The sequence below is a fragment of the Vombatus ursinus genome, unplaced genomic scaffold, assembly GCF_900497805.2.
Source record: "Vombatus ursinus unplaced genomic scaffold, bare-nosed wombat genome assembly UNPS02008996.1, whole genome shotgun sequence".
Lineage (NCBI taxonomy): Eukaryota > Metazoa > Chordata > Mammalia > Diprotodontia > Vombatidae > Vombatus > Vombatus ursinus.
Genome location: NW_020948774.1, coordinates 9525656 through 9591098, shown reverse-complemented (window position 1 = coordinate 9591098; position 65443 = coordinate 9525656). Strand labels below are relative to the sequence as shown.

Here is a 65443-nt window from a genome sequence, read left to right as displayed (position 1 = left end):
GATAGATAGATAGATAGATAGATAGATAGATAGATAGATAGATAGATAGATGGATGGATGGATAGATAGATAGGCTTTCTTTTCCCTAAAAAGAGGATTAATGGGATGGAATGTTTTGATTTTTTTTTTTTGGTAGGTAAGAACTTTTTTTTGTATTCTAGGTCACTTTTTAATGGAAATTGGGGCATGTGGACATTGTATTCTGAGGCCTTTCAATAAGTTATTAATAAGCATAGCAGATCCTTGAAATCTTACCCAAACAAATTAAAGAAAAAAATACTTTGATTAATATTAATTAACTTAGACTATTATTTCTATATGCATACCAAATCAGAGAATCAGAGATGTAGTGCTACAAGGGGCATCGAATTTCAGAGGCCACATAGTCCAACAGATGAGATAAGGAAGCTAAAGCCCAGGAAAGTTTAGTGGTTTTTCAAAGGTCACACAGCATAGAAATACCAGTGCAGGATTTGAACCTAGGTCTTCTCAATACAAGTCTAGTGTTCTTAACACTGTACCATGCTGTATGTTTCATCTCAACTTAAACATAGATAATAATCATGTCTCTATTATCCTCCTTTCAGCCAATGGGGATTTTCTCCATCCTAGAAGAAGAGTGTATGTTCCCCAAGGCAACAGACACTTCTTTCAAGAACAAGCTGTATGAGCAGCACCTTGGCAAATCCCACAACTTCCAGAAGCCCAAGCCTGCCAAAGGGAAGCCTGAGGCCCACTTCTCTCTGATCCACTATGCTGGAACTGTGGACTACAACATTACTGGTTGGCTAGACAAGAACAAGGACCCCCTGAATGAGACCGTGGTTGGGCTGTACCAGAAATCCTCAATGAAAACTCTAGCTTACCTCTTCACTGGGGCAACTGCTGCTGAAGCAGGTAATTTTCTGTGTAGTTAATATTTTGTTAAATTTATACGGGCTGAGCTACAATTGCCCAGGAGGAAGTAGACTTTAATTACCTGTGTTTTCTTTTCCCTCAGAGGCTGGTGGAGGAAAGAAAGGTGGCAAGAAGAAGGGTTCATCTTTCCAGACTGTGTCAGCTCTTTTCAGGGTACAATCTTTATTTACTCTCTATAATGTTTCAAAAAAAACTAAAATTTACCATATAGTTGGTGGGAAAATAAATTCCTTGAAAAGGGTATTTAGAAGAGTAGAATAGATAAATAGATAGATAGATAGATAGTGTTGTATGTGTGAGTGTATGTATTAAGTATCTACACAGTGCCTGGCAAATGATAGGAAGCTAAAAAATGATGGGATGCAGTGGAAGCTAGAAGACAGCTCAACAGATAAAGATAAAAATAGTAGGATTAAGATCTTGATAAAGTATTGATACTTAATAAAGAGTAGGATCCCATGGATATGTGGGGAGAGGAGGGCTCTGTAGAGAAGAGAATAGATTATGAAAGTCACAGTAAAATGGAGAGAATTTTTCAGCGGTGGGAAATAAAAGATGGGAGATAGCTGAAAACTGGGAATCAGTAAATGAACAAAGGTGATTATATTCTTTATAATTCAATAGGCATTTATTAAGCATCTAATATACATGCCTGTGCCACTGGGATGAAAAACTTTTTAAATCGCATGGTCCATACCCATAAGGAGTTTACATTTCACTAGAAAGTTGACATGGCGCTGAAATTAGGTGGTTGCAGAAATATTAAATGGTATACTAATATCTTACCTTAAGAGTTGCAATGGACTTTAAATATCACCATTTCCTCATTTTTCAAATGAGAGAACTGAGACCCAGAAAGATGCTTAGAAAAATTGAAATTATTAGAAAAATATGGTTGTATAATTCTTAGCAAATGTGGGGATAGAGAAGGAATGTAGAGAATACAGAAATTAGAGATGGAAGGTATCTTAGAGACCACTAGTCTAACTCCTCCATTTATAGATGAGGAAACTTAGGCCCAGAAATATAAAATGACTTGCCAAATGGGTCATACAGCTAGTAAATGACAGAACCAGTAATGGATTGAGTCACTTCGGATATAGTTTTTGGACATTTTTTTTCATATTAGTCCGTGTCAAAGATTATGATAATTATCTCTAATAATTGCATTTGAATGAAATGATGTATTAATTCAATTATTATGGCCTCCTAGGAGAATTTAAACAAGCTGATGACCAACCTGAGGAGCACTCACCCTCATTTTGTACGGTGCATCATTCCCAATGAAACCAAAACTCCTGGTAAGGAACTCAAGAATTAAAATTCACAGCTTGACTTTTAGCTTTTCGTTTTGAGGTATGGTAACCACATGAGTTTTGATTGTTTCAGGTGCTATGGAACATGAACTTGTCCTGCACCAGCTGAGGTGTAACGGTGTGCTAGAAGGCATCAGAATCTGCCGGAAAGGATTCCCAAGCAGAATCCTGTATGCTGACTTCAAACAGAGGTCAGCCTCTTTCCATTCTGAATTACCCCAAAGTAGTTGATATTTACCAGTACAAATTTTCCTGGTTAAAGAAAAATCTCTTAAAATGAGCAGTGAAAACATTGGGTTTGGCTTTAAAGGAGCTAGATTGAAACATGACTACCTTTGTGACCCTTTGTTGTATAATTTTTCAGGTATACCTGACACTTTGTGACTCCCTTGGGGTTCTATTGCTAAAGATATTGCAGTGGTTTGCCATTTCCCTCTCTAGCTCACATTATAGATGAGGAAACTGAGGCAAACATGGTTAAGTGACTTGCCCGGGGTCACACAGCTAGTGTCTGAGGCTGGATTTGAACTCATGGACAGGAGCCTTCCTGACTCCAGGCCTGCCACTCTATCCATTGCACCATCTAGCTGACTCTTCTGGTGTCTTCAAATAAGTCATTTCCTCTCTGGGCTTCATTTTCCCTTCTAGTTCTAGATTTAGAACTAGAAAAAAGGACATAGCTTTTTGATTTTATGGCAAAAGAGAGAAATCAATGTAATATGATATAAGCAACAAATTTTAACTCAGTAAATCTAGAGAATAAAGCTACCTTTTATATGTAACAAAAAATCATAAGTAGGAGAATACCATTATTGTATGATCATGCTGCCAAAAAAAAACCATACTGCCTAATGTCTGTTTCATTTTTACAGTGGGATGGGAAGAGAAGATCTAATCACTTATTGACAACAGTTTCTTATACATATATATATATATATATATATATATATATTTTTTTTTACTTCAACAGATACAAAGTTTTAAATGCAAGCGCTATTCCCGAAGGACAATTCATTGATAGCAAGAAAGCTTCTGAGAAGCTTCTTGGTTCTATAGATGTTGACCACACCCAGTATAAATTTGGCCACACCAAGGTACTAACTCTGTTAAATCTACCTGAACCAGATCCAGTCAGCTTCTGCTTTTTGTAGAATAAAACCAATGATCTGTAATGACTCCCTCATGCAGGTCTTCTTCAAAGCTGGTCTTCTGGGTCTCCTAGAGGAGATGAGAGATGACAAGTTGGCACAACTTATTACTCGAACTCAAGCCAGATGTCGGGGTTTCTTAGCAAGAGTGGAGTACCAAAGGATGGTGGAAAGAAGGTAAATGAATTTATTTGTTTAGCTCAAATGGCACAAGAATAATTAAATTGGTCTGCCATTCTATTTGTACCTTGGACCTATCATACATTTTATTTTTAATATATTTTATTGATTTTTTTACATCACCTAATTTTTTTCCCTATCTCCCTTCCCTGTACCCTCTCAGAGAGCTATTCCAGCTAACAAAAACTGTATGCATTTTCATCATATCACAGAGAATCCATCTTCTGCATCCAGTACAATGTCCGTTCCTTCATGAATGTCAAGCACTGGCCCTGGATGAAGCTGTATTTCAAAATCAAGCCCCTGCTCAAAAGTGCAGAGACAGAGAAAGAGATGGCCAACATGAAGGAAGAGTTTGAGAAAACTAAAGAAAGCCTTGCAAAGGCTGAAGCAAAAAGGAAAGAGCTGGAAGAAAAAATGGTAGCTTTGACACAAGAGAAAAATGATTTGCAGCTCCAAGTTCAATCTGTGAGTGTCATACATCACTTTACTGAATCCTAGTCTAAAAGAGAAAGATTCAGTTTTCAACTTAGGGATCTTTAAAAAATAAATGTAATGCTTCTTTCTTCATTGCTGCTTCTTAAATATTTTATTGTCAAGTCTCCTGCAGTCGTAGACCAGTGATTCTTCTCATACGCAGCATCATTTCTTTCCTTAAAGAAAAAGTGGAGTAGTATTTGTGTTCAGAAGGGTCTGGTTTAACCATGATTCTCAGAGACAGCATGATATACTGGAAAGGGTATTGGAGTTTGGTTCCACCACTTAACTACCACTCACCACTCTACCACTGACTTTGGTCTCTTTGAGCCTCTGGGTCAGTTAGATGGCACTGTAGATAGAACGTTAGATCTGGAATCAGGAAAACCTGAGTTCAAATTCAACTTCAGACACTTAATAGCTTTGTGACCTTGGGTAAGTCACTTAATCTCTGTCTGTCTCAATTTCTTCTTCTGGAAAAGACAGATAACAATATTACCTACCTCCCAGGGTTATCACAAGGACAAAATGAAATAATATTTGTAAAGTGCTTTGCAAGGTTTAAAGCTTGTATTTATCTGGGATTTTCATTTTTGCAAAGGGCTTTACATATATTATCTCATTTCATTCTCACAATAGCCCTTTAAGATAGATGTTATTATTACTCTTATTTTTTCCAAGTTAAGAAATCATTTCAGAGAGATTAGGTGGTTTGTTGATATCACATAGCTGGTAAATTCCTAAAGCAGAATTTGATCCTCAATCAGCCTAATTCCAAAACCATGGGACAAATTCTTATGCTACTTAGCCCACGGGGCTGTTGTAAGGAAGACACTTTGTGAACTTAACGATCCATAGAAATGTTGACTTTCATTATTATTGTTTACCTTTACAGAGGTTCTTGCCAGAATCAAATGAGATAATATGTAGAAAAGTGTTCTGTAATCAATAAAACACTAAAAAAACTTAAGCTTTGTTTCATCCAGAGAAAGAGGACAGGCAATGTACTCTGAATAAGTTTACTATTGACAAATCCATGTGACAAAAAATTATTGCTGATAGTGCTGAAGGGGAAAGATCTTGTTAATGAGTGAGATCTCTGGCTAGATAATTGTTTCGAGCTTTGATCTTTGTACTCACATAATAATGTTTGTGATAATTTACAAAGTGTACATTTATATGGTGCTTTGAATTCATCGTCTTATTTGATCTTCATAACTTTCCATTCCTTTCACTTTAGTTATATGTAAGCAGATCGCAGCAGCCTTCTCCCAAATAACATGCGTGCTATTTGTATCAAACCTTTATCTCTCTTCCCAAGCCAGAGCAGCACATAGGCTATTTTCAGTGTGACCCTTGCTGTTTCTAAGCCTTCTTTCTTGGGTACCCATATGCCATTTCCAGAAAAGACCTCTAATAGCAACCTACTCTCTGTTTGAGTTGTATCAATCACTTTGTCTGATACTTCCTTGCCCCTTTGCCCCACCCTAGAGAAAGATGTAGACATCTACACCATCCAAATGTCAAAGAAAGCCATGTACTACTTATTTTCTGAAGATGAATATTAAATAAAGAGAGATATTGCTAATGATTAAATTTAAGAATGCCGAAATAAAGTTCTAGAATTTTTAATAATTACTAATTTAAGTTCCCCATGAATAATTCAGAGATGGATCATGTGTTAGGAAATAATATGAGATTACATATTTCTCTATGTCTCTACTCCCCAGTGCCTAGCAAATGGTAGGGCCTTAATTCAATTAAACAAATATTGGCCCTGTAGTAGGAGCCACAAGTAATCTTTTTTATTTACATGTGTTTGACTGAGTAAAACCAAGTAAACCAATGAATAGAAAATATAAGTTTTTGGTATAATATTAAGCATCAGAAAAACCAAAAATCTAATACTGTTTTCAGGAAGCAGATAGTTTGGCTGATGCTGAGGAGAGATGTGACCAGCTAATCAAAACCAAAATCCAACTTGAGGCTAAAATCAAAGAAGTGACTGAAAGAGCTGAGGATGAGGAAGAGATCAATGCTGAACTGACAGCCAAGAAAAGGAAACTGGAGGATGAATGTTCAGAGCTCAAGAAAGACATTGATGACCTTGAGTTGACACTGGCCAAGGTGGAAAAGGAGAAACATGCTACTGAGAACAAGGTACAAATAACACCCATGAAAACGAAATAATTTATAGTATGCATATGATATGTGCAAATATGATACTAAATGCATGATAATACAAAAGCATTTTCCCTCACAAAGGTGAAAAACCTCACAGAAGAGATGGCAGGGCTGGATGAAAACATTGCTAAGCTCACCAAAGAGAAGAAAGCCCTCCAAGAGGCCCACCAGCAGACCCTGGATGACCTGCAGGCAGAAGAGGACAAAGTGAATACACTGACCAAAGCTAAAATCAAGCTGGAGCAGCAAGTGGATGATGTAAGCCTAAAATTGTAAAGGAAAATAATGTTCTTATTTTAGACAAACAGTTTGGAACCATGTTTACTTGATCAATCAATGTTTATCCCTTGTCTGCTGGTCTTGAGAAGTATTTTATACTTTTAAGAATAAATTCCTGGAGTGTTAGAGAAGTGAGAAAGGCATATTGAGAGATCATATAGTTCTATCTTCTACCCAGAGTTTTTTTTAAAACTTCCTTATTGGATGTCTATCCAGAACTGTATAGGACTTGAGAGTTGATTTAGGTCAATCACTCCCCACCCTACTCCATAGATCAAGAAACTGAAGAATGAAGTAACTTGCTCAGGGTCACAGGGCAAGTCATTTGAAGAGCATGGACCAGAGCTCCAAGTCGGGTACTGCTTCCATTGCATATCCAATAGTGGTAGACATTATGGGAAGCCTATAAAACAAGCATAGAATAAATACTCACCCATAAGGAATTTTTAATATTACAGAGGGAAGAGAGAAAGTATATGATCAAATGTTAACTCCATGAGACAAATAGTAAGTTTAGAACAAACAGAAGTTAGGGAAGCAAGGGTCATTGATTTATTGTAGAGTCATCAGAAGGTCTTCTTATCAATTCTCCCTCTCTATATTATCTCTCTCTTGAATCCCCTTCTCTTTACCACACAGTTGCCACTTTGGCTCAGGACTTCATCATCTCTTGCCTGGATTATTATAACAGTTTCTAATTAATGTCACTGTTTCTAGTGTCTCTCCAACTGATCTGACAAAATAATTTTTCTAAGGGACAGGACTGACCATTGTCATTCCTTTGGTCATTCCTTTTGGTGGTTTCTCAATGCCCATAAGACCAAATACAAACTCCTAACCCTGCCATTAAGGGTCTCTGTCATCTGGCTCCCCAGCTACAGCTTTATTTTATGTGATTTCCCTTCCTATAATCCATAGTTCAAACAAGGTGAACTACTAGATCTTCCCAAACTTAAGACTTCATTTTAAGCTTCTACATATTAAATACATTCCACAATTAGCCATCCCCCAATTTCTGGAATATAATTCTTGCTCATCTTCATCTTTCAGAATGGTTGTCCTTCAAGGTTCAGTTCAGGCACTGGTTCCTCCATGAAACCTTCTTTGATCATCACCCTAATCCCATTTTTAGTGCTTTCTCTCTCCTTGATTTTACCAAGGTTATACCTATTTCTGTATCAAACATAACCCATATCCCATGAATAAGAAGATCCTTTCAGTCAGGAGCACTATTTTGTTGTTTTTTTCTCTCTAGCCTCAGTACCCTAGCTTAGTGCCTTGAACATAATGGATATTTAATTTTAAAAATATTGTGGAATTGAAGAGATATTGAACAGATAAGGTAGAGATAATGCAAAGGAAGAATCAGTAGAACTTGATGACTGACTCAACAGGAGGGCCAAAAAAAAATGCAAGAAAGAGGAAAAGATGACCCCAGAACTTCTGAACTAAGACCCTTATGGAGTAAGCTAGAGAACTTGGGGATTAGAAGAAAGGGGCTATCAGCAGGAATTGTCATGTATTCCTTTAATTATTCACCTTTAGCTTGAAGGGTCTTTGGAACAAGAAAAGAAAATTCGCATGGATCTGGAGAGAGCTAAGAGAAAACTTGAAGGAGATTTAAAATTGGCCCAGGAATCCATCATGGATGTAGAAAATGACAAACAGCAGCTTGATGAAAAGCTCAAAAAGTAAGTGGGTGAGGAACACTGTTTCTTGGGGGGGGGAGAGAATTTTTTTCAACTTTTGCTTTAAGTACAAATACAAAATACGAAACATGTCTTGCTTTTCTAAAAGGAAAGAGTTTGAAATGAGCAACCTGCAAAGCAAGATTGAAGACGAACAAGCATTGGCTATGCAGTTGCAGAAGAAGATCAAGGAGTTGCAGGTAAAATCATCACTTCCACGGGTTCCACGCCCCATGAAAACATCCACTGACAGGAAGGAGCTGATGGCTGTGCTTTCCCTTATTGCTAGGCTCGCATTGAAGAACTGGAGGAGGAAATCGAGGCAGAACGCGCCTCTCGGGCAAAAGCTGAGAAGCAGCGATCTGATCTCTCCAGGGAGCTCGAGGAGATCAGCGAGCGCCTGGAAGAAGCTGGTGGGGCAACTTCAGCCCAGATTGAGATGAACAAGAAGCGAGAGGCTGAATTCCAGAAGATGCGCAGGGACCTTGAAGAGGCCACCCTGCAGCATGAAGCCACAGCGGCCACTCTGCGGAAGAAGCACGCGGATAGCGTAGCTGAGCTTGGGGAACAAATCGACAACCTGCAGAGGGTCAAACAGAAACTGGAGAAGGAGAAGAGTGAAATGAAGATGGAGATCGACGATCTTGCCAGCAATATGGAATCTGTGTCCAAAGCTAAGGCAGGTCCCTGTATTTACTTCAATCAGAATAAGCAATGCAATGTCTCATAATATCTCAAGTTCTATAATTAAAAATCACTCATTTCAGTATAAACAATGCCATCAACCCTGAGAAAAAGTAACATTTTACAGTGAATTTATTATGTTTCTTTTTTCCCTGACAAAAAGAGTTTAGCTATTTTTGAGGACAAAGGAGACACTGGGCAAGTCACTTCAACTCCCTGGGCCCCGGTTTTCTTATCCGTAAAATGAAGAATTTGGTTAAAATGAGTTCCCTCCCAACTGGAAATGTACAATTTCCCGAATAGTAAATTCATCATCTTTCAAAATTCATTTCAAACAAAACTTTTGAAATTCAACTCTACTCATTTAAAAGCTATTATTTATATTTACATAGTAATAATTCCTTGCATTTTATGAAATTTTAAAGTTTTGAAGGTAATTTCTTACAATTATTTCTTTAATCTTCACAAATACTGTTAGAGATGCAAGGACTGTATTATCATCTGTTTTTCAGCTAAGAAAACCAAGACAATGAGAGATGAGTTAGTAAAAGAATCATGGGGGAAGCTGGGTGGCACAGTGAATAGAGCACTGGACCTGGAGTCAGGAGGACCAGAGTTCAAAATCAGCATCAGACACTTCACACAGCATGAGCTGTGTGACCCTGGCCAAGTCACTTAACTCTGATTGCCTCCCAAAGGAAAAAGAGAGAACCATGCCTTGCTCCTTTATTTCCTGCTTGCTAAGTTTAGCTAACTCTCTTTCCACCTACACTGGTTCTCAGTGTTTTGGGAACTCCTACAACAACACTGCTTTGCAGTGAGGAAACTCCCTGAAACAATTTGGCACATTCTCTTCAACTTACAGAGTTGCATAGAGCCCTGATAATTTAAATGTTTTGCCCATTGCCTGAGACAGGACTTGACCCCAGGTTTTCCTGACTTCAAGGTGTGCTATCTGTTTACAACGTACTTTATTCTTCTAACAAATAAATGTCTTGCCTGCTACAAAAACTTTAGATAAGCATACTTTCATTTAATGTTTTGAGATCATGTAGCCCAATCCCCTTATTTTTATAGATGAGGAAACTGAGGCCTAGAGGTGAAATGGCTTTTCCAAGTAGTGAGCAGTACAGTTGGTCATCCAACCAACTTTGGTTTGATGAAACAGTTGGTCTTTCATTTTAATGTATCGATTGGATTTGATCACAGTGCCTTCTATAATTCTGCATGCAGGGCAACCTTGAAAAAATATGCCGCACTCTGGAAGATCAACTTAGTGAACTTAAATCAAAGGAGGAGGAGCAGCAGCGCCTGATCAATGATCTGACTGCCCAGAGAGCGCGCTTACAGACTGAGTCCGGTAAGTCATTTACTGGTGCCCATCTTGGACTATTTGTTCCAAATTGTTTTAAAAGTTTGGTGCATTAAATCAATTGAATAAGTATTCACTAGCAGCTACTATGGACAATACACATGGTGCTAGGAACTGGGGATAAACAGATGAAACAAGGAGCTTATAATCTAGTAGAGGGAGGTGGGGGAGGAAAGCAAAGTCTATGATAAGTGACTAAGCTAAGTGGTATGAAAAAGAAAGATGACATACCTTAGAAGGATCAAATTTTATTAATAAAAACCCTTACATATTTTTTCACAAGAACTGTCTTCTCGCTGTGCCTTCCCCATCTTTTACTTGGGTAGCTGATTTTTTGAACCCAAGTACAGGACTTTACATTTATTCCTATACAATTTCATCTTTTAGATAGCCAACCATTCTAGCCCATTGAGATCTTTTGAGATTCTGACTCTGAGCAATATTTGGGCAACTATTCTTCCCATCTGTGTGTTATCTGCAAATTTGATAAACATTCTCTTTATCCAAGTCACAAAGTCATAAATTAAAAAAAAAAAAAAAAAACAAGGCCGAGTACAGAGTCCTGTGACTCACTAGAAACTTCTCTTTAAGATATCATTAAACAAATGACTACTCTTTGGTCATTCAGATCTCTATCCATCTAATTGCACTCTCATCTTGCCCACATCATGTTCATAAGCACGGCATAAAAGATTTGCCAAAAAGCAAGTAGGATTAGTCTTATATGACCTATATTCTTGATGAAACCATGCTTTATGATCATTATTTCCTTTTCTTCACTGATCAGAATTTTGGTAGAAACCAAAGTCAAGTCCAATATCCTACAGATGTAGACTCCATTATTTTCCTATTTTTGGAAAATTGGGACAACAGTTGATCCAATCCAGTAACCCTTGAGATAGGTGATGGCAATATAAATGCCAAAACTTAAACAATCCCTATCTCAGAGAGCTTATGTTCTTAAATGTGGTCTTTAGAAGACTGGTGAACCCAAGTTAAGCAGATTTTGGTTTTATTCTTTCTTTACCAATTATTCACATAACTTCCTATCAAAAAACAGATGATATTAGTGGCATGTGGACTAAAAAGTCTCGAAGCCCAGTAGTGGTTTATAGGCCAGAGTTTGAGAACCACTGTACTAGATCATACTTCATTGCACAGGATCCCATGATTCAGAGCTGGCAGACAACTTGAAATAATTTAGCACAAATTTCTCATTTTACAAAAAAAGAAAACATAGTCCTAATGAGGTAAAAGTGCACAGGTGGTAAATACTAAGATTTGAACCCACATTTTACTAATTCCAAATTCCATGTTCTTTTTACTATATCACTACTATCTCCTAATAGAAAGAAATTCAATGAAAAATGTTCCCTTTTAAAATGTTTTGTGGGTAGTCAGTGTAAAAATAGTCTTGTGAAAAAACAGTCATGTGCCCCCAAAAAGGTGAATGACACTGGCACAGTGGTTTGAACATAGTAGAGACTTGATGAGGTATTTACTCCTAAATCCACATCTACCTCCATTAATTTGATATTCATAAATCTCTGTAGACCATTTTGCTCATTCAAAAAAAAAAGTCATTAAAAGATGTTTTTATTCTGATACATGTTTTTAAATTTAAAATGTAAATATTTCCAGGCTGTTTAAGTTGTTCCCTTTCCTTCTCCCCTCCCTCATAGGTGAATTTTCTCGTCAGCTTGATGAAAAAGACTCTTTAGTTTCTCAGCTGTCAAGAGGCAAACAAGCATTTACTCAACAAATTGAGGAACTGAAGAGGCAACTTGAAGAGGAGATAAAGGTAGTCTTCAGTGATTCCCTTAGCCTAAATATAGAGATTTTCTTTATTGATGAGGAATCAGTAATCTTGGTTCAAATGCCCAATAAGCAAATATAATAATGACATTAAATTCACTGTTTCCACAGGCCAAGAATGCTCTGGCCCATGCCCTACAGTCATCCCGCCATGACTGTGACTTATTACGGGAACAATATGAGGAGGAACAGGAAGCCAAGGCGGAGCTACAGAGGGCAATGTCCAAGGCCAACAGCGAGGTCGCCCAATGGAGGACCAAATATGAGACGGATGCCATTCAGCGTACAGAAGAACTGGAAGAGGCCAAGTATGCTTGCTATAATTAGTGGGAAGGAGAATATGTTAATAAATAATGAAGATAATTATCTAAATAACCTAATCCAGTTTGTGGATCAGGAGAATGGCCTTCCACAGATTGCCTGGCTTCCCTGGACAGAACAGAGTGGCCATTTTACACTAGCACAGAGCTGTAACTAACAATTTTGACATTTAGGTCAAGCCACATGGAACACATTCCCAAGTCAACTTTGTAATTCATAATATGAAAATAATACAAGTAGTAAATAGTGCAAATTCAGTTTCTCTAGAGTGGGAATTCTGAGTATTAGAGTATTGGGAGGGGGATTAATATAGTCTGTTAGGTGGATGTTATTAATTAGTCCCATCTGATAGCTTCCCAATTTATTCTTACTAAGTATTTCTACTTTACTGAATGAGTGAGCTGTCAACACATAGATGGAAGTAATTCATGAAATGAAAAATGATTATTCTTTTATTTTTCTTCATTTCTTCTTTTATTTCTTCAAATCATTTTCACAAATCTATCCTAATTTGTAAAAACTATTCTTGCAACTAAATGCATGACCACTCCTACCAACTCTAAGTTAGGTAGTCAAGTATAGTACTTGTGAGACAGAAGAGAGAGAGAGAGAGAGACTTCATAATTCCACAGTGCTCCAAAACACATAGCTCTGCTTATGGTCACTAATCAGAACTGCAAACTTCTCTTTCAAGGAAGAAGCTGGCCCAGCGTCTACAGGATGCTGAGGAACACGTAGAAGCTGTGAATGCCAAATGTGCTTCCCTTGAAAAGACCAAGCAACGGCTGCAGAATGAAGTGGAGGATCTCATGATTGATGTAGAGAGGACAAATGCAGCCTGTGCAGCCCTGGATAAAAAGCAAAGAAATTTTGATAAGGTATTTCACACTAAGTTTTGTGTTTTATATAGTCAATTCCCTATTATCAGCATCAGGATTATTTGTTTGGGTTCCAGAAGTGTGCTGGAATGGGCACCTATGCGTTCTCGAGCTATTATTGCTAAATTTTCAGTGGAATCATTTATACCTTGGAAATCTGCAAACCTATGAATCAAGGCTTTTATATTGCAAGAGAAAGTGATGGAGAGAATGTTAATAATGCAGGTTAAACTTTAAAGTTTGTTATGTGTGCTCCCTCCCCATCCCCCCCAGCACTAGTTCTTAAGCATTTACCATCACACACCTGTATATATATGTATGTGCATATGATCCCTAATAGAGGTGGTTCATGTCTACAGAGCTATATGAATCTGGGCCATATGCTGCCAGAATGCCTGGATGGTAGGTCATGCTGCTCTCCCTGTGTTTAGATTATATCATATAAGAGATGTGTGAGGGACAGATGAGATTGATAACAACAAGTGAAATAGCTGTGAGAAGTCCTAAAATTATGTATTACTCCAAATAATTTAAAGGGGATATCTGTGGATTTCTATTATCTAATCTTGTTTACTACACATATCCTTCCAAGTCAACTAGAGTTGATTATATACATGAACTCAGTTCTTCTAACTTCCTCCATTGAATAGGTTGATAAATATATATTCTTCTTCAGGTCTTGTCAGAATGGAAACAGAAATATGAGGAAACTCATGCTGAGTTAGAAGCTTCTCAGAAGGAGTCTCGCTCCCTTAGCACAGAGCTGTTCAAGATTAAAAATGCCTATGAGGAATCACTGGATCACCTGGAAACCCTGAGGCGAGAGAACAAGAACTTGCAACGTGAGTCCCCTTCACTTGCTTGATGAACAGTGACTTGGAAGACCCTTACATTTTTCCATCTGTCTCACTCAATCTCTACCTACCTGTCCACCCATAGAGGAGATTTCTGACCTGACTGAGCAGATCGCTGAGGGAGGCAAACGTATCCATGAGCTGGAGAAAGTAAAGAAACAAATTGAGCAAGAAAAGAGCGAACTTCAGGCTGCTTTGGAAGAAGCTGAGGTATATGCAGATTGTAGACTAGTACATTCAGAAAGGAGTTAGGTTTGATTCTGGGTAGTTATAGAATGACCTAAAGAAAGATACAGAATAAATATGTGGAGAATAGTGGTGCCTTGGGGGCTCAGAATTCTTTCATTCTCTTACTCGCTTGATTGTTGACTTTCATTAAGGCATCTCTTGAACATGAAGAGGGGAAAATCCTGCGCATCCAACTTGAGTTGAATCAAGTTAAGTCTGAAATTGACAGGAAAATCGCTGAAAAAGATGAAGAAATTGATCAACTGAGAAGAAACCACGTCCGTGTTGTGGAGTCGATGCAGAGCACACTAGATGCTGAGATCAGAAGCAGGAATGATGCTATAAGGTTAAAGAAGAAGATGGAGGGAGATCTGAATGAAATGGAAATCCAGCTGAATCATGCCAACAGAATGGCTGCAGAGGCCCTAAGGAACTACAGAAATACCCAAGGAATACTTAAGGTAAATGGAGCTGTCCCTGAATGGCTGGGTTTAGCTGAGCCCTGAGAACGTGCTGTATAACAGTCTTTGTTTTGTGCCCAGGACACCCAGATCCACCTGGATGACGCTCTCCGAGGCCAGGAGGACCTGAAAGAGCAGCTGGCCATGGTGGAGCGCAGAGCCAACCTATTGCAGGCTGAGATTGAGGAGCTGCGGGCAACTCTGGAACAGACTGAGAGGAGCAGGAAGATAGCAGAACAAGAGCTTCTGGATGCCAGTGAGCGTGTGCAACTCCTACACACCCAGGTGAGCACAATTACAGCAAAGTCTCTATTGAGATCTATCCACTGGAAGGTTAAATATGAAGTTGAAACTTAAATACTTTGACTACATAACAAGAAGACAAGAGGCATTGGAAAAAGATCCTGATATTGGGAAAGACTGAAGACAAAAGGAAAAGGGGATGGCAGAGGATGAGATGGATAGTGTCATGGCAGTAAAGAATATGAACTTGGACAGACTTCAGGAGATAGTGAAGGATAGAAGGAGCTGGCATGCTATGTTCCATAGGATCACAAAGAGGCAGACACAACTGAATGACTGAACAACAACAATAATCTATTGGAAGAATAGAAAAAAAGGAAAAATTCTAATTAGATCCTGCTCACACATATCTAGATACTTGTCAGAACTCTTTTATGGAGTTTCTATGGGGCAAAAAGTTTAATTTTTTTTAGATTTTTAGATTATCAGTTGATGGACATCTCCACCTATTTCCTTCAAATACCTGAAACTCAACAGGTTCAAAATTAAATTTTTGTCACCTACATCTATATATTCTGATTTTCTCATTTCTTTAATGTTTCTACCATCTTTCCAGTCATTTTTTAGTCTTTCCTCTGCCTTATACTTTAAAAGTTTTACTCATCTTTCAAGGCCTACTGTTTCCTGTTTCCTTTAACAGAATGTAATTCTTTCTTCCTTTCTACCCATATAGTATTTTATACATCCTTTATTTCACTTATACTTATTTAGCTTTGTATCATCATGCTCTACTGGAATATAAATTTCATGGTGAGGGGACCTATCCTTGCAACTTACCTCGGTGGCCTGCTATTGTGCTTTGCATAAAGCAACCACTCCAGAAATACTTAATGAATTGCATTGAATCCCTACTAGGAGTGCCTCTATGTATCCAACTTTAATGATCAATAACTGACTTTATAAAGCATTTTAAGCATTGTAATTATAGTCTCTGAGAGGCAGCATAGCATAGAGATAGATGGCCAGTCTTGGAGTCAGGAAGACCTTACTTTGACACTCAGTGGCTGTGTGACTCTGGGCAAGGCACTTAACCTTCTCAGTATCCCCAGGCAACCCTACAACACTATATGCTACAGCTGATTTTCTAATATGGAGGTATGGATGTAGGGAGTTTCCTCTTGAAGTTCTTCCCACTGATGAAGTCACAGGTCTACCTAATCCTCCCTCACCTCTTCCCAAAGATTATGATCTCCAGTAGTTTTTGGGAAAGAAGAAAAATGACAATTTTTTTTTTTGCTTTTGTTTTTGTTTTGTTTTACCCAGAACACCAGCTTGATCAACACCAAGAAGAAGCTGGAAACAGACATTTCCCAAATCCAGGGTGAGATGGAAGACACGGTTCAGGAAGCCCGAAATGCAGAAGAGAAGGCCAAGAAGGCTATCACTGATGTGAGCAGAAAACACATTGATTTCCCTCCTTGATCTACTTATACGACTACTTGACATTTATAGTTGCCTCGGTCTATTTGCTAACCAGGCAGCCATGATGGCTGAGGAGCTGAAAAAGGAGCAGGACACCAGTGCCCACCTGGAGCGGATGAAGAAGAACCTGGAGCAGACCGTGAAGGACTTGCAGCTCCGCCTGGATGAGGCCGAGCAGCTGGCCCTGAAAGGAGGAAAGAAGCAGATCCAGAAACTGGAGGCCAGAGTACGTATTCCTGATGTCTGCAATTTTTGTGCTATTTCAATCACAGCAAAAGTTTTTTTTTTTAAACAAACCCCTAAAACAAAACAAAATGAAACAAAGAGTAGCTGGCAGTAGTTTCACGCTGAGCCAAGATCCTCTCCTTTCTCAGGTGCGTGAGCTTGAAGGGGAGGTTGAAAGTGAGCAGAAACACAATGTTGAAACTGTGAAGAGTCTGCGCAAACATGAGAGGAGAGTGAAGGAGCTCACTTACCAGGTAAGGGGAAGAGACTTTCTGGGTTCTGCCACAATCTACAGTGGAATTACAAATATTTCTACTTGTAAATATAATAAATATTTGATTCTCAAATAACCCACTTATTTACAAAATCTTTCAGACTGAAGAAGATCGTAAGAACGTTCTCAGGCTTCAGGACCTGGTGGACAAACTGCAGTCTAAAGTGAAAGCATATAAGAGACAAGCAGAGGAAGCTGTGAGTACAGATTTGCTCAAAATAATGATGTCTTTTATTTGTACAGCTCTAAGTTTTTAGGGTTTTATACGAGGCATCTTATTTAAAGCCTCACAATAACCTTGTGAAGGAGGTACAGATATCCCCATTTTATGGATGAGAACAATGCAGCACAAAGAATGTCAGTGACTTGCCCAAAGTCACCCATCTACTACTAGGTGGAAGGGCCAGGACTTTTAACACTAAATTCAATACTGATTTAGTGATCAATACTGATTCAATGATACCACACTGCTTTTCAGATTGAAGATGTGCTCAAAGCTCGCTGTTCACCTCTGTTTCCAGGATCAGTTCAGTTCCAGAGCTAAGTAGAAAGAAGAAAGAAATAAACAAAGGGGGCCAAGGAAGGAAGGGAAAGAAATAGAAAATGGAGGGGGAGAGATTATTACCAGCAGAGCAGTAACATCAAAAAGCCTTTTTCAGGAGTGACAGGAGCAGGTTAAGTGATTCAATCTCTGGCTGAGCACTTATATCCTGAAAGTTTCCACTCAGGAATAGTACAGATTAACCCTATTTACAGATATCACAAATGAATTTCTCTACTTGCCTTATTTTGTTTTCTGAACTCATATTACCTTATCACAGTTTTAGGAAATCCACATAAAAATTTTCCATTTGAGGATAACTATGGATGATGGCCTAGGCATAGGCCAATCAATAGGCCTATGTTCATTTTTTGTTTGTATCTCCAGTCACTCTAGAACAGTGACTGTCTTGCACATAGTAAATGTTTGTTAAATTAAACTGTTGAATTCACAAATGTAGAATGTAGATAGTGTAAGGTGGTAGTAATGTACAATCAAGACTTAAATGATGTAGGAAAGATCAGATCACATAGCTGGTAAGCATTTTTATTTTGTTTTCTTTGCCTGGTTCCCATTTTGCATTTCATAAAAATAAACTTAGGAACTTGGAATTATTTATTTGGGTGTCAAATTTACATCCTGTTAAATTTTTCCTTTAATTATAATTGCCAATTAGTGGTTTAAAAATCCAATAAGGTCATAGATGGAGAACTGAAGGTACCTTAAAGGTCAACTAGTCTCATTTTATAAATAAGATTCCAATAGGCAACAAGGTGGCACAATGGATAGAGTGCTGGATCTGGAGTTAGGATAGGCCTGAGTCCCATGACCCTGAGCAAGTGACTTAACCTCTGTCTGCCTCAATTTTTCAATCAATAAAATGAAGGTAATAATAGCATCTATCTCTTAGAGTCATGAAGATAAAATGAGAAATGTATAAAAGCACTTTGTAAACCTTAAAATGCTACATAAACACTAAGTTATTATTATTGTTGTTGTTATTATTATTTTAAATGACTTCTAAGGACACAAGGATTAGTGTCCAAAGTGGGCTTTGAACCCTGGTCCTCTGACCAGTGCTCTTTCCATTATTATATGTTGAAAAACATCAAGGAAATTAATCCTAACATTTTAAAGATGATTTCTATAGGAGTCTTGATGGTTCTAAAATGTAAAACCTAAAAATAAAATAAACTGAGAGGTTCAGGTCTTATCTGATTTTGGATTCAAGACAAATCAAAGAATCAAAAGTTCTAGAGACAAAAGTTACCTTAGATCAGGGGTGGGGAACCTTCGGTCACGTGACCACGAGGCCGCAGGTTCCCCACCCGTCTCTTAGATACTATCTAATCCAATCCCCTCATTTTATGGTTTCAAAATCCAAGGTCCAGAGGAGTTCAATGATTTCCTCATGGTCATGTGAATTATAAGTTGCAGAGCTAAATATGAATCCACATCTTCAGGTTTCAAATCAGAGTCTTTCATTCTCTCACAATTCATTTCCATTCTCAGGAGGAACAGTCTAACGTCAACCTCTCCAAATTCCGCAAGATCCAGCATGAGCTAGAGGAAGCTGAGGAACGGGCTGACATTGCTGAGTCCCAGGTCAACAAGCTCCGGGTGAAAAGTAGGGAGGTCCATACAAAGATTATAAGTGAGGAATAATCCTGAAACTTCTGGGTGACTGAAGAAACACAGAATGTGAAAATCTTTGTCACTCTGTTTTGTACCTGTTATTCTAGAAGATAAAGACTCTAGGGAAACTGCAAAGAACTCCCTTGTCTGTCTTTTTCTTTTACCCTACCTATTATTATGTAAGTTATTATGTACTTTGAGAAAGAGCTAGGAATGTCTTACACAAAATTCACAATGTTCATAGTCTTAGTCACTTAGGAATCAATAAAGAGTAGTTGGACTCCTAGGCACAATCTGCAGAGGGTGTAAGTATGGGCCGGGGGGGGGGGGTGAAGGAGGAAGAGGAGGGTAGTTTGTTTTTCTGGCACATTTGTGTTTTCTATCTTCCTCTGTCCATTATGTCCTATATACTTCAGTGTCCTTATGTAAAGATTGCCCAGAACCTCAACATACCCCCATGACAGTCTTCCACAATCCTAAACTATCGTTCCTTGCATGCATAACAATGCCCACCTTGGTCCCCACTGCCTAGAAGACAAGTGTGTTACATTTCACCCCCCTCCCATGGTTCTCCAGCAGTCTTAAAGGGCTTAGAGATATCTAGTCTCTCTACCATTGGCTCTTGCCACTACAAATAGTGTTCTCCCAATTTTAAGGTGGAAGTCTTGCACCCCAGTTCCATTTAACCATTAAAAGTCAGATTAGGCTTCATAAAAGAATATTTGCTTCAAAAATATACCAAGAAGAAACTATAAATATTCCTACCTACCCACCATGTGGGTTCTTAATCCTCCTGTTCCCCCATACACATACAAACACTACCTCAGTCTCTGGGCAGGGAAGGCCAATTAGGTTCATGGTTTAATTCAGTTCCTATAAAGCCTAGTCCCAACAAGTTCTAAATCTAAAGCCACCCTTGGGCTTAAGTCCTGGATATTTTGACTTCCAAGGGCTTCCCTGCTATACTGGTTGCGAATCTGGATTGAAATCTTGCCTCTAAGGTCACTATGGTTTGAGAGGGCTGGGAACTCCACTGGTTACACCTAGAACTGAAAAGGACAAAGGAAATAGACTACATCAAAACCCCAAGTCTGATTCTCAAAAATACAGAGCCTAAATAAGAGAAGGAGGGAAGACAGTGAGGACACTCAGCTCAGTTCATGGTGCCCATGCTGTAGGTGAATAGAACTTTCACCCTTTGGATGGAGCCAGAAAGAGAGAGACTGTCTGAATCTGGTAGTTGTAAAGATATAGGTAATCTGTTCTGGTTATGCAGCCAGTGGAAAAAGATCACTCCCACCCACGTGATTGAGGAACATAGAATATCTTCTTCCAGAAGCAAGTCCTTGTCATCTCCAATTTGAGTGCATCCATGTTAGGTGATCTGGATACAACCTACTCAAACTCCCATTCCCTCTATACTTTAATCTTGACTAAAGAGTCAAGAGCAAAGTACCTGATAGTAGCAATTTGTACTGGAGTGTTAATGACTTATCTTAAACTTCCTGTGGGTATTTGTATTTTACTACATAGCTTAATTACCCAAACAAATTGATTGCTGATGGAAGACAATTTTTATCAGAGCAATATTGTAGAAAGAATCTCTTAAGATATCTCAAAATTGACCATCTTTTATGTGTACACATAAGGCCTATCATGCAGAACAGTAATTAGAACGGAAAAAACATTTTAGATACTTACTATGTACCAAGCATTAGGATAGCCAGCTAGGAATGAGAGAGCCTGGTGAGATCTTGATGGGGAGGTTTTGAGGTAGGGCTGTTTGTGTAATAGGCTCTGAACTCCATCGCCTTGTGGTGGTCTTAAGTTATTAAGTTTGGTTCAGCCTACTCTTTCCAGAAGAGCACAGTTTATACTTAATTCATGAAGGGGAGTCTGTAGACATAGAAAGGCTAGCTGCTGTGGGCTTACCTACCTTTATAAAACATAGAAAAGTTGGTCACAAAATTAATTTCTGGTCAAAGAATTATATTTTCCTATTGACTTTTACTATAGAATTGGAGATATCCTTCCTATAAGAAAACCTTTCTCCCCAAGACTAAATAAAAATCGGTTAACCTCTGGAAACCATATATACAAAATAAAAACCATTTTCCAGTAAAACATTATTTATAAGATTCAAAATACAAATTCTGCCCCAAGACCACAAGTACTATATGTGACACTACATTCTCTTGGAATCTGATCTCCATTGAAAGAGATGTACCCTCTGAGTATGTGAATATGTTTAGCTCTTTGTTCCCTGATGGATCTCAAATGATGGTTTGACTTAATTCAGTTCTATAGCACTTAACAAGTGCAAGCTGTTTGCAAAGCACCATTCTAGGCACTAGGGATGCAAAGACTATGAACCAAACCAGAACTTGCCTTGGAAAATTGACATTCTAATTTATGATTTGGATTTCTACACAGTAGCTTTCTTGTCATTGCCATAGGTTCACAAAATCCTGTATCTTGTGAATGGCCCCTTATCTCCTAACAAATAAGAGTATATGAAGGTGACCTATGACCCTATAATATCCATGGTATCATCTAGCTCCAACTCTTAGACTTGCCATTGTTAACAGATAATAATGACAAGACAGAGCCTTCCAGAAGTTGATTGGGTATGCTGGATGATTAAACTGCCAAAGCAGCTAGAACTCTTTGCTTCTTCCTTTTCTACTAATGGGAACTTAGCTCAAAACTTTATCTCCAGTTATCATCCAGGAGATGATTACTTGTTTCCTTCCAGAAACAGGAGGAGGAGAGAGAGAGAGGAGGAAAGACAAACTCATTGCTCCTCTCAGGCTACTCATCAAAAGTGGCCAGTATCTACCTGTTCCTTATTATCTCTTTGGATTCTTATACCCTTACATTTGTATGGCTTAAAAATGGATGGTTGAGGTGGAGGCTACATATCCCGGAGTTCAATGCTCTCTCCTCCCATCTGCTGCCATTGGCGCTACAATAGTGCCATGGTCATCAAATTCCCCATGGCTGTGGGCCTGCACAAGGACTGCAAAGTTAACAAAAATGTTTCAAAGCCACAACACTGTTTGCCATTGTGGGCACTTAACCAAACACACCAAGTTTGTGAGTTATGATCTGGGAAGTGTGTGGATTTGCCCCTTATGAGAGGTGGGCCATGGAATTGTTAAAGGTCTCCAAGGATAAGCAAGCCCTTAAATTCATTAAAAAAAATGTAGGAACTTACATCCTGGCCAAGAGGAAGAGAGAGGAGCTCAGCAATATCCTAGCTGCCATGAAGAAGGCTACTACCAAGAAGGACTAAACTGGACTCTGCCAGCCTTCCCAACTTACCCAATAAGAATTTGACAAACTAAAAAAAGACTTGATGGTTGCTTGAATCCACCTGGGCTAATGTGTTTTATTTTCTGGGGTGTGGGGTAGTGGAGGGAAGAAGTTTTGTCCTCACAGAAATGGTAGAGATGGTCCTCTGGATGCCCAAAGGAGAGAAGTGTATGTATTAATATCATCCCTGGACCCATTTAGAGAAATATCTTTAAGCAAACATGAGATAAAACCCAAAGCTAGGTAAAGGTTAGGGAAGTTGTAATTGAAGCTTATAGGGTTTCTGCCATTTTGGCCTGATGCATCATTTCTGCAGCTGTTGATTGGGCACTGAGGGTGCTTGGCTGTGGCACTCTAAGTCCATGTCATGCCTTCTGCTTTGCCCCTGGTATTGGAAAAATTACTGCCACTAACCTAGTTTCAAACCAGAGAATGTGTGTGTGTGTGTGTGTGTGTGTGTGTGTATCCGTTCCATAAAGACATTTGATAAAGTTTCTAATGATACATTTTTCTCTAAGACAGATAAATGTGGTCTAGTTTGGCATTCTGGTTCTGCTACTTACTGTGTTATGTTGGGCAAAATATGTCTCTCTCTGGTCCTTAGTTTTCCCATGTGCAAAATGAGGGGATTGCATATATGTATATATAAAGATAGAGATACATACATGCATATTATAAAGATATATACATACATATCTATACACATGTATTATTATCATTAATTATATTATTATTATTCCTAGTGCTATAATCATTACAAATGAGCCTATTACCTGTAGGAGCTCTTTATATTAGAAAAGAAGTAGTAATAAACCATATAGTCTCAAATATCTATCAAAAATACACAAAATCTGTGTTACAAATTATAGGAACTAAGGAACATAAGGCAAGAGGGTATCATTTGGATTTAAGGGGATGGGACTTACGATTAAATAGGCTTATGGAAAGGTATGCCTTACTCAAAAGGAAGTGGATGGTAAAAAGGAAGAGGAATAAATATCAGTGTATATAAAGAAGATATAGCTAGATGAGGAAATGTTCCAAATTGGTAAGGCCTGCTAGAGCTTGTACTCTGCTGGAACCTCAAGAACCCAAGGTCACCTCTATGCCACAATGAAGCATCATTATAGAATTAATCTTTATAATTCCATTGAAAAAGAAAATATGATAAGTTTGGTATTACTTGTTTTTAAACTTTCCCTGTAGGATTTTAGGCCATAGGATCTTACCTACTCATTATCTGAACCCATACTTAATGTATTTCTTTGAAATACATTCTATTCATAGCTAAATTGCGTGCCAAATTATCTCTGGCTTTCTTCTCATCCGTCATAAATTTTGTGATAGAGTGGTCACTTTCCCCTAAGAAAAAATTTAGCCAACAGTTCCTCTTTGTTTATGAAAGTCAAGACCAGGATAGAAACTCTCTCTTTTGTTTATTCTACCTTTTGAAACATGAAAGTATAATTTAAACAGGGCAAGAAACTGTAAGTTGTTATTTTGGCAAAGAGAGAGATCTAGCTGATGTTTAGATACTTGAAATATACTTAAAGCTAGATTCTTGAAGTCTCCTGTCATTACTGTATCATGCTTCCTCGTCAGATTAGTGATCTCTTTTCTCTGCTTCTCATCCATTTTCCACTTTCAGTTCAAATGGTCTTTAGTACACTACTTAGCACACTGTTGAGTGTGTCTATCATATAAGGATGAATGTAGTCAAATTTGAATTGGTTCACTAACAAGTTTGCCATGGAGTGATGATTTTTTTCAGTCACAGCAAGTATCAAATACTATTTATAAAATTGTAGAAGGATTGCAATCTGTATCAGGGAAGGAATACTCAGACTGATGAAATCACAGATCATTGAAGAGATGATAGGAGCAGAGGAATGATGTAGACATAGTATACATAGAGACATTCCATAAAGACACTTGACCAAGTTTCTAATAACAAACTTTTCTCCAAGACAGATAAATGTAGACTAATAGAGGACTTAGGTTGGAATTCTGGTTTGGCTACTCAATGTGTGACATTGAGCAAAATACTTCCCCCACTTTGGTCCTTAGTTTTCCCACCTGTAAAGTGAGGAGGTTGCATTAGATGATTTCCTGTCTAGTTCCAAATTCTATGAGAATATGATCATACCCTAGCAACCTGAAACTTGACTCTAGGTCACCACAAAATTTACTTTCTTTGTTATGTCTCCCGTGTTTTTGAATGCTGCTAGAGATCCAATAGGATCCAATACAAATTTCTGTTAGCTGATCTCGATAGTACCCTTAGTGCTACATAACAATCTTTTTTCTTCTCTGCTTGACTTTCTATCATCCTCCCCATAGCATTTGCTATGACTATTCTCTCACTTCAAGTCCAATTTGAACATCTACTTCCACTTTCTCAGGAAATGAACTTGCCTTCTACTTTACTAAGTAACAGTCATTGCTCGTGAATTTCCTTTTTGCTTACTGAAAACTACAAAATCCATATGTTTTCATAATCCTCCCCTCCTTTGTTTTAATGTTCCCAGATGGTAAGGTCTATGACCTAATATGTCTATCATGTAATAGCATTTATTTATTAGATAGATCAGGGTAGATGATAGAATACATACAAGTAAATGGGCTCTTTGACTTGGGAGTGAGACAAAATCTCACCTAAATCAAGGAGAGAACAATTTAACCAGAGATGTCCTCTTTTAGCAGTCTCTAAGGTACAGGTACTGGGAAACAAGATATATGTTGGAAGGCTGGCTTACGCCTGGTAAGCCTGTGGCTCCAGGAATTTCCTTGGAATCATTCAAAAGCCTGGCCATTTAGACATTCAAAAATTTATTTCTTCTTTCTCTCTCTCTGTAACTCCACCTCTTACCCCTAGCTTCTCCAAAGTCTCCCTCCCTTACATGTATAATATGCCATGTCACAGGCTCATAGGTTCTCTCAGCCAATTGGGTGTCACATCTCCTATCCATACACAGTTTCACAGAGCTATTCTTCAAGGAACCACCAAACTCACTTGGGCTGGGAGTGCTCTGCTCAAATATACAAGTCATCAGACCTAGATAGATAGATAGATAGAATACACATGTGTGTGTGTGTATATGTTGTTTAATCATTTCAGTTGTGTCCAACTCTCTGCTACCCCGTGACCCCCTTTTGGAGTTTTCTTGGCAAAGGTACTGGAGTGGTTTGCCATTTCCTTCTCCAGCTCATTTTATAGATGAGGAACTGGGGCAAACAGGGTTAAATGACTTGCCCAGTGTCACACAGCTAGTAGCTATCTGAGGACAAATTTGAACTCATGAAGATGAGTCTTCCTGATTCCAAGCCTAGTGTTCTATCCATTGCACTGCCTAGCTGATATATATATATATATATATATATATATATACATGTGCATACATACATACAAATATATTAATATATATGAAGACATATATAAATATATGTGCTTGGGTACTAAATTTATTTAGTCATCACTGTTAGATGTGATTTCTGAGCCAATGTTAGCAATATTTGAAAAACTGTTTAGAATGAAAAGGTACTACAGGACTGGAAAGGAACAAATGCTAGCCTAATTTTCAGAAAAAGAAACAGAATTAAGACTGCAGACTCTAAGTAGGTGTCATGACTTTAATTCCTGGCATGTTCCAAATGATATTATCAATGAAAAGGAAGTAGTGACCACAAAGATTCAGCATGACAAAATCTAAAACAAGTCATATAACACACTAAACTTGTTTCTCTTTTTCACAGTTGCCAAACAGGAAAATTGGAGAAATTCTATAAATCACACTTATCTAGATTTTAGCAATGTATTTGACAAAATCCTCTGTGCTTTCGGTGAGGCAAGATGAAATAATACAGGCTACGTGAGAGTTGAGTTAGGTAGATTTGGAATTTCTTTAATCTAAATTTGTCAGGAGGTCTTCAGTGGAATGACCTTCTAGATCTACATTTACCCTGCACCATTTTATCAATGACTTGGATAAATTCATGAGATGGGATTCTTATCAGAGTTGCAGATGATTCAAAGCTGGGAAGGATAGTTAATATATCAGGTGACAGAAATGATCCACAGATTCTTTTTTTTTTTTTTGCTGAGGTGATCAGGGTTAAGTGACTTGCCCAGGGTCACACAGGTAGTAAGTGTTAAGTGTTTGAGGCTGGATTTGAACTCAGGTCCTCCTGACTCCAAGGCCAGAGCTCTATTCACTGTGCCACCTAGCTGCCCCTGCTCCCCCACAGATTCTTGATAGGATAGAATGCTGGGCTAAATTGAAAAATGAAATTTAAGAGGGATGCATATGAAGTCTTAAACTACCCAAGAATGATGCTTTATCCAGATCCCCACCATAGACTAGACTTAAGTTGTGGGAATTAGGACCAATGGATGGAAACTGAAGGGGAGCAAATTTCTACTCAAGAAAGAACTATTTAATACTTACTATGCACCAGGTATTGTCTTAAGCACCAAAGAAGAGTAAAAGATAATCCCTACCCTGAAAGGATTTTACCTTCTAATGAGGGAGATAATAATATGCAAAACAACTACGTACATACAAGATACATACAGAATTGATTGAAGGTAATTTCAGAGAGATAGCCTTAACAGTGAGGGGGAGCTAGGGAAGGAGACTCAGGGAAAATCTCCTGCAGAAGATGGAGTCTGATCTGAGTCTTGAAGGAAGCCAGAGAAATAGAAGTAAGGGAAAAAAACATTCTAGGAATAGGAAGACAGTCAATGAAAAGGCAGACTTAGGAGATTGAGTGTCCTGGAAAAGAAGGCCACTGTTGCTGGATCAGGGAGTAAAGTATAACAAGACTAGAAAAATAGGAAAGGTCAAGGTCACGAAAGGCCTTAAATGCTGAATAGAGGATTTAATATTCTATCTTGGAAGTAATGAGGAGTTACTGGAGTTTGTTGTTGGGGGGAGGGTCAAAGGAGCTTTAGGGAAATCACTTTGGCAGCCGAGTAGAAAACGGATTATATGGTGAAAAGACAAGTACAAGGACAAGATCTTGATGAAGTATTCAAGATTTTAAAAAGAATAATAATCATAATCACAATAACAATTATTATAATTTACAATAATATTTATTGTAATTTATAATAATAATTATTATTATAGCTAGCTTTAAGGTTTGCAAAGCCCTTTCAAATATTGTCATTTATCATTACAATAACCTTGAGAACCACCTCATACCCATTAGATTCACATTTTCCTATTGCTTTCTTAAGCACAGACACATGACAAAACAATAAATCAGGCCCAGGTTTGTAGTATTTGGTGTTTCCAAGATGTAAATGCCCACAGTGAAAATTTAACAATGGCACTCTCTCAAGCCTGCCAATTGGCTCTAGCACACCTCATGATTGTTTTGATTGATATTTCTCTTTTTATTAGTTATCAGGAGCATTTTGTATAGTTGTTACTATAGTTGTTTGAACTTCTTTTGAGAACCATTTGTTCCCATTCTTTGACCAATTTACCATTGGGGAATGGTTTTCAGTTTAATATTTAAACAACTGAAGTAGAAAAAACTCACTGAGTTGTACAGATCTGGTATTAAGAAAGCCATTTTTTTCTTTGCCTCAGTGTGTTACTTGTCCTAATGTATTAATCATAAAGTCCCAGTAAACATTATCTCAGTTGATGAGTATCTCAAGCCTGTGGATTATAGTTCCAAGTACAGTGATACATCTAACATGCATACTTAGATTAGGTGCATTCTCTTTGTTTTATTCAGCAGCAGGTGTCTGTAAAGAAGGACACCGTTTATAATAACTTGCAGTTGTACAATCCTTTCAGGTTTAAAAATATTTCTATTTAACCCTGTCAGGTGAATTTTGTAAATATCGTCTCTATTTTAAATACACAGAAACTGAAGTTCAGATTGCTGAAGCAACTTCTTCAGAATCATATGGAGAATGAACATTGAAGCTGGAGCTTAAACCCAGGTCTCCTGACTCCAGAACTCATTCTACTATGTTACGGTGAAAGTACCTGGGAGACTTATCACTTCCTATAAATATTGGGTGAAAATTCAAGGTGTGCATCCTGAAAGTCTTCTCCCTACCCACAGGGATTTGTCATCTATCCATAGCCATTTGCTGTGGATCATAGTGAAAAATGAGAAGTATTTCCATATGCCTTTCATTATATCATAAGATATGAGTATCATAAGATATCAGAAGATAAGAGTATCATTAAGTGTTATATTATATATGTATTATATCATTAACTTACATATAATACAAGTTATATGTTAGATAATATATAGGTTATATGCTATTATATATAATGATATAACAGAATGTGATATATAACATATGCTAAGGGCAGCTAGGTCATGTAATGAATAGAGTACTGACCCTGGAGTCAGGAGAACTTGAGTTCAAATCTGGCCTGACACTTACTAGCTGTGTGACCCTGGGCAAATCACTTAACCCCATTTGCCTCAGTTTACTTATCTGTAAAATGAGCTGGAGAAGGAAATGGCAAACCACTCCAGTATCTTTGCCAAGAAAACCCCAAATGGGATCACAAAGAGTTGGACACAACTGAACGACAACAACAAAGATTTATAAATTTGGTTTCAAAAAAATCAGTTTCAGAAATACATGACAGAGGAGATATAGACAATTTTAATCTGCCTATTTTATAGGTCCTAAACTAATAAGAAACTGGCTGATAGTTGTGGGATGACTGATCCAATAGTTGAACTGGCAAAAAAAAAAAAAACCAACATCTAGAAGCCCTGAATCCCCTCCAATCTCCTGGTTAATGCCTATATAGAGCCCAACATCACCCCCTGTCAAATTATTTATAGGAGATTGATTCACTTACTTAATGTGACAAGAAATATTTCTAATTATATCCATTCACAGCTACAGTCATTGCATATTAAGCTAGGAGATTGCCAAAAAATGTTTTGCCAAAAATGTTTTGAGCAACGAAAGCAGACTAGGCTGCTGTGTTTGCAGGTTGGTCTCTATAAAAGTGCCGCTAGGGCAGCTCAATCCTGTCCTTCCTCAAAATCTTTCAGGGTATGTGCCCACATCCATATGCATGTCCAGAGGTGTTTGTATTTGTGGGAATAAGGGAAAATGAGACATGAACTCCCCATGAAGCATTCTCCCCCAGCTGAGAGCTCTAATCCCTGTGGATACTGTACTGACACATCACTGAATAGCAACAGTTATTTCCTGGAATTTTAATGTTGCATTCCTAATGATCCTGGTGCTTTAACGATCCCAGCTGTCAGCTCCTAACTGACAATCACAGCATCACTAAGTAGCATCTTGTGATTAAATAAACCATGTTTTCTCTCTCCCTGCCCATCCCCTGTAGTGATCTGCCTTGAATCTGCATCTTCATCTGGTCACACAAGAGGTAAGAGCCTAATTTAATTATACCATGTAATAATAGTAATAATAACAATAATGTTTTGCATTGGTAGAGTACTTTATTGTTCATAGTATTTTCACTTTCTTTGTCTTATGTGACCCTTGCAGTAGCTCTATGAGGTAGGCATGGCCAACATTACTATTGCATCTTATAGATGAAAACACTGAGACCTACAGGACTGAAGTGGCCTGTCCAACATATCCCAGCTAGTTTATAATGATAAGCTCTGAACAAGAGAGCAATGAGTAACTGTTTTATGTACTTATATTAAAATATATAAAAATATAAGAAGCAAATGATCTTTTGAAATGGTTACTCTGACTTGCTCTAGGACTAGGCCATTTGGGGAGAATAAGAAATCTTGAAAGAACGCTTTCTTATAATCTCTTATAAATTCAGAGAGGATATATTCTTTCACATTTTTATCCAGAGCAAAGTTCTTAATCTTTCTGTGTCATAGACCCTTTTGGCAGTCTACTGATCCTTCTCTGTGGCAGACGTGGACCCCTCTCAGAATAATATTTTTAAATGCATAACATAAAATATATAGAATTACAACAGAAACGAATTCTAGTGAAATGCAGTTATCAAAATGTTCTCTTTTTCAAGTTCACAAACTACAGATTAAGAATTCCTGAATTCTAGATGCTTATCCTAATTGTTGTAGCAGTTAATAAATGTAACAAAGTACTCATGGCATAATCAATCATAATAACAATTCACTTTTTTAAGCACTGTCAGATTCCCAGTGTTTTCCTCCCAACAAACCTGTGAATGAAAATATCCTCATTTCAGATAGGTTATAAGATGCTTGAGGGCAGGGATTGTTTCAGTTTGGTCTTTGTGTCATGAGTGCCTAACATAGTGTCTGGCACTATGTTAATAGATGTTTATCGATGAGGAAACTAGCGGTCATAATCACTCAGTGTTAATCCTGGCATTTTTGTTGACTCTTGCTATTTATGTGAGATCGGTTGACCTCTATCTTGGTTTACAAGTCATAAAATGGGAATTGTATGTATCTCTCTTCTGTTCCCCAAAGTAGTTAAGGAGCTGTATTAGTAAATAAATTCATAACTGTCTAGTGGCCAAAAATATTAGCAATGGACAGAATGGCCTTTCTCTTCTGGGGAAAGACTCATTTCTATTTAAGTTCAAAAATCTGCTTTCTGTCAATTTTTCAAATTTGCTTCCCATCATATGAATGAGTTGCTATTAGATCTACAGAGTAATGCAGATTTCATCAAGGCACATTTGTTCTGTGAGAAATTTGGGGTCTGGTGATACATAAGTAAAGTCATTGGACACTCTTACAGAAACACTGATTCTTCTTTGTTAGCTACTAAGCAAGTGCTTTACAAATTACTCCCTATTTTATACCAAAGAATAGAGGAAGGAGAAATGAGAAATGGGCTTTGGGAGTCTCTGTTTCATTTATCATTTAAAGCCCCTGCCATCAATGGTAATATTCCTTAAATCTCTGTGGAACAAGCTTAGGTAGGCAAATTGAAGACTTAATTTTACTTTGAAACTTTAGACCAGCTATAGTTGGAAGGTCAGGGGAAGGGAAGGTCATTGTATTAAGAGGAATAATAAGAAATAAGCTTAACAATAAATAAATAAAAACATGAATGCAAAATAACTTCAATGTGGAAATAAGCCAGACAAAAATCTAAATTAGGCAGAAAGCTCTAGACTAGGATTTGGAAGTCTTAGGTTCCAATTACAGTTCTGCTACATATGTCCTAGGGCAAAGCACTTTCCCCATTTAGTCCTCATTTTACTCCCCTATAAAATGAAAGAATTGGACTAGATGATCACAAAAGTCTCTTCCCTCTCTAAAGCTTTATGAACCTACCCAGGTAATCCTCTTGACACATAGTCTCTTCAACAGACAACTCTAAAAGCATAAGTTGCTAAATGCCCAACCACATTGGTAGAGGGCGGTTACTTTACAGGAGTTCTCCACACTGATGTAATCAGAGGTGCAAACCAAAAAGAAACAAACAAAAAACATACATACTCAAAGCTCCACTGGTACTATGAAACTTGGTAAAAAAAAAAAAAATTCTGATGATAGTTATCCTTTCTTTACCCATGAGCCTGGGAAACACAATTACGTCAAACAGAAAATAATTATAATTCTGGCAACTATTGACTGAATTTTCACATTGAACAAAATAAACTATTGGCCATCCAACCTTCCTTCATTCAGATTGCTCTCTGTATTTAAGGCTATAAGTTGGCTATTTCTTAGAAATAACTAGAAGCATTAATATGCCTTTAGCTATATAGGTAATTTATGATAATGCCCCAGAATGACTTGGGCCAGGAGAGAACCCACTTCATTTGTGGTCTTTGACCCTTTTAGACTCATTAGCTTCTCAAAGGCAATGGGTTTTCAGTTTAGTTTTGATTCCTTCACTGTCTACTTCACAGCTTTGCAGATATCAGGTGCTCAGAAACTTGTGTTGACTAACTGAAATCTCAATTCCCTTGCACTTTCAACTGAGGGCTCAAAATACACTACATGGGATAGGACTTAACATGTCATAAAAAACTAAGCTATTAAAATATAAGGCTCCAAAATCAGTGATCTGATCTCCTTGTCAGGCATATCTGGTAACATACAAGAGTGATCATTGAACTAAAGCCACTAAGGGGAAGTAAATCTGGCAAATGATTTGCCTAACACTAACTCAGCAGGACTATTTTCCATCCCAAATGGAATCATCCTTTTAACAACTGGCATGAGATACACAATGAACTTGTTGTATCACCTTTCACATTTTTGGTTGCGGCTTATTTTTTTTTTATCTAAACCTATTATTTAATCTGCATAAAGTATTCCTGGTATAGAAATTTCATCCACCAGTGCAGATTGGCAAGTCATCTGCAACTAACAGTCTTAGAGGGTTATGGAACCACGGAGAGGTTAAGTAATTTGCCCATTATCTAGAACTTGTCAAAGGCAGACTGGAGACACTAAGATACAAATGAAATAACGGCTGTCTTCAGGAAACTTACATTCTACATATACGTATAAGTCTATATAAAAATATGTATATTTTGGACAAGACCTATGGCAAAATTGTTATAGGGAACTCCCAATTTGGAAACTCTCTCTTCTACTGCAAACCAGTACCCGTTCTGTAGTTTATGATCTTCAAGAATCTCCTGGGGCCCCAAGACTTTAAATGATTTGCCCAGAATCACATAGCCAATATGGATCAAAGGTAACTGAGATTTTTGTGGTTCCAAGACAAGGTATCTAACAATTATGCCATTCTACGTTGCATATATCTACAAAATAAATCCAATGCAAAATAAAAAATTCAGAGGGATACAGAGACATTAGAGAGATACTTACCTGGGCAGGGGGCATCTTAACAAGGGCCTTCTGTAGGAGATGGCAAGTCATTTTCTTGCTCTACACTTCAGGTTTCTTCTCTGGAAAATGAAGGGGTTCAACTGCTAAGTTAAGTGATCTTTAAGTTCCCCTTCAGCTCAAAAAAATCTCCTGACTGTATATTTATTTCCCTTCAGATCCCTGAACTGTGCTGCCACCAATAAACTGCAGCCATGAGTTCAGACGCTGAGATGGCTGTTTTTGGGGAGGCTGCTCCTTACCTCAGGAAGTCTGAGAAGGAGCGGATTGAGGCCCAGAACAAGCCTTTTGATGCAAAGAATTCTGTCTTCGTTGCGGAGCCCAAGGAATCCTATGTGAAAAGTGTCATCCAGAGTAGGGAAGGGGGGAAGGTGACAGTGAAGACTGAAGCTGGAGCGGTGAGTAAGCGGGTGGAGGAGAAAAAGAGAGAGAGAGAGAGAGAGAGAGAGAGAGAGAGAGAGAGAGAGAGAAGGAGGAGGAGGAGAAGAAGGAAGGAAGGACAGAAGAAACAGAGCCACACAGAGATAGAGACAGAAACAGAGAAACAGAGAGACAGAAACAAAGAGACTGAGATATATAAAAATTAAAGAGGCAGAAAAGACTGAGACAGAGACAGAGACAACAGAGAGAAAGAAAGAAAGAAAGAAAGAAAGAAAGAAAGAAAGAAAGAAAGAAAGAAAGAAAGAAAGAAAGAAAGAAAGAAAGAGAGAGGAAAGGAAAGGAAAGGAAAGGAAAGGAAAGGAAAGGAAAGGAAAGGAAAGGAAAGGAAAGGAAAGGAAAGGAAAGGAAAGGAAAGGAAAGGAAAGGAAAGGAAGAAAAAGTAATCAGAGACAGAGACACACAGAGATAGAGACAGAAACAAGAGACAGACATAGAGAGACAGGAGAATGAAACAGAACAAGATCTACAGAGAAAGACAACAAAGAGAAAGAGAGAGAGAGAGAGAGATTTTTTCATAAACTTAGTTGATACCTACTTGTTTTCTGTTTTGAGAGTCTTATTTTTGTTTTATTTTTGGCCAGACTTTGACAGTAAAGGAAGATCAAGTTTTCTCCATGAACCCTCCCAAGTATGACAAGATCGAGGACATGGCCATGATGACTCATTTGCATGAGCCTGCTGTCCTGTACAACCTCAAAGAGCGTTATGCAGCCTGGATGATCTATGTGAGTGCACACTTGTATCACTCGAGCTTGGCATTAACTGGAATGTAAAGGATTCTTATTTTGAAATACTAATAATAGGTTCTGGGAATATAAATACAGAAGTAAAATAATCCCTGCCCTCGAGGAACTTACTATCTTAGTGAGAAAACATAAACAAAATGTTCAAGTTATTGAAGTTTATGAAACATGCCACCAGGTCACCCAGATCAATAATACCTAGGTCAATTAAAGAGAGAAATTGATGAGTTAAAATGAATTGTGTAATTATTTCCCTTCTTCATACAGACCTACTCAGGGCTCTTCTGTGTCACTGTCAATCCCTACAAGTGGCTGCCAGTGTATAACCCAGAGGTGGTGACTGCCTACAGGGGCAAAAAGCGTCAAGAGGCCCCTCCCCACATCTTCTCCATCTCTGACAATGCCTATCAGTTCATGTTAACTGGTGAGTGATTCAGTATTAACCAATCACCTTAAGGTATATAAGAAATTTAATTACAACAACAATTATACTAGCAATGAAGAGCATGGCCAGGGCCAGTCCCTTAGAAGCAAAACTTTCTCACAAAATGATAATAAATCAACAATAAATAATTGGAAAATGTGTTCAGGACAAAATTTAGTTCCAAAGATAAACAGAACATTTCTTGAATGATTATCCTAATGCTCTAGTTAACTAGAGGTAAACTCAATGTAGTTAACTTAATTGAACTTGCAATCTGCTTTTCAATTATGCCAAAAATATGAAATACTTCTAATGAGCTTAATTTCTGCCAAAAGCAAAGTTTTAAGAAAACCAATAGACAGATTATATAGACAATTTTAGTTAAGAACTTTCAAGTATTATTAAATTAGAGATTGGTATCATAATACTATATTTAAGCTATCATCTTGGCAGGTGGTTGAATGAAACATGAAACTGGCATTTTCACTACAATCATTTGTATCTCCATTATATATCACAGATTATTCCATAATCAATAGCTTGAGCATAAATTTCACCTATCGAAGAATGTTTTATGATCTACTTACTCTAAGAATTTTGTAAATCAAAGGAACCTCAAATTCACATGACATATAGTTCATAGGCTGTTATTTTTAGGAAACAACTTTTTCCGTTCAAATTTACTCCTTTTGGGAAGTTAAATATATTGAGAATTCTTGTTTTCTTTTTCACAGACCGGGAGAACCAGTCAATCTTGATCACGTATGTAGATACCATACTGGGGGGTGAAAGTGGGGGTTAATAATTGCATTGTTTACAATTGTTTGAGAGTCTGGTCATTTCTCTTACACGGTTTGGCAGTGGAGAATCTGGTGCTGGAAAGACTGTCAACACCAAGCGTGTCATCCAGTACTTTGCAACAATTGCAGTGACTGGAGACAAGAAGAAGGAAGAACAACCTTCTGGAAAGATGCAGGTAAACCCTTGCTGACTCTGAAGACAAGGAATGTTATGAAACCAGCATTGTAGGGTATATACAAAGGTCTGACGATAATCTTTCAGAAATGTAGCAATTAGCTGCAGCAGCCAAAGATTCCTATTACCAGAGCCTGTGGCAGTAACAGAGGGCAGAACTAAAACTGTGAGGCTAGGACCAGTGAATGGAAATATTCAACAGAAAGGGTCCCACTTCTAGTATTCTTTTATTTATTCACTCATAAAATTTAATTCATTCAATAAACATTTATTAATCATCTTTTCTTATGTAAAACATTGTTCTAGTACCAGGGAAGATATAAAACTTAGTTAAAATACTTTCCTTGACCACACTGACATTACAATCTAGTAACAGGTTAGACATCAATCCAAATAACAGAAGGTAAAATGTTAAATGGAGCAGCAAGACAAAGAGCAGTTCTGGCAGAAGGTATCAGTGAGTTATGCAGAAATGTTTTAGCTCAGTTAAGAGTTCCTTTAAATTCCCTTCCTACTCATCCTTAGAATCATAAGAAACATGCAACATCAGCTAGATTAGAAGGCAAAAGTAGGGGATCAGGGTCATTTCAGCAGATATCCCCTAAAGACACTCATCTCTTACTCTGTTTATTTTAAGGGCACCCTTGAAGATCAAATCATCAGTGCCAATCCCCTACTGGAGGCCTTCGGCAATGCCAAGACAGTGAGGAATGATAATTCTTCTCGCTTTGTAAGTTTCCACCTGTTCTTTTTCACTTATCAAGTATTAAGACTGTCACGTCTATGTGATATGTTAGCATCCCTTAATATAGCACTCAGAAGCATAAATAAAATCTGTATGACCACTGATATGTACAACAAAAATTCTCTTATTTTTTCCTTTAAAGGGTAAATTCATTAGAATTCATTTTGGCGCCACAGGGAAACTGGCTTCTGCTGATATTGAAACATGTAAGTGCTTTGAAAAGAGTAATCTAACCTTTCTTTCCTTTAGAGCATTAAACAAAAAATCATCTTCTTGTCTATTTTTCATATCTTCTTTTCTTCAATCTTCATATTTTTTATTTTTTCTTTTAAACACACTTTAGATCTATTAGAGAAGTCCAGAGTTACCTTCCAGCTCAAGGCTGAAAGAAGCTATCATATCTTTTATCAAATCATGTCCAACAAGAAGCCAGAGCTTATTGGTAAATACATCTTTTTTGATCTATATGTTAGAAGTGAATAACTTTTCAAATAATTTCTACTGTGATGTTTTATACAAAGGTAGTAATTCTGTCAACATGTGCCCATTTGTGCAGAGATGCTTTTGATCACCACCAACCCATATGATTACGCCTTCGTCAGTCAAGGGGAGATCACTGTTCCCAGTATCGATGACCAAGAAGAGCTAATGGCTACTGATGTAAGTAGCACAAAGTAGAAAACAAAAAATTTCATTTGTGCAATTTACTCAACTTTCATTTGTTCACCTATTTAAAAGGAATAGTGAGTTGTACGTAATAGATTTGCAGTTTCATATACAATCTTTTTTATTATAATGTTATGAAAATGCTTGTTTTATCCCATAAATTAAAAATAAAATAAATTTAAACATTTTTAAAAATAGTGAATAGCTAATCAGCCTCAGAATCAGGGGCACCTGGGTTCCAAGTCCACTTCTGACACCTACTTATTATGTGAAGGTGGGGAAGTTGCTTAACCTCTCAATGGCCCCAGGCAATTCTTTCAATGAATGAAGTTATAGAGTAAGAGTTAATCTTTGTAGATAACTAGAGTTTCTTCATTAGAAGTTCCCAATATCAATGAAATCACACTACTGGGATGAAAACAAAAATAAACAATAGTTAAGCATTTTTTCATTTTCTTTAATAGACCTGTAATTTCATCTGTATAGGGAAACTCCCTCTTCTAATACAAGATAGTATCTACCACTCTCAGTCTTAGAGAGTTGCCTGGGGCACAAAAAGATTAGGCCAAGTCAAAACAAGTCAAGAGTCCTTGAACTAAACACTGGGGAGACAAAGAAAGACAAATAAACAGTCCCAGCCTTCAAAGAGCTTATATTGGGGTTAGGTTATGAAACACTTTCAATGCCTTGGACTGGGATAATAGAGGGGAAGAAAAACTAAACAACTGGACATTTATATGACTAAAAAAGAGAAGTAAGGAAAATAATGGGGAAACAGGGAATCTTTGCCCATCATTGTTAAAACAATCTTCAGGACTAGTTAGGTGATGGAGTAACCCTCCCACCATAGCAATGGAGAGCTTCGACAGCTTTGGCAATCTCCTTCATGTATATATCACATTTGCCTTGTATTATAGTTATTTGTGTTGCACGTTCAGTCCCCATTGTTTAATTGTAGATGCTTTGAACATGGATCTGCCTTATTTATCTTTGAAGGTCCTCTGGTGCCCAGCCCAGTGCCTCACATACTTAATAAATGTTGGTTAAATAGATTTGAAGACAATTTGCTTGTGGATAATTGAGATTAGGGAATTTATTGTATTCAATCTTTTGTCAGAGTGCTGTTGATATCCTGGGTTTCACTAATGATGAAAAGGTGGCCATTTACAAGCTAACAGGAGCTGTCATGCATTATGGTAACATGAAATTCAAGCAGAAGCAACGAGAGGAGCAGGCTGAGCCAGATGGCACAGAAGGTATAGATAATCCTAGATTGCATTTATGCATGATAGACTTGTCTAATAATAATCTAGTTGTGCTGCAGAAATATATCTTGTCTTTGTACACCCTGTAGTGCTAAGCATAGAGAAAACATAGCTGTTAATAGAATAACAGTGTTCAAGCAACATGGCCAAGGATCAGTTCCTGTGATACACATCATATAAAATGAACATGATTCAATTCTCTCTACACAAATTCAGTTCTCTCCACTGCCTTCTAGTTTCCCTCTGACTCTAGCTTCTTTTGTACCCAGCAGAATATTCCAAACTAGTTATTCTTCCCAGACATTAGATTCCTCATCTATAAAATGAGAGTGTCATGCTTGATTATCTAAGATCCCTTCTAGTTATACAACATTCTATGAGTCTGTGACTAGAATAGAGAATTGCTTTAAAATTATAGGGCATCTGGCAAAAGGGAGGTGTGCCCATAAGCATAGAATATGACCTCCTCTGAGCACTGAAAAGCCAGATATGCAAGCATCAAAAATGTCATCTGTATATGCCTACCATTTTTCATGCACTTGAGTCTTTTTCTGGAGTGTGTGGGTATACGGTACACAAGAAGTAATGTCACTTCCATGATGTCACATTGGTATTTCTCAAAATAATACCACTCTGTTCTCAAGATATTTAGCAGAATCCATTTCTTCCCATTGTAAAAGTGTACTATAGTAAGTTAGGAGAGGAGCCAGGGATAAATAAATTTCTCTTCATAATAACTCTCCCTTTAATTTACAAAGTCATTCTCTATCTCATTAGAGGAAAAAAATACCAGAAAAGAGGGAGGGGAAAAGGAGGAAATCTATATATCATTTTCTGATAGTCTGTATAATGCACGTGAGCAATCCAATATACTTGTTCATGTGTGTGTGGTGCATGTATGTGTATATATGTGTTAATTTTTGTTAATCTGTGGTCTGGTATTAACCAATCTAGATCAATTTGATCAAAATTAGTTTGATCCCCTTCAATGAATGAGGTAAAACTAAAGAAATTTGCCTCAGGACAACTTTGATTAAAGTCAAAGTCCCTTGAACTTTTATATTGCTATTACTCAATGTTAACAATGACAACAACAACAAACATAAAGTGCTTATAGCACAAAAAAGCAGTGTGCTAGGTATTGGAGAAAATACAAAAATTAGATTAGATACTGTAATAGTTGAAGTCCTCATCCCGTTTCACATGGATTATTTAAATCAATAGCCTCTGAATTGATCTCCTGGCTAGGAGTACCTCTCTTGTTCAGTCAATTCATCCATACATTGCTATCAAAGCTTTTTGTTTTTTTTTTTTTAAGTGCAAAGCTGACCACATCACTTCCATGTGAACTCTATTTATTCTCTATTGCCCTATAATAGAATACAAATTCCTCTGTTTGGCTTTTACAGGTCTTTACAACCTTGTCCCAACCTTTCTTTCCAGACATTGGAGTTACTCTCCCTTCCATACTTTGTAATCTAATCCAAATGGCCTTTTCTCTGTTCCTCACACAGTGACCTCCATCTCCCATCTTGGTGCCTTTGCCGCCCTTTCTGAAATGTTTACCTCCTTATCTCCACCCATTAGAATCCCTACCTTCCTTTCAACTTTAGCTTAAGTACCACTTTCTACATAAGGCCTTCTACAGCTCCAAGCTGCTAGTTCCAACCCCACCCCCAATCCCTCATCCAAATGACCTGGTCATATTTGCATAAATATTTCATGTGTTCATGCATGTGCATAAAATATACATTGTTTCTTCTAATATATAAGTTCTTTTTTTTGCTTGTTTTTGTGAGGCAATCGGGGTTAAGTGACTTGCCCAAGGTCACATCATCAAGTATGCATCAAGTGTTTGGTCTGAGGCCAGATGTGAACTCAGGTCCTCCTGACTTCAGGGTCAGTGCTCTATCCACTGTGCCACCTAGCTGCCCCTAACATATAAGTTCTTAAAGGGCTGGGACAGTTACATTTCTATCTTTGTATCTTCAGTGTTTAACAAACTGCTTGGCAGATAGTAGGTGCTTTTCAGGCAGCTAGGTGGCACAGTAGATAGAAGGCTGGCCCTGAAGTCAGGAATACCTGAATTCAAATCCGGCCTCAAACACTTACTAGCTATGTGATCTTGGCAAGTCACTTAACACTGTTTGCCTCAGTTTCTTCATCTGTAAAATGAGCAGGAGAAAAAAATGGCAAACTACTCCAGTATCTGTAAAAAAAAAAAAAAATAATAATAATAATAACAATAACCAAATAGGGTCATGCCATGACTAATAAACTAAATAACAACAAAAAGGTGCTTTAAAAATGCTTTTTAATTGACTAATTGATATATTCCCTCTCCTGTGGAGTTTACAATCTAGAAAGGGAACAACACACTAATATAGTTAATGCATCATAGTAGACCACCAACATTTTTGGTCTATAGACCACATTCATAGGTAAAAGATTTTTCAAACCACATGTTCCAAATTGCCACTGCAAAAATTAATCGATAAAATTTACAAGACCAAAATGCTAATGAGAAAACATCTTTGTAAATGAATTCTTGTCAGAATCAAAAGCTTAGGGATTGTGGAATTAGAAACATCCATATCACAAGAGACCTTGTAAACTATTCTTGGAGAGTCACCACTTGTTAATCTTCATATTTCTCTCAGAAATTTTAGATCAATTTGATTTTTCTGAGCTATGACACCCTTGTTCTTTTCTCTGTGCTATTATAGTTGCTGACAAGGCTGCCTACCTGCAAAGTCTGAATTCTGCTGACCTCCTCAAAGCTCTGTGCTTCCCTAGAGTGAAGGTTGGCAATGAATATGTCACCAAAGGCCAGACTGTGCAGCAGGTGAATGCGGTTAAAGCCACTTAATTCAAATCAACCAAAGGAAACTCAAAGGTTCATTCTTTGCTCTGACTTCAGGAAATATACTATTCTTCTTAAAGGTATACAATGCTGTGGGTGCTCTGGCTAAAGCTGTCTATGACAAGATGTTCCTATGGATGGTCACTCGTATCAACCAGCAACTAGACACCAAGCAGCCCAGACAGTACTTCATCGGCGTCTTGGACATTGCCGGCTTTGAGATCTTCGATGTAAGTTGTTAGGGGAAACAAAGCACTAAATGGAGAAGTCTACATAATTTGCTTTTCTTCAACTTCCCTTGTTTTTTCCAATCACTCAGAGTGTTTTGTATTTGACACACTCAGTTCAACAGCCTGGAGCAGCTGTGCATCAACTTCACCAATGAGAAACTGCAGCAGTTCTTCAACCACCACATGTTCGTGCTGGAGCAGGAGGAGTACAAGAAGGAAGGCATCGAGTGGGAGTTCATTGACTTCGGGATGGACCTGGCGGCCTGCATCGAGCTCATTGAGAAGGTGCGTACACATTTTCCATTACTCAAAATACTAAAGAAAAGTTTAATTTTTGCTCAAGAATTTTCAGCACTCCTAAAATTAATTGCTTCCTTTCCTTTTGGAGTAAGAAGCCTTTATATTTCACTCTCTGTGTGAGTTTATTATCATACTTGAAGCATACTTGCCTCTAGGTCATTTTCAAATAAATGGATCTCAACATGGATTGCTAGGAAATCTCTTATTCATACTTCCAAGAAAAGTGCCCTTTTATCCTTCTTTTAATTCAAAGGAGTGCTCTCAATTTCCTGTTTCTAACTTTGTACATGACTAAGCAAAATCAAACATTGTCTCAGTTTTTTTAAAAAAAGCCTTTGCTGTAGTACATTGCCAATTTCTTAAAAAAAAAATCTAAATAAATTAAATGTTTTCCCCCTTAATAAAAAATGTGTGATTACTCCTCAAAATACTAATTACATCAGTAAAGCATCATTTCTTCTCACCAAAATAATGTTGCCTTTCTCCCAATAGAGTATGTTCAATGATCTTTCCTTTCTACATATTTTAACTTATCTCACGTGGAATTGAAGTCTACCACTTAGCAATTCTCAGATTCCTTTCATGAAACTTTACTTTTGGATAAGAATCATTCCAAATCATTAGTACCTTGAAGAAGAAACTGTTAATAATGAAAGGCTATGTATTTTGACTGTCACAATTTTATCCGTGGGTTCCTTGGATGCTATCCATTCCTGTTTCATTATCTTAAAAGAATTGACAATATTTGTATGGGTGTGAGGTTTTAACCTGTTGGATTGGATTAAATTAAATTGCATTGTATGTACATTCCTTTTTTTCACCTTGATAAAATGATAGTATCAGAGCACCTATAAAAATCCAAATACAAATGGTTCCCTGAGATGAAACCTCTCTTCTTTGCTTAAGTACTATTGTTGTAGGCACTTATTCTAAATTCAGTACCCTCTTAGTTCAGGTTTGATGTTGAGACAAAATGATACACTCAAAAGTCACTGAATACCTAACAAAGGAGGAAGTTTACTTTGCCCTAACATAGCAAGGATATGCAACAAAGATACAATGGCACTCATCTTCTATAGAATTTGAATGGCCCCCATCATCTCCATTGGAAATGGATCTGGTCAGTTAGTTATCAGGGCACAGAAACTGGTGGTCTTACCATAGCTATATATGTTGATAATTTAAGAACAGGAATTCTCATGAAGGAAAAAATGTTTTATATCCTTTTGAAGACTCTGCTGATTTTTAAGATCAATAGAGACATCTTGTCATTATAACCATCGACTTAGATATTTTATATGGTCTTTTGAATCAGTCATGTTGTCTAATCATTTAATTTGAATAGAAAACTAGAAGACAAGACAAATTATAATCATATGTTTCACAATATGGAATTGTAGTTCCATAGGCTTATAGGTTTTTTTTTAAAATAGCATAAGATATACTTTTGTATTAGAAAAGATAGCTTTTTATCACCATATAACTTCTCTTTTCTTTTTATGCAATTTAGACATCTCACTATTGTTGTTATGGCTAGAATGGAATATAGTATTAATACATATAAATTTGCTAAATAATGAGAATTAAACTACGAAACAGTATTTCCATCAGCCCAAATTCATTTTGAATATGAGGTTTGCTGCATGACAAACTATTACATATATCTACATAATACCAAATCTTTACAGAAAACATATTTCTAGCATATCTCTAGCATGTATAATGATGGTTTTATGTTTCAGCATTTGAAGTTGAAAAGTAGAGATAGTTTCATTTACCTATCATCACATATATACTTCTGAAAAATTGTATTTTTGGGGCTACAAAATTTCCACATACAATTGAAGTAGCATTTCCTGGGAGAATATAACTATATATCTCTTCCCTATCCTTAGCCAATGGGCATATTCTCCATCCTAGAAGAAGAGTGTATGTTCCCCAAGGCAACAGACATTTCTTTCAAGAACAAGCTGTATGAACAACATTTGGGGAAATCCAACAACTTCCAGAAACCCAAGCCTGCCAAGGGGAAAGCTGAGGCCCACTTCTCCCTGGTGCACTACGCTGGCACCGTGGACTACAACATTACAGGCTGGCTAGACAAGAACAAGGATCCTTTGAATGAAACTGTGGTTGGACTCTACCAGAAATCTGCAATGAAAACTCTGGCCTTCCTCTTTGCTGGAGGACCTGGCTCTGAAGGAGGTAATTTTTCCCAGTGCCAGGGATTCTTAATCGTTTTTGTGTCATGGACCCCTTTGGCAGTCTAGTGAAGTCTGTGGTCCCCTTTCAGAATAATATTTTAAGTACATAAAATACATAGAACTAGAATGAAAACTATATTTAAATAATTATCAAAATGTATTCAGCAGCAAGAAGAAGTTCATGAATCTCAGTTAAGAACATATAGGGAGTTGGGTTCTGAATACTACACCCAAATACCACTTCCAGGAAACAGCCCTATTTTGTACCAATAGGGAGGTCCTTCTCTATGCCTCTTCTTCTTATCATTGTGTTTTTTATTTATTTACCTTGGAAATCTCTTTTAGTAAAATTGTAGTCTCTTAGCCTACTGATATGAATAATAGTTGATAGAGGTGGGGCATGCATTCAAAAAGAGTAGCAATGTAAATAAGGGCAGATTTTAAGGTTCAAAAGGAATTTGGGCAGGAGTAATTTTAAAAATTATAAGTGTTAATATATAATTTATTTTATTTCTTTTTATTTCTCAGAGGGTGGTGGCGGTGGAAAGAAAGGTGGAAAGAAGAAGGGTTCATCTTTCCAGACGGTGTCAGCTCTTTTTCGGGTACGATATAATCTTTAAATCTGTAGTAAGATGTAAAAAGAGTTATATATGAACAGATCTAGAATGTCTCTAAGGGATAATTTTAACCCAAATAAATCCTAAAGAATTAATCAATCTACAAATACTTATTAAGTCACTTCCCCAGTACATCCTATGAATATATTGTGACAAAAGACAAATTTCCTCTAAATCTAAAACTCATAAGACCTGCTCACCTCATAGGTATTGAAGGAATTCAAGACTGAGCTAAAACCTATTTTCAGACCCAACTTCTTCACTTAGTGATGTCAGTCACACACAATCAAAGGCTTAATTTAAATTTTCTCCAAATGTCAGTACTTGGGATAAACCACCTGAATTTGGATAGAGACTTAAAGAAGGAGTACATTATTAAAATGCCCTTACAGTCTGTCTGCTTTCATTTCCCTGGTATTTGCCAGTTTTTTTTAACTTATTTTTTTAAGACTAGTTATCTTTATATCAACAAGCCTAAAAGTCTAAACAGAACCCCAAATTCTTTTTCACATTTTTTTCTTCCTCATCTCAATAGCTTTTCTTGCCAACATAAGCAACAGAAATGAACTCACTTTCTAACCTCTTTAAATTTTTTCAGATAGTTCTATAAAGTTACAGTGAAGGGTCATCAAAAATATTTATTGCCTTTTAGACATCTTCAACTGGATGTCTTTTTGGCATCACAATCTTACCATATCCAAAACAAAACTTATTATCTTTTACCCAAAACCATCCCCTCTTCCAAACTTCCCTTTTAAGGGTATCACTATTCTTCCAGTAACCCAGGCTCAGAAGCTTGGGGTCATCTGCAACTCCTCTCACTCATTCCACACATCAGCCCATTGACAAATCTTATTTCTGCCTTCACATCTCTCTTATATGTCTCTTTCTCTTCACTCACATAGACACTATCCTAGTTCAGGCCCTTATCACCTTACTTGTAGACTATGGCAATAGCTTTCTAACTGGCCTCGCATCTCCCCTCACTCCAATCCATTCTCCACATAGCTGCCAAAATGATTTCCTGAAAGCGTAGGTCTGACTATGTCACTCATCTAGTAAAAAAAAAAAAAATCTACCTATCATCTCCAGGATCAAATATAAAAAGCTCTTCAAATCCTGACTCCTTTCTACCATTCCAGTCTTCTTACATTTTACTCCCCTCCATGCACTCTATGTTCCAGAGACACTGATATAAGTCCTAGTACATGACATGTCCATCTCCTCAGCTTCATGTCTTTGTACTGACTGTGCTCCATGCCTAGAGTTCTCTCCCTCTGGTATCTGTCTCCTGGCTTCTTTTACGTATTACTTCAAATAACATCTTCTGCAAGAAGCCTTTTTCAGTCCCCCACCATATTAATATCTGCACTCTGATATTTGTTTAAATTACTCTGTATTTTTCTTGTTTGTACATAGTTGTTTGCATGTTGTCTCCCACTTTAGATCATAATCTCCTTAAGAACGATTTGTTTTGCCTTTCTTTGTATCCCTAGCACTTAGCATGGCACCTAACACATAGTAAGGGCTTAATAAATGCTTGCTGACTGACTTACAGACTGATGCTACATCCTGGCATGGAGGTGACCTCCTTCTCTAGAAGACTATGCCAAAAAAGCTCAAGCTGTGTCAGGCCCCGTCTAACTTAAAAAGCTTTAAGAAAATACATGGTGATGGACTATGTGCTTGTTGCTTGAGGACCAGCCTATGTAAATTTGATGATTTTCATTAGCAGAAGATTGGTCCCCATCTGATTAATTTTTCTTGGCCTCAGCAACTCATAAAGACCTTCCACTAAAGTATGGAAGGCTTAAGATCTACTTTGGTAGAGGAAGAATGGAATCCCAGACTTCTTGAGGTATTGAAGTGAGGTAGGGGACTGATAAGGTTTTCAAGTAGCAACAAGAGGCAATTATTAACATCTTTTTATATGGTTTTATAGGAGAATTTAAATAAGCTGATGACCAACCTTAGAAGCACTCACCCTCATTTTGTACGCTGCATCATTCCCAATGAAACTAAAACACCTGGTAAGAAACTGGTGAAGTTCAAATAGGTAACACTGTTTTTACCTTGATTTTTAAGTAAAATTTATGAGCTTTGGTGTTGTTTTTCAGGTGCCATGGAACATGAACTTGTCCTACATCAGCTGAGGTGTAATGGTGTGCTAGAAGGTATTAGAATCTGCCGGAAAGGATTCCCAAGCCGAATCCTGTACGCTGACTTCAAACAACGGTAAGGTCCTCCCTATTATAATCATTTTCACCTTTAAATATCATATCATCTGTCATCTACACAGCTATTATTTTCAATTCTTCAACAATGAAACATAAAATATTATCAGTTGAAAAGTCATCTGAAAAGAGAAAAGTCCTGGGTAATTAATAGCAGAGGAAATTTATTCTTCTTGCTGTATCAAAGAAACATTCTGGTCTGGATGGTACACCACTTGATGGAAAATGGTACTATGTTTGTTTGTTTGTTGATTTATTTATTTAGTTGTCTATCAGTCCATTTATTCATTTTTTCACTAGTTTATTTATTTATTTTTGAGATTGAGTCTTCCTACCCAAACTGGCCAGTTTGGAAGTGCAACAGCTATCACAGGCCCAATCTCACTACTGATTGGCATGGGATTTTTGACTTTTTCAGTTTCTGACCTACACTGGTTCACCCTATCTTTTAAATATCCTGGTTGCCCTTCACTCCCAGGGGTTCATTAAATTTGTTAGTCTTAGTGAAGAATCCTTATTAGGTTAGCCAACTTCTGTTCAGAACTCTTGAACTCAAGTAATCCCCCAGTCTCAGCCTCCCCCAGCAGCAGAGCCTACCTGGCTTCATTAAAAAAATAATAAATCAGTGTCTTTTGTTTATATATCATATCAATTTTCCAGCATATTCTTTCTTCCTCCAATAAACAAAGAGCCATTGATTATAACAAAGAATAAAAAAAGAGAAAAGATGTAGTTCATCAAATCTAACTAGTACATCAATAAAGTCCAATAATGTATGCAATATTATCTGCCCACAATCTCCAACCTCTGCAAAGAAAGGGGAGTGGGGTATGCATTCTGAAATCTCTTCTTTAGGGTCAACCTTGGTTATTACAGCCACAGTCTTCAAATTTTGATTTTCTTGAATTCACATAACTTGTGATTATTCTGATGAGGCTACAATAGTTGTATCACCTTTTTAATGAAGAAAATATCTTGCTATTCTTATTATAATAGATACAAGGTTTTAAATGCAAGTGCTATTCCAGAGGGACAGTTCATTGACAGCAAGAAGGCTTCCGAGAAACTTCTTGGATCCATTGATATCGACCACACCCAGTATAAATTTGGGCACACCAAGGTACCACTAATCACAATTTTCACCTTGGAAAATTACTTTCCATTTGAAATTTCTACTGAAAATTATCAAATTTAACTTTTCTTTTGCCAAGGTCTTCTTTAAAGCTGGTCTTCTGGGAACCCTAGAGGAGATGCGAGATGACAAATTAGCTCAACTAATCACGCGCACTCAAGCCATATGCCGAGGCTACCTGATGAGAGTAGAATTTAAGAAAATGATGGAAAGGAGGTGAGGCTCATATTAGCATTTCACAGTGTCTGTATTTCCTTTCTTTTTAATTGAATGCTATTATTCAATCTGCTAAATATGCCTTTAATTAATCAATCTATGAACATTTATTAAATGTCTATTCTTTCGAGGAGCTATAGTGGGAACTGATTATACAAATACAAAAGTGAGACAGCTCCTATCCTCAACAAGATTCTATTCTCTTTTTCATAAGCTTCATTCCCTTTTTAAATGCATTTTCATTTATAGAGAGTCCATCTTCTGCATCCAGTACAATGTCCGTTCCTTCATGAATGTCAAGCACTGGCCCTGGATGAAGCTGTATTTCAAAATCAAGCCTCTGCTCAAGAGTGCAGAGACAGAGAAAGAGATGGCCAACATGAAGGAAGAGTTTGAGAAAACCAAAGAAGAGCTCGCCAAGTCTGAGGCTAAGAGAAAGGAACTGGAAGAAAAGATGGTGGCTCTGACACAAGAGAAAAATGACCTCCTTCTCCAAGTGCAATCTGTGAGTATCCTGTAATAGTCATTCTAAAACAATCAGTTTGTTTAATAACAACAATCATTCGGTCATTGTTAAATGCCCATTATCATTTGTTATTCTACCACTACCATCTAAGATATGAGATTTTTAAAAATAGTTTTAGAAAGCTATAAACTTTATTGCATAGCTCACAGGAAAAGCATTGGTTGTAGACTCAGAAGGCGTGAGTTTGACTCCATGGTCTGGTATTTACTAGCTTTGTAACTCTGACAAAAATCACCTCTGTGCCTCAGTGTCCTCATCTGCAAAATGGAGATAATAACTGCATCACTTACCTCACAGAAGCTTTCTGTGGGAAGTATTTTTGTAAACCTTTAAGTGCTATGTAAATGTGAATTGTTATTTCAGTCCAATTTTCAAAAATATTTAGAACAACCCTTAAAAGCAAAAGATAGACACTTCCTAAATAATTTTTACACATGTGTTTATGGTTTATTCAATATAAATTTACAAACATATGTACATATCTATAAAAATTTATAAAAAAATCAAAGAACACACATGTGTGTGTATACATACACACCTACAAATATATGTATATATATATTGCATGTGTATATATGTATGTATGCATGTAAGTATGTATTTCTTGATTTTTTTCCCTGTCTTTCCAGAACCTGCTATTAGACTAGAGTGGGCTGAAGTTTCTTTAGGGATTTTCTTTGGGGGGGGGCTATAAATCAGAATGTACTTTGATCTCATCAGAACAAAAAGTGAGCTAAAAGAAAAGTTACACATAGCACTCTTAACAATGGCTAATTGGAGAAGAGGGAATTGATATCTGTTCTTCTACAGCCACTGAGGTTTTTTTCCCCCTTCTTCACCTCTTTTTCAATTTCTTAGGGTACTGGCACTGATATTCCTTTACTAGGTTTTTTTTGTTTTGTTTTGTTGGGGTTTTTTTGTTTTTTTGGCTAGGCAATGGGGTTAAGTGACTTGTCCAGGATCACACAGCTAGTAAGTATCAAGTGTCTGAGGCCAGATTTGAACTCAGGTCCTTCTGACCTCAGGGCCAGTGCTATATCTACTGTGCTATTCCATTAATAGTTAACAGTGGTATCTGCAATGTAGTAAGTTTAACTTATAAACAAGGTACCTCCAATACACAAAGAATTATTGAATCTGGGTCAATAGCTGCTGTCTGTTTCTTCTTCCCTTTTAATAGATATGTTTAGACTCTAAATCATAGAATTGCAAGGAAAAGAAGACAAAATAAATCACTCTGAAAATTATTTTATGTTCTCACTCTTCTGCCTGCCTTCTCTTCTTCAAGCTTTCTTTTATAGTTTAGATACAATGGCATTTCACACCTAAAGTTTCCAATGGACTTTCTCATTTAAAATATTCTCTCTTTGAATTAAGGATGCTAGGAGACCAGGACATAAGTGATAACACAAAGGATCATATATTGTTTACTTTTCCTAAGTACTTATTTCATATTTAAAATATTTGAGGGAAATGTGAATAAAAATGGTAGCTTGTGGTGTTCCTTGAAAATCTATATTCCTGGGGGCAGCTATGTGGTGCAGTGGATAGAGCTCCAGTCTTGGAGTCAGGAGGACCTGAGTTCAAATCCGGCCTCAGACACATAACACTTACTAGCTGTGTGACCCTGGGCAAGTCACTTAACCCCAATTGCCTCACCAAAAAGCAAAAAAAAGTCTATATTCCTATGTGGAGACTATTTTGAGCAAAACTTTAAAGTAGGTAAATTTTGGTTTTGTCATACATTGGCTTTACTGTACAGCTCCTTTTCCCCTGCCCTGGTTGTATCTTCCACATGCCAAGGTTGTCCTGAGACCAAAATCAGATAATTGATGTAAAAGGAATTTTAAATGACAAAAGCATGATAGAACTTCAGGGCAAAATCAACTGGTAGATTAATTTTTAACTGGTTAGTCAGATGAATCAGTCAATCCAACCAGCACATAGAAGCACCAAAACTGGTTCATTCTTGGCCTTCTCTGCTTTCTGGACAAGTTGTTCTGTTTAGATGTGTAGACATAACTTTAGAAAATTATTTTTTTCTACCATAGGAAGCAGAAGGTTTGGCTGATGCTGAGGAGAGATGTGACCAGCTAATCAAAACCAAAATCCAACTTGAGGCTAAAATCAAGGAAGCGACTGAAAGAGCTGAGGATGAGGAGGAGATCAATGCTGAATTGACAGCCAAGAAGAGGAAACTGGAGGATGAATGTTCAGAACTCAAGAAGGATATTGATGACCTTGAGCTGACACTAGCCAAGGTGGAAAAGGAGAAACATGCTACAGAGAACAAGGTGCAAATAATACCAATGAAAAGGAAATAATTTATATTATGCATATGTTATGTACAAGTATGACACAGCATAATCTAATACAAAAATATTTTCTCTCATAAAGGTTAAAAACCTCACAGAGGAGATGGCAGGGCTGGATGAAAACATTGCTAAGCTCACTAAAGAGAAAAAAGCCCTCCAAGAAGCCCACCAGCAGACCCTGGATGACCTGCAGGCAGAGGAGGACAAAGTGAATACACTGACTAAAGCCAAAACCAAATTGGAACAACAAGTGGATGATGTAAGTGTAAAAACACATAGACTCATAGAGTTTTTTTTTTTACACTCATTGATTCATAGAATTTTGAAGCTGGATATAAAAAGAAGATGATTTCTTTCTTTAATATAAAATAAACTGTTTTTATATTAAAGGAATGATGATACCACATTCATGAAATTTTTAACATAACTGATTTCCGCTAATGACTTTTATTATTTTAAAAATTGAAATTGGTGTCACTTAAAATTTTCCATCTCATTAAATATAGATAGGTGACAAAGGATTCATGCTTTAAGAAACCAAATTAATAAAATGCATTTAAAAATTCAGCTTGAAGGATCCTTGGAGCAAGAAAAGAAACTCCGCATGGATCTAGAGAGAGCAAAGAGGAAACTAGAAGGTGACCTAAAGTTGGCCCAAGAATCCACAATGGATATCGAAAATGACAAAGCACAGCTTGATGAAAAATTAAAAAAGTAAGTACAAATACAACATAACTCCATTATTAAACTGATTAAGATAAAACACTGGTGAAAAAAAGTGATGTGTCCCAAGTAAAATTAAAATAGATGCTGAAAAAGCTTTATAGGGTACAATTGGCTTAGAAGGTATCTGTTAGCCCTCTTTTCCAAAATCAGCATTACAGAGGGATTCTAATGTTTAATTTTTAAAAAGTAAAGGGAAATTTATGGAATTATGGTTTCTAACATGTCTTGCTTTTCTAAAAGGAAAGAGTTTGAAATGAGCAATCTGCAAAGCAAGATTGAAGACGAACAAGCATTGGCTATGCAGTTGCAGAAGAAGATCAAGGAGTTGCAGGTAAAATCATCACTTCCACGGGTTCCACGCCCCATGAAAACATCCACTGACAGGAAGGAGCTGATGGCTGTGCTTTCCCTTATTGCTAGGCTCGCATTGAAGAACTGGAGGAGGAAATCGAGGCAGAACGCGCCTCTCGGGCAAAAGCTGAGAAGCAGCGATCTGATCTCTCCAGGGAGCTCGAGGAGATCAGCGAGCGCCTGGAAGAAGCTGGTGGGGCAACTTCAGCCCAGATTGAGATGAACAAGAAGCGAGAGGCTGAATTCCAGAAGATGCGCAGGGACCTTGAAGAGGCCACCCTGCAGCATGAAGCCACAGCGGCCACTCTGCGGAAGAAGCACGCGGATAGCGTAGCTGAGCTTGGGGAACAAATCGACAACCTGCAGAGGGTCAAACAGAAACTGGAGAAGGAGAAGAGTGAAATGAAGATGGAGATTGATGACCTTGCTGGTAATATGGAGACTGTCTCCAAAGCCAAGGTACTGTGGTCTCCTTCCTATTTGATTGCAAGGAAAAAATGAAAACAAAAGTCTTTTTTTTTTTTTTTACTATACTGAATATTAAATCTTTAGGAATATAAGATTCAGAGCTAGAAGAGACTATAGTCCAACCCACTTATTTGGCACATGAGAAAATGATGATTTTGCTGAGTGGATATGGCTAGTATGAAGAAGAAGAAGAAAAAAAACTAAGGCTGAACTCCAGGCAGAAGAGCTAGTGCTTCACAGAAGATAAAGTATTATCTCTAATAGTGAAGGCCCATTGTTTATGTATCTTAATTAGAATTACTTTATTATAAAGGGTTACATTCAGTCTTCCCACTTAGTTTATTGATGCAAAATTACTTTGTTTTTTTAATCTAGGTATAAGATATGATGGCAAAATAAGCCTCATGTGAAAATAATTCTCATGACTTTAGACACATCCCTTATAATACATATTTTAGCATGCTAAAAATATAAACCAGCTTTGAATTTTCTTTGATTTCAGACTTACAAATTAAATATTAATTTTTTGATTCCTTATTTCATAGGCAAATCTTGAGAAAATGTGTCGCACCCTGGAAGATCAGCTTAGTGAAATAAAAACCAAGGAGGAAGAGCAACAACGCCTAATAAATGACTTGTCAGCTCAAAGGGCACGTTTACAAACTGAATCAGGTAATTACAGCCCAACACCTCCATACAATGTGCTGGACTTCTTGTCGTCAGAGAGACTGGGTTCAAATCTTGGCCCAGTCACTTACTACCTATATAATCTTTTTTTTTTTTTACATATGAAATCATGCAAAATATATTTCCATGTTAGCCATGTTGCAAAAGAAAACATAGACAAAAAAAGAGAAAAAGAAAGTTTAAAAAGTACGTTTCAATCTGCATTTAGAGTTCATGAGTGCTCTCTGGAGATAGATAGCATTTTTCATTATGTATCCTTTGGAATTTTCTCAGATCATTGTCTTGATCAGAGTAACTAAGTCTTTCACAGTTGATCATCCTAAGAGAATTGCAATCACTGTGTACAATGTTGTCTTGGTTCTGCCTTATTTCACTTTGCATGAGTTCATATAAGTCTTCCCAGGTTTTTCTGAAGCCATCCTGCTCATCATTTCTTACAGCACAATAGAATTGTATCACAATCATATACCACAACTTGTTCAGCCATTACCCACTTGATGGGCATCCCCTCAATCTTCAATTCTTTGCTACCACAAAAAGAGCTGCTATAAATATTTTTGTATAAATAGGTCCTTTTCCCTTTTCTTTGATCTCTTTGGGATACAGACTTAGTCATGATATTGCTGGGTCAAAGGGTTTGCACAGTTTTATAACCCTTTGGGCGAAGTTTCAAATTATTCTCTAGAAAGGTTAAACTAGTTCACAACACTAACAACGATGCATTGTGTCCCAATTTTTCCACATCCCCTTCAGCATTTATCATTTTCTTTTTCTGTTCTGTTAGCCAATCTAATAGATGTGAGGTGGTATCTCAAAACTGTTTTAATTTACATTTCTCTAATCAGTAGTGATTTAGAGCATTTTCCCATGTGACTCTTGGTAGCTTTGATTTCTTCTTCTGAAAACTGGCTGTTCATGTCCTTTGACCTTTATCAACTGGGAAATAACAAATACTTTTTGATTGTTTTATTATTATTATATGAAAATTTGGGGCAGTCTTATTAGCAATGCCTGGCATATTAACAGTGCTTAATAATTGCTTGTTGATTGCATATGGTCTTTGGGTCACCAAAAATATATGAACACAGAAGAAACAACCAGCTTGACCTGCTATCATATTGATAAGTAAACAATTACTTGACTTATATTGTACTTTGAATACCTTTCTATTCCTCCTTTTAGGAGTAGATTGTACAGTGACTTTCTCAGCAATTAAATTCTATTTAGCAATTACATATTAAGTACCTCCTGTGTGACAGGCACTGTGTTGGGCACTAGGGATACAGAGGCAAAAATAAAAACCCAGCCTGACCCCAAGGAACTTATATTTCACTGGGAAAAATAACATGTTTACCATATTGAACCCAAAAGAGAATTTGTGGGGATGTATTTGTGGGGCTGTGTTCCAGATGTTACAGAAATCTCTTGACTCCCACTGCCTAAAGGCCAAGTCTGTTCCACTTCACCAGGGTTCTCTGTTACCCTTAAAGGGGTTTGGGAATATCTAGGCCCTCTGTCTAGCCCTACAGAAGAGATTCAGGTTCCCCCAAGTGCAAGGGGATCCCAATATCTAATTTAATTTAACCAACCAATAGTTGTATTAGCTCTATAAAGGAATATTTACTTCAAAGATATAGCAAGAAAAAAACATCCAAACATTCCCTCCAATACTTGGGGGCATAACTCCCCCATGGGGCACCTTATGGTGGGGGAGGTGGAGGAGAAGAGGGATAGGTTCATAGCTGAACTCAGATCCCATATAGCACAGTCCTACCAAGCTCCAAGTCCAAAGCACACCTTGTGCTGGAGTCTGAGGCACCTGGGCTTCTTAGGGCTTGCCTGCTGAGCTGAATGGCTGCCCATCCAAAGTCACCATGGCTCGTAACACAGTAGCAGTAATGCCATGACTCTCGGCACAGGATTTGATGGATTTCTGAGTGCTTTGCCATATGACTTGCAGTTGAACCTCACAACAGCCCTTTCCTTGGGGCTTTTCTTAGGCTGCTGTTCCTCTTCAAGGTGCCTGTAGAGCCAAGGTCTCTTCTTGCTGTCTCTTCCACAACTCAGTCTTCCCTTTGTCCCTCAGAGATATGATGGAAGTGTCATTGCTTGTTCCAACTTCTTGAATCCAGATGATGAAGTCTTCTCCCTGGTTCTGAGATAACTTCTCCCCCTACCTTTATAATCTCGGGAAAGCTACTTACCCTCTCTGGGCCTCAGTTTCTTCAACTCTATAATAGGAAGGTTAAATAAGAGGGCCTCCTAAATCCTAGCCCTGTGATCTTTCTGAAGATGTACAGAAGGGGAAGAAAACATCTCCTCTTTTTGCTATTTCTATCAAATACTAAATACCAGTCAGTCAACTCTGAAATTAATTGTTCCATGTTCTTCTTCAAATTAATTTTGATGGTAAAATATGAAGCTTATGTAACTGACAAATGTTCTTTGTAATTAATCAATCAAAAACATTTAGTAAGAGCCTACTATGTGTCAGATATTGTACTTGGGATACAACTACAAAAGTGAGACAGTCCCTGTATGCAAGGAGTTTATATTCTACTAGTGGGGTAGGATGTGCTCATAGGTAAATACAGTATACAAATAAAATAAATATACAAGTGATTGGGAATAGGAGGTTATCATTAACAACTAGGAGATCAAGAAAAACTTCTTGAAGAAGTTAGAAATTGAGCTGAACCTTAAAAGGAGACATGGGTTCCAAGAACAACATGGGGCAAAAACTATGGAAAGGCACAGATAGATGTATGCAATATGTATGTGCAATATGTAACTTTTTATTCGAAAAACAGACCCCTAAAAATTAAATAAGGCCAGTAGACCTTGGGAGTACTAGGTCTATTATTCCAAATCTCCCAACATCAAAGCAAGTATACAACTTTATTAGCTAAATTTACTTCACAAGAAGTATAATAGTAGAAAAACAACCTGCTTTATTTAATATTAATATGATTGTGTTTCACATGATACCTTCTCCTGGGTAGAAGTATTAAATTTCTCATATATTGGTCTTCTGCAGGTGAATTTTCACGTCAGCTTGATGAGAAAGACTCCTTAGTTTCTCAGCTGTCCAGGGGCAAACAAGCATTTACCCAACAGATTGAGGAACTGAAGAGGCAGCTTGAAGAGGAGACTAAGGTGAAAATTCCAATGCTGAGGTTTTTAAATATGCCATCTCATTGAATCAAATGAGGAAAATAGCATTGTCTAAGGTAAACATCATAAATCTTATCATTTGCATAGGCAAAAAATGCTTTGGCCCATGCCCTACAGTCAGCTCGCCATGACTGTGACTTGTTACGGGAACAATATGAAGAGGAACAGGAAGCCAAGGCGGAGCTACAGAGGGCAATGTCCAAGGCCAACAGCGAGGTCGCCCAATGGAGGACCAAATATGAGACGGATGCCATTCAGCGCACAGAGGAACTGGAGGAAGCCAAGTATGGGCAGTCGGTTAAAGGGCAAGAAATGGCAAAGATTAAAAAAGCATGTGGGAAAGAATAAATGAGTTAGAGCTTGGAAGAGTAAAAAATGTTTTACAATCCATGACTTTGACAATTCACATAATCTCTGTAGACTGCAGTTTCCTCATCTCAAAAACAGAGGATTAGACTAGATCATATCTAAAATCTCTGTCAATGCTGAATCCTAGGGTCCCCTATACTTTTGAGTGGGACAAGATTAGAAGTCATTAACTGGTCAAATTCACAGTGGAATGTACAGGAAAGCAGTTTGTGGCCACATCCTTCTTTCACAGACATTTCTAAAAGAGAATCTATATCACTCCCTCCCACTCAATAATTTCTTTCTGCCTTTTCAGATCAGAAATAAAAGTTTTATCCTCCACATACACACAAATGCATATGCACACAATCAAACATCCACACAAATACAAAGATCTTGGGGCTTTGAAGAAATAAAAACTTAGCCCCCAAAATGTTGGATTCCCTTGTGCTAGCTATGAGGAGATAAGACCATTGGTAAGAAAAAAATTCTGAGGAACAGATTGTCTTGAGAGAAATTTTTTTTAAAGTATATTCATTTTGAGAAAATTATAGGAAAATAAATATTTTAAGAATAGCCTTGCTAAATTAAATTTCATAACTCATTCTTTTCTTGGTCATTCACCTTATGAAACATGGATCTTTTCAGAAAGAAACTGGCCCAGCGCCTACAAGATGCTGAGGAACACGTGGAAGCTGTGAATGCCAAATGTGCTTCCCTTGAAAAGACCAAGCAGCGGCTACAGAATGAAGTGGAAGACCTCATGATTGACGTAGAGAGGTCCAATGCTGCCTGTGCTGCTCTAGATAAAAAGCAAAGGAATTTTGACAAGGTATTTCATATGGAAGTTTCTATCTTTTGGGAAATTTGCAGAACACCTTGTTCTTGACGACAGAGAATAATTGTTGATTGCTCTTTTAGGTGTTGTCAGAATGGAAACAGAAATATGAGGAAACTCAGGCTGAGCTGGAAGCTTCCCAGAAGGAGTCTCGGGCTCTCAGCACAGAGCTGTTCAAAATGAAGAATGCCTATGAGGAGTCACTGGATCAACTGGAAACTCTGAAACGAGAGAACAAGAACTTGCAGCGTGAGTGCCTCTCATTTACCTCTACAATGCTAGAGGGAAATCCTTTTACTTTTTTTTATTATTACTCAATTGATTTTCTGTTTTTGTTTACTAACCAACAGAGGAGATTTCGGACTTAACTGAGCAGATCGCAACAGGGGGGAAGCATATTCATGAACTGGAGAAAATAAAGAAACAAATTGAGCAAGAAAAGGGGGAACTTCAGGCTGCTCTGGAGGAAGCTGAGGTATAAGTCAATCAATTAAGTGAACAAGCGATTATTAAGCACCTACTTTGTGCCAGTTGCTGTGTGATACAAATATAAAAATGAGCTGATCCCTGCTTTTAAGAAACTTATTTTATACTAGGATAGAGAAATACAGCAAATGCTGTTTTTCCCCAATCCATTTAATAATCAACTAAAAAAAGCCATTGAAACTTAGTTTATCATATAAAAAAATCTTTAAGGGGTGCATAGTTTCAATACTTTCCAGAATAATAGAAATAAAATCACTACATCAAGATACATAGAGGGAATAACTGCTTTTAAAAAACCATTATAATGTTTAGAAAATGGCTTTTTTGTCCAACTGATTTTTTTTCCCCATTAAGGCTTCACTTGAGCATGAAGAAGGAAAAATTCTGCGCATCCAACTTGAGTTAAACCAGGTGAAGTCTGAAATTGACAGGAAGATTGCTGAGAAGGATGAGGAAATTGATCAGCTAAAGAGGAACCACCTCAGAGTTGTGGAGTCGATGCAGAGCACACTGGATGCTGAGATCAGAAGCAGGAATGATGCTATGAGGATAAAGAAGAAAATGGAAGGAGATCTGAATGAAATGGAAATCCAGCTAAACCATGCCAACCGCCAAGCTGCAGAGGCCCTAAGGAATCTGAGGAATACACAAAGTATCCTGAAGGTAAGTTGGGTTAATGTACAAGATCTTTTATAAGGTCCTCTGTGCAGTTTTTACTTTTTACTTTTAAAATTTTATAAAGTTAATTTGTAAATATGACCTTAAAAAATAATTTGATAATGACTGGTGGCTTTAAGACACAGTTTACTTTATTTGACTACAGTTTTCATTTTTCAGTGGTCCTAGGGCCTGAAATAAAAAAAGCATTGAATCCCTTTGTACAAGGTGGTTGTCCTAACCAGATTTAATTTAAAATTAGGTTTGTAATTTGTTTCTGTCATACTTGGAATCTAAGTTATAAAAGACTCTAAGTACGTAATGATTTTGTAAAAAAAAAAAAAATGCTACATTTGCCTTAGCTTCACTTTGACACACAAACACAAGATATGATTTTCCTTTGACATATAGGACACCCAACTGCATTTGGATGATGCCATTAGAGGCCAAGATGACCTTAAGGAGCAGTTGGCAATGGTTGAGCGGAGAGCTAACTTGATGCAGGCTGAGATTGAAGAGTTAAGAGCTTCCCTAGAACAGACTGAGAGGAGCAGAAAGATAGCTGAACAAGAACTTCTGGATGCTAGTGAGCGTGTGCAACTCCTACACACTCAGGTGAGAGTTTTGTTATCAATTGATCAACAAGTATTTATTAAGCATGTAGGACCTAACAGGTCTGTCCAAGGCATTGGAGACATAAAGACAAAAATTAAATAGTCTCGACCTTTCAGGGGCTCACCTTCTATCAGAGATTAGAAACATTTTCTAAAGATTGGGACAATTTTAGATGTTATATCTAGCACCTGATAAGACACAACCTTTGACTTTTTTAAAGTTCTAGAAAGAATACAGAACTGATGTAATAATACCTACCTGAGTTTCAGGTGCATTTAGGGACTCCTTATGATTTCAAACTACATGACAGGTATGTTGATTAAAGTCTAGAGTCCTAATTCTAGGAATTGCCTATTTTTAGAAACAAAGAAAAAACCCTTGCCAACTATTCTAAAATTCTAAAATTAAAAGAGAATAAAAGATTTTAAAATGCAGAGCCAGGTGATGGAGGAAACTAAGAGGCAAACGGAGAGTTTAGTCCTACTTTGGTCTATGTTCTAAAATGGATGCCTATTATATCTGGTAGGAGTAATTATCAACTATATATGCATAGATTAATTTTAATTATATGTTATCAAAATTACTAATTGTGCTATATTTTTCAAATATTCTAACCAGAACACTAGCCTGATCAACACCAAAAAGAAGTTGGAAACAGACATTTCCCAAATCCAGGGTGAGATGGAAGACATAGTTCAGGAAGCCCGGAATGCAGAAGAGAAGGCCAAGAAGGCTCTCACTGATGTGAGCAGAAACCACATTGATTTCCCTCCTTGATCTATTGATATGACTACTTGACATTTATAGTTGTCTTGGCTTACTTGCTAACTAGGCAGCCATGATGGCTGAGGAGCTGAAGAAGGAGCAGGACACCAGCGCCCACCTGGAGCGGATGAAGAAGAACCTGGAGCAGACCGTGAAGGACTTGCAGCACCGCCTGGATGAGGCCGAGCAGCTGGCCCTGAAAGGAGGGAAGAAGCAGATCCAGAAACTGGAGGCCAGGGTAACTATCCCAAATATTAGATCTTTTCCAGCCTATTCCTCTGACTGGTTTCAGTAAAAACTGTTAAAAACCAAATCAAATTAAACATTGTCTTTTTCCAGGTTCGTGAGCTTGAAAATGAGGTTGAAAATGAACAGAAACGCAATGTTGAAGTTGTGAAGGGCCTACGTAAACATGAAAGACGAGTGAAGGAACTCACTTATCAGGTGAAGTTATCTACCATTCCATATAACTATATTCGTCCTTCTCTTCCCATATCCCACCCCTTCCCATGGAAATGAAAGATAAGAATAGCTGTTAGGTTTCAAATGGTGAAATTACCTCTTCATCAACTCTTTCAGACCGAGGAAGACCGTAAGAATGTTCTCAGGCTTCAGGACCTAGTAGACAAATTACAAACCAAAGTGAAAGCATACAAGAGACAAGCTGAAGAGGCGGTGAGTATAGTTCCTTGGCCATCATTTGGCTAAAGCAAATGTTTCTTTTTTTTTCCTTCTACAATCCTCTGGTGCTTACTGTATAATTCCCCACACCCAATGAATTGCTTCTAAGAAACTAAGCAGGATTATATCTGTGTTCCTTTTCTTGCCTTGCTGGCAATGTAGTAAATCTTAAATTTGGAAAGGAAGTCCCGAAATAACAAGATGAGGAGGAAGTAGTCAGCTGAATTGGTTCATAGTCCCACACTCTTCATTGCCAACATCCAGCAACATTTTCCTTCTTCCCCAAAAAAATAGAATCAGAAATTCAGACTTCTCTTTTTCTGACCAATATGTTTTATATCCTCAGGAGGAACAATCCAATGTCAACCTCTCCAAATTCCGCAAGATCCAGCATGAGCTGGAGGAGGCTGAAGAACGGGCTGATATTGCTGAATCCCAGGTCAACAAACTTCGGGTTAAGAGTCGGGAGGTCCACACAAAGATTGTGAGTGAAGAGTAATCACATCCTGATGCTTCAATGTGACTGAAGAAATGAACATAATGTGAAATTCTCAGTCACTTTACTCTGTAATTATTGTCTACCCTGTCTTTAATGTCAAGGTAATAAAGCCTAAAGAGAAATTTACAAACCAAAGTTGCATTTGTCTTCTTATAATAATATCGCTTCAGTAATATTAGGGGTAATAATAGCTCACATATATATTGTGCCTTAAATTTGGAAAGCATTTATATACTATATTGCTTGACCCAGTGACCATGTAATATAAGGTCTATTATTATTCCATTTTACAGATTAGTATACTGAGGCTCAGAGAGATCAAGTGACTTGTATAGGGTTATACTACTAGCAAGTATCTGAAGTTTTAAGTCCAAGTCTTACTGACTCCAATTCCAACATTCTATCAAATATGCTAATAATAATCCATATTGTTGTTTCATGTTTTAGTTCCTTCTTTGCAAACTATTTCTCAACTCTCCTCCTAAAAGATGATATAGCTTTCATTAAACTAGGTCTTACTGTCATCCTGAGTTTTTTTTTTTTCTCAGTGACTTTTTATCACCACTCACAATTATAAAGCTCGGCATTGAAAGAGACTTTAGTCAGTCAGGCAGTCAGGCAATAAACATTTATCAAGTGCTTTCTATGTACTAAGTACTGCCCTTCAGGAGATCACAATCTAATGAGGCATGCAACAAGTAAACAAATATGTACAAACAAGCTATAAACAGGAAAAACAGGAAACAATTCAAAGAAAGAAGACACTATAATTAAGAGAGGTTGGGAAAGGCTTCCCATAGAAGATAGGATTTTAGTGGTGAAACCAGGTAAGCCAGTAGATAGAGATGAGGGGGGAGAGAATTCCAGGCATGGGAGACAGCCAGAGAAAATGCCCACAGCCAAGAAATGGAGTATCTTGTTCATGAAGTAACAAGAAAGATCACTAGATCCAAGAGTAAGTAGTGGGAAGTAAAGTGTAAGTATCTTGGAAAGATAGGAGGGGGTTAGGTTATGAAGGGCTTTGAATGCCAAGCAGAGTATTTTATTTTTTATCCTGGAGGTAATAGGGAGCCACTGGAATTTATTAAGGGGTTAACATGATCAGACCTGTGCTTTAGGAACATCAGTTTGGTGGATGAATGAAGGATAGATTGGACTGGGAAGAGACTTAAGGCAGGCAGGACCACCTGAGGTCTATTGCAATAGTCCAAGTATAAAGTGATGAAGGTTTTGGTGGTGTCAGAAGAGAGAAAGGGGCATATTAAAGAGTGGTTGTAAAGGAAAAAATCATTAGGCTTTGGCTACAGATTAGATATTGGGGGTGGGAGAGAGAGAAGTCAAAATTGACATCTAGGTTGCAAGCCTGAGGGACTGAGGTGTGGGGCTATAGTGTTGGCTTGGCAATAATTGGGAAGTTAGGAATGGGAAGATTTAGAGGTAAAGGTAATGAATTCAGTTTTGGATGTGTTTAAGATGTCTACTGGATGTCCAATTCAAGATGTTGGAAAGGCAATTGAAGATTTGAGATTGAAGGTCAGCAGAGAGAATTGGGCAGGATAGGTAGATTTGAGAATAGCATAGAGATGGTAATTAAATCCATGCGAGCTGATGAGCTCAGCAAATGAAGTAGTATATAGAAAAGAAAAGGCTCAGGACAAAACTTTGTGAGACACTGATAGTTAGAGGACATGACCCAAATGAAAATGCAGCAAAGTTGACTGAAAAGGAACAGTCTAATAAGTAGAAAGAGAACTAGGATAGAGAAGTGTTCTGAAAACCTAGAGAGAAGAGAGTATCAGGAAGAAGAGGGCAATCAACAATGTCAAAGGCTGCAGAGAGGTCAAGAAGAATGAGGATTGAGAAAAGGCCATTGGATTTGGCAACTAAGAGATCACTGGTAACATTAGAGAGAATAGTCTTGGTGGAATGATGAGATCAGAAGTCGCATTATAAAGGGCTATAAGAGAGTGAAAAGAGAGCAAATGGAGGCACTTGTGATAGATAACTTTTTCAAAGAGTTTAGCCACGAAGAGCAGAAGAGACGTAAGATAATAGTGTAGATGGAAGAATCAAATGAGGGTTTTTTCTTTTTCTTTTCTTTTCTTTTCTTTTTTTAGTATGGGGGAGAGATGGGCAATAGGGACGAAACAAGAAGATAGAGAAATCAAAGGTAAGTGATAGAGTGGAGATGTCAAAGTGGACAATCTGTTGGAGGAGACAGAATGAAATGAGATCATTTTAGAGATCATCTAATTCAACATCTAATGAAACATCTATTCAAATATCTCAGAATTACTGCAAAGTTATGAGAAACCAGAAAAAAATGTTGTAATAGAATATTACAAAGGACAAAAAGTTCAAAATATAACCCAAAATAATATATCCAGTATGACTTTGCCTAAAAATCAATGGAAAAAAAAAGGCTGACCTCAAAAGGAGAGGTATTTGAGACTCTCCTAGAAAAATTAAACAGAACATAGCTTAGTAGAGCTAAATTTTAAAATGTCCCAAGTAAGAGAAATACAAAATAAATATATTTATCAAGGGAAAAAATCTATTCAAATAAATTCCCTCATTTTTCTAGGTTATTAAAAAAAGAAATCATATTGAGGAGTAAAAAATTAACAAAGGAAGACTATTTAAAAAACAATAAAGATCTAATGGGATCTTAAAGAGTTAGGAGAAAAGGAAAAAAAGCTAATTTAAAAATCTATAAATTAGATCCTACACTCACCTGCAAGAGGACAGGAAAATGGGAAATATTAAATTAACAACCATAATTATAAATGGGAATGGAATGAAGAAACCATTAAATAAGCAGATAGAATGGATTAGAAAACAGAATGCAACAATATTTTGTTTATAAGCAACATACTTGAAACACAAAGATTCATACAGAGCAAATGAGGGACTAAAGCGAAATCTACTATACTTCAGAATGAATTCAAAAAAGCAAGGGCAGCAGTCATGATTTTAGACAAAGCTACATAAATATAAGTAAGATAAAAAGAGAAGAAGGGAAAATACATTACACTTAAAGGTATTTATATAATTAATAAAGATCACTGATATATATATATATATATATACACCAAAAATTGAGCTAAAGAACAAAGATGAACTAACCATTTTATCCAAGAGTACATGACTAGAGAGAGCCTGGCCCTGACCCAAAAACCCAAATAAAGAACCAAGGTTGGAGATATAAATAAATAGAAGACAACATATACTATAAAGAAAATGTGTCAAGAGATGCCTAAGAGGTAATTCTTGAAGAAGAGAACAACTCCACCATAACTATAAGCACAGCCTCAGAGAGGGAAAATGGCTTGGAAGAAGAAGAAGAAGAAGAAGAAGAAGAAGATATAAGATATTAAGGAAGAGATTTAAAAAATAGAATCAGAACAAAAATAGAAACTCTGGCAAAAATCATTTGAAGGAGAATAAATTGCTTAGAACAGAAGGTGGAAAACTTTACCATAGTAACAGCTTCATTGAAAACTAGAAGAAACTAAATAAGACTCAATGACTTCACAAGACTACAGGGAACATTAGAGCAAAATCAAAAGATGCTTTAAAAATAAGCAAGAGTCATCTAATATCAAAATCAATTCACCTGGAAAATAGGTCAAAGAAAGATAATTTAAAAATCATCAAGCTTTCTGAACACCATGACCAAAAAAAGAGCCAATTACCACATTCAAAAATCATGAATGAGAAATGACCAGATTTATTAGAACCAGAGGGTTAAGTAAAAATAGAAAGAATATAATAATAACCACTCTTGAAAGAAACCCCAAAATGAAAAACTCTGATGAATATCATAGCAAAAGTCCAGAACTTCTAAGTTAAAGAAAATAAAAACTAATAGAAGCAGCAGCAGCAACAACAGAAGAAGAAGAAGAAGAAGAAGAAGAAGAAGAAGAAGAAGAAGAAG

At 37.3% G+C, this 65443-nt stretch overlaps 2 protein-coding genes across 3 annotated transcripts in view; both read left to right on the top strand.

Moving 5' to 3' along the window:
• The window catches only part of LOC114034439 (myosin-1), a 34767-nt gene extending 15450 nt beyond the window's left edge, over positions 1-19317 (top strand). For both annotated transcript variants that reach the window (XM_027850118.1, XM_027850117.1), the window contains exons 14-38: positions 588-897; positions 1001-1071; positions 2132-2219; positions 2308-2425; positions 3205-3328; positions 3423-3559; positions 3775-4030; positions 5957-6199; positions 6305-6481; positions 8048-8193; positions 8300-8390; positions 8480-8869; positions 10108-10234; positions 11929-12047; positions 12173-12369; positions 13077-13260; positions 13937-14102; positions 14200-14324; positions 14495-14803; positions 14885-15088; positions 16370-16495; positions 16584-16754; positions 16903-17007; positions 17129-17224; positions 19081-19317. In XM_027850118.1, the coding sequence (XP_027705919.1) occupies positions 588-897; positions 1001-1071; positions 2132-2219; positions 2308-2425; positions 3205-3328; positions 3423-3559; positions 3775-4030; positions 5957-6199; positions 6305-6481; positions 8048-8193; positions 8300-8390; positions 8480-8869; positions 10108-10234; positions 11929-12047; positions 12173-12369; positions 13077-13260; positions 13937-14102; positions 14200-14324; positions 14495-14803; positions 14885-15088; positions 16370-16495; positions 16584-16754; positions 16903-17007; positions 17129-17224; positions 19081-19233 (4233 nt within the window). In that variant the 3' untranslated portion in view covers positions 19234-19317. The remainder of the gene's footprint in view (positions 1-587; positions 898-1000; positions 1072-2131; positions 2220-2307; positions 2426-3204; positions 3329-3422; positions 3560-3774; positions 4031-5956; positions 6200-6304; positions 6482-8047; positions 8194-8299; positions 8391-8479; positions 8870-10107; positions 10235-11928; positions 12048-12172; positions 12370-13076; positions 13261-13936; positions 14103-14199; positions 14325-14494; positions 14804-14884; positions 15089-16369; positions 16496-16583; positions 16755-16902; positions 17008-17128; positions 17225-19080) is intronic.
• Positions 19318-33497: 14180 nt separating this feature from the next.
• On the top strand, positions 33498-61617 carry LOC114034404 (myosin-4). The gene is made up of 38 exons (XM_027850080.1): positions 33498-33713; positions 34338-34481; positions 34767-34923; positions 35658-35685; positions 35785-35899; positions 36536-36628; positions 36786-36849; positions 36987-37085; positions 37200-37303; positions 38427-38565; positions 41301-41419; positions 41518-41667; positions 41782-41952; positions 43863-44172; positions 44700-44773; positions 46731-46818; positions 46906-47023; positions 48019-48142; positions 48234-48370; positions 48620-48875; positions 50948-51190; positions 51294-51470; positions 51780-51925; positions 52178-52268; positions 52358-52747; positions 53302-53428; positions 56481-56599; positions 56705-56901; positions 57614-57797; positions 57887-58052; positions 58154-58278; positions 58644-58952; positions 59358-59561; positions 60180-60305; positions 60394-60564; positions 60666-60770; positions 60906-61001; positions 61354-61617. Exons 1-38 carry the CDS (start codon positions 33510-33512, stop codon positions 61504-61506), a joined length of 5823 nt encoding a protein of 1940 aa, XP_027705881.1. The 5' UTR covers positions 33498-33509; the 3' UTR covers positions 61507-61617.
• The last annotated feature ends 3826 nt before the right edge of the window (positions 61618-65443 follow it).

Excerpts from the sequence above, each read along its gene's own strand:
- LOC114034404 (XM_027850080.1), top strand. The coding sequence starts at position 33,510 with ATGAGTTCAGACGCTGAGATGGCTGTTTTTGGGGAGGCTGCTCCTTAC. Across the intron at positions 33,714-34,337 it reads TGAAGACTGAAGCTGGAGCG|ACTTTGACAGTAAAGGAAGA; the intron begins GTGAGTAAGCGG and ends ATTTTTGGCCAG. Across the intron at positions 41,668-41,781 it reads CCGGCTTTGAGATCTTCGAT|TTCAACAGCCTGGAGCAGCT; the intron begins GTAAGTTGTTAG and ends TGACACACTCAG.